This window comes from Leptosomus discolor, chromosome 4 (assembly GCF_034619465.1).
Source record: "Leptosomus discolor isolate bLepDis1 chromosome 4, bLepDis1.hap2, whole genome shotgun sequence".
NCBI classification, from domain to species: Eukaryota; Metazoa; Chordata; class Aves; order Leptosomiformes; family Leptosomidae; genus Leptosomus; species Leptosomus discolor.
Genome location: NC_141394.1, coordinates 3,879,820 through 3,944,910, shown reverse-complemented (window position 1 = coordinate 3,944,910; position 65,091 = coordinate 3,879,820). Strand labels below are relative to the sequence as shown.

The following is a 65,091-nucleotide window of genomic DNA, read 5'->3' as shown; positions in this document are numbered from 1 at the left end:
CTTTTGGAATCAAAAATGCCAATGAATTCCAGTAGAATAAAAGGTTGTGCATCAGCTGTTTATGCTGTCTGCCCACCTCTTCTCTTGTGGTAATCCCCTGTAACAGTCTATTTTAAAGGTAGTTTGCAGAGAAGTTGAGAACTGAAACATTTCAGTATCAATTTTAGAAGAGCAATGACCAAGGTTACACAAAAACAACAAAATCCAGCCATTTCTGGGGATATGACTTCTACACCTTTCAAATCGAGTGTTTCGTTGGTTTCTGTGGTTAGTGTAATGGTTTTTAACAAGGCAGAGTATGAAGCAAACAAAGCTCGGTTTGTATAAATACATACTCTTGAGTTTGTTTGGCGGACAGCACTAGTAATTGGGAAGAAATCATGATTCACCTGGAAATCAGATAAAACTGAAGTGCAAAAATTTGTAAAAACCCAAATTATTTAACATGGAAATTTACTGAAAAGGCGAAGTTATATTCTGTCAGAAGTTAAATTGCTTGTTTCAAGTAATTTTTCATCATTTCTTTAGACAGTGGTGGCTTTACTTGTATTGGAAGCAAGTGTGAAGTGACTAGCACATCTAAATACAGTAAACCACTGGATATTGGAAGGTTTGAACTCAAATAAAAGGAACCTTGCAAATTTAAGATGGGAGGCCTGAATACTAAACTAAAAGATTGATGGGGTTTACATTTTACAAGCTCATTCATCAACTACGAGTGTTTTACAGGACCATTGTCTGCTGTTCACTGACTTTTTTAGAGCTCACATTTTAAGTGTATTTGTGTGCTTTATGTCCTGTTTCTGTTGCAGCTGTCAGAAAGGGAGATAACTGGTGGCAAGGGAAAGGGCTTGAATAAATGCAAGAGAGAAAAGACAGATTTTTCTAAGGCGGGGAGTAAGTGCAAAAAAAATTCAACTTCTCTACGCTACAAAGTATGACATGCCAAAGTAAATATTTTCAAAGCGCACAATACTAGGAATCACACAGCTGGTGGGAACTTGAGGTCCTGAGGTTAGTGTTCTGATGATATTACTAACGAGGTTTAACTTGCCAAGAGGGCACGCTAGTCACAGGAGCAAATTTATGCTAATGTAGCTCCTGTTCGTGAGGGTGTCTTTTGGGGTAAGCAGTGAAAAGGGGTCTGTGACAAGAATGAGAAATCACACTTTGCAATGTAACTAAAGTAACTTTGCCAAATATGGGAGCCCAGTAAGAGGCATTTAAGAAATTTCTCAGGTAGGAATAGCAAAAAAAAAAAAACAGAAAGAAGAGCTTTGTGATCTGTTTCTGCCACTTATCAGACACAGGAAGCTGTTAGCTGGGCTGTGAAGGGGGAATCTTGCTGTGTAAATGTTTTTAACCTTTGGAAAACTGACTTTTTAAACCGGATTTTAAGGTTAAATCCTAAGAAAGCATTATTAATAATCCATTTTGATGTTAAATGGGAATGCGGTTTTAATCCAGCAATTGCATGAGAAAAATAATGGAATAAGGTTCCTGCGCTAAATCCAAATAGCAGGTAAGCCATTCTGTGTGTCTTACATTTATTGTAAAACTGGCCTTGATAATTTTTGGGGTTTAATGTTTTTCAATAAAAATCCTAAAAAAAAAAAAACCCAACACTTTAGGTGTGAGGTTCTTTTCTTTCTTGTTAACAGGGATTCAAAATGCATCTCGCTGTCGTCCTGTAATCCCTTTTATTCCTGCTGGTACTGTAGCACAAGAGGAGTCGTTAATCTACAGCACAAGATAAACCCTTCACATAACAAACAGCGGTACCTAGTAAAGAAAACAAGCTTGTATCATCTAATTAAGATACCGCTGCGATTCCAAGTATACACTTCTTATCAGTAGCTCCATGTGCTAGAATTTCCTGGACTACTTATTTAAAATCCCTTCTAAAAGGGTCCAAAGACTGTACAACTCCTTCCTGCTGCGTTCCGAGCAAGGGTGTGTGGTGCCGTAATGAGCTCCGAGCGTACGGTAGGATCATCCAGCAGGCACGGAAAAAACGGCCCTTGGTGCTGGTGGTTGCTCTGGGAAGGTGGTGGCAGGGTTTTGGGGGGCTGCTGCCGAGAGAGGAGGAGGCTATTTCATCCTGTGCAGCAGCCTGCCGTGTGAATGGGAGGATGGCACGGGAGCTGAAGGGCTGCTTTGGGGTCTTGTTGCTTTTTCTTACGGCAGTGTCGTGTGCAGGTATGTAGGTGGTCTTTAAGTAGTAGGTTAGGGAGTGAAAAGCCATGGATCCTCAGAGTGCTCTTTGTGCTTGGTAGCTACGGACATTCTGAGGCAGTTAATATTTTCTTAATTTATCTTAATTCTGTCTTGTGTCGCTTTTTTAAAAATGTTCTTAATTACGGTTGGTTGGGCAGGGGAGTTTCTTTTATCTTAAACTGTCAGGTTCCCTGTCAGCTTGTCTGTAATGATAAGTTACTCAGTATTGAAAGGAGGTTCCGGTAGTCTGTAGGCATGTCATTCCTCATGAAAAACTTAACTACATGAGTAAAATGCTATTATATTATGCCATCCTGTAATTTGCAGTGTTTCCTGGTACGCTTGGATGCTTCTACCCAAGATAAAACATCAGCTTTAAAATGTAAAGTAGCTCGTAACGATTGTTGTTCTCTTGGTTTCATGTAGTGTAAATCAGCCTCTGTTTCCAAGAGGAGTATTTAAAATACTGTGCTCTTAAAGGGAGAAGTCCGGTGAGGTTTGCCAAGGAAGTCTGACTCGCCCTGCTGGAAAGTAGAGAGGGACGATACAAAGCGGACAAGGAGTTAAGGACGAGTCTTACACCACTGCAGAAGCCTTTGCTCTGCTCTGCAGGCCCGGTCCATCCCAGGGAGCACACAGTAAGCCGCCTGCTGCCACAAAGTTAGCACCAACAAGCGTGCACAGAAACTTCTCAAGCTGCCACGTTACTGGTCACCCTTACTGGTTTTAGCCCCCACGTCGTTAACTCTTAATCCATTTCCTGCTCTCTTTCCCTGGTCTGTTCAGGATCCAGCACTGCAATGTTCCCAACATCCCGGCTGGTTCCACATCTGCTTCCTTGTCTTCTAACTGGTATGAGAGAAAGAGGAAACAGGACGTTAATCCCCTTCTTACCAGTGACTTAGGTAGGGCCCCTGTGCTTTCCTATCACCCGAACCTCTGCTTAACTTCTGAGTTTGGGAAACTGATCAAAAAAGTGTTTTGAACAGGTACTGAGAGTGATACTCCCCTTTTCAGGAATGTAGGTGTAAATGGGTGCAGATACTGGCTTTTTTCCCGGTCACAATTATTCGCTAGGAATGCTTTCTTCCGTTTCAAATAAATGCAGTTGGCTTGTCCTTTACTTGTAAATTTATGGCATCTGAAAATGTTGAGTTTTTCGATGCAGAGAAAAATGGTTCAAAGACTTTGAAGACTTAATTTATTCATTTGCCCTTTTTTCTCTTTCTTGGTGTCAATTTAAAATGGAGAAAGAATACATATGTCACACTGTACAAAAAGTGCTTAGAAAAAAAAAATCCTATTGCTTCTATTTATGAAAAGAGAAATTCCTCCCTTATTACCACTGTTTGGAGCATAAATCCGCAGTTAGAAACGTGCGTTACGATATCTGTGTGGCTTGCTCGGAGTAGCATAGCAAGGGTGGTGGATATTTTCATGTCAAGCCTTTACCACAAAAGGTCATTAATTTCCAAATACCTTTAGGAAAGCAGCAACCACTTTGGGGGGGGTTTCATCTCCCAGGCAGAGCTGGGCTTCCACCAGCTGCTCTGATGTCATGCCTGATACGGTGGCACTCTGCTGGGGAGTGAGGTGGCCGTGAGCCACTGGGGCGGGTCAGGAGGGTTGCAGTGCTCAATGTTGTAAAACGGTCTCGTTCTTTTGAGCTGCTGCTCTACCCACAGCTCCAGAGTAATCCTAAAAAGCCCTCTGTACCTGGAGAAGTGCGTGCTACAGTGGGGGTTTGTTGGTGGGTTTGGTTTTTTTTTTCTGAGAAGGGGTAAAACTGCATACACTAAGCAACACATAATGTTACCCTGATGCAAAACAGTTGAAATTTGGTTACTTGTGCTACTACTTCAAAAATATTTGACTAGCTTTATAGCAGCCTCTGTAAGAATTTGCTTAGCTCCTTACGGAGAGGGTGGCTTTTTTTCTTTTTTTCAAGTCCTTTTATCTGAAAGGGAATAAAGAGGGCCAAGAGCCTGAAGGCAAGAAATGGGAGAGGAAGGGGTGTCTTAAAGTGTGACCAAGGAGAATTAAGGGAGCACTGGGAGGTTGCAGAGGGAAAGGGCTGACTAATTTCATGCTGTGGTGGCTCACATTCTGTGACCATGGCAGCAGAAGTGCGGGTGTAACTTCCCAGCCCATCCAGCGAGCAGGGTACGAGTGCACGTGTCCTAGAACCAGACGATTTGGGGCAGAAAGTAGGAAAGTAGAGGAGACCTGGCGTGGCAGCAAAAGCCCCGGCCTGTGCAATGCTTAAATGGGGCGCGATTCCCTCCCTCCTGCGACCCCCCAGTCTGTTCTCGTGTGCCCCTTGAACGCGCTCTCTGGGCCTTGCTGAACCAGACCCCCCTCAACGAAACGTGCTCGCTCTCCTGCTCGATTGGGAGCCCCTGGTCCCGTTGGACACGTACGGGAGGGACCCACGGCACCGAAAGGCTTCGTTCGAGCCTTCCCCTCAGGCACCCGCTTCCAACGGAGACTCCATACCCCGTTAATCTGCTCATTAACGCGAGGTCAGAACGGGCCGCTCCCCACTCAGGTGCCCGGGCGGCTGAAACAAATTACAGAGCCGGGGTCCCGCCGCTGCCGGGGCGACGCTGGGCCCGTCCTTCCCGCCGGTGCCTCCCCGCAGGCCGCCGCTACGCGGGGGCAGACCGGGGCCGCCGCTTCCGCGGGCGCGGGCCGCCGTGAGGTCATAACGCACAGGAGGGCCTCCCTCCCCCCCACCCCCCGCCCAAGCCCCGCCCCTCCGCTTCGCTACAACGGCGGCTGCCGCCCGCGCACCCCCCTCCACGCGGGCAGGGCCGGGCCGGGCCGGGCCGGCGGCGCCTCCCGTCCCTCCCGAGGCGGCGGCGGGTCGGGTCGCGTCGCGTTCCCTCCCCCCCCCCCTCCCCCCGCCCCCGTCGCTTCTCCCCGAGCGGCTGTGAGGGGAAGGAGTTGAGCCGCGGGAGGCGCCCGCTGAATGAGCGGCTGAGGGGAAGGAGGCAGCGAGCGGTGTTCCGGCCCGGCCGGGGTGGGGGGGGGGGAGCTGACAGGGGATCTCCCAGATCCCCGGCCGGTGGGGCGGGGCGGCGGTGAGGGGAGGAGGCGGTCCCTCACGCCCCCGCTTCGGCTTCCCCTGCGGCCGCCCCGGCTGGCGGCCCCTCGCGGCGGGCGGCAGGGCATGTCCGCGGCGCAGGTGTCGGCGGCGCCCGCCGAGCGGCGGGGCTGGGGCGCTGAGGGCGGCGGACCGGCGGGCGGCCGGACCCGGGAGTCAGAGGAACCTCGGCAGCCGGAGCCCGGTTCGCCCCGCGGAGAGGAGGCCGCGGAGGAGAGCGGTGGGCGGTGGGCTGCGGTGGAAGCCCCGCCGCCCAAGGAGAACCCGTGGACGAAGCGCAGACCCCCGCGGGACAGCCCCTCGCCGCCCGCGGCGGACGGGCAGCTGGGCCCGCAGGACCCAGGTGCGGCGGCCGGGCGGGGGCCGGGGCCGGGGGGTGCGGTGGGGCGGGTGCTGGCCGGCATGCGGTGGTGTTTGTCTGGGTTTGTTTTGGGTTTGTTTGTTGGTGTTTGGGTGTTTTTTTTTTTTTTTTTTAAAGAAAAGAACGGCAAGGCGCGTGTTTTTGGCCAGTGGCCGGGCGGGCAGCGCGGTGCCGGAGCAGGGCCCGGGTGCGGGTCGGCCGGCGGTGCAGCTCCGCGGGAGCCCAGCCGGGCGCTCTGGCTTTTGACATACATGGGCAGAGGAGGGAAGCGAGCGAGGGGAGGTGGGGTCCGGCCGCCGCCTTCCCCCGGCTCGGGGCGGGGGGGGGGGGGGGGCGGCGACACGGACCCGACACGGACCCGCACACCCCCAGGGGGGACACGGTGAGGATGAGGAGGGGCTGTGCTGGCTGCAGTCTGCCGGGATCTGCAAATGGTCACCCCTGGTGGGGGTGTGTGTGTGTGTGGGGCTGTGACCTCCGGCGAGCCCCGCATGGCGCTGGGCTCTGGTAGTGGCAAATAGGGCTGTGAGCTGCTTGTCTCGCTTTGCTTTTCTTTAGCGTTTGCTTTACCGCAGGTCTTTTTTTTTTTTTTTTTTTTTTTTTTTTTTTTTTTCTAATTATATAGTCAGGCCCTCTGTACGATCCGTTACTTGGTTTTGCTTTCCAGAAGATTTGGATTTGCTTTAAGTGTTAAGAAGTCAGTTTGCTCTCAGGATTCAAACTGTGGAAAGAGATGGAGCGGGAGTAGCAGCAATTTAATTTTCTGTCCTTTAATCACTGCATTTAAGCTGAAACAGTTTTATAGGCACCGGACTGACTGAACAGGCAGATGGCTTTACCAAGTTGGTCGTGGAAGACCTGACTTGAAGTCATCAGGCTTTATGCTTAGGCTAGCGAAGTGTTCCTAGAAGTTAGCAGCTGCTCGGAGTGTTGTTCTTGGCTGGAACTAAACCGCTGAACTCAAAATACGTATTTCAGCCTGTGTTTCCTGACAATTTCCGTCTCAACACTTGCTCCTGAAGGCACCTGACAAACCTTTTTGTGATCTCTCTGTCGCTTTTATCCTTGAATTAAATACCTACTTCCGTCACAAAGAGAAATAGATAATTTATAGTTTCAGGTATACAGGTCATGCAAGCAAAGGAGTTCTCTAGACCACAAAATCTCTACTTAGCTGAAGATCAAACCTTTTGGCAACATATATAGTCATCTCTGTCATCTCAGCTGTTTTGTTTGTGTGTACTGACGCACTCATAAATACCCATTTATGCGTAGCTTCTACAATCCGTCTTGCTGGGCAGCAGCTTGTGGCCTTGCCCATGCATGAAAGAGGACTTGTCACTCGTTTGCCTTGCTGTGGCAGGAATAATAATGGTACATCAGAAGCATTTAGCACCTCGTGCTTCACCTTCTGTAAAGTTTACTTTTCCACGTAAGATAAACCACACAAATAGCTGTTGAAGGAAGGAGGAGAAAGGCAGTGAGCTCATACGCTGTGCACAGTATATGCTTAATTTGGTGATTTCAGAGACCTTTTATTTTTCTTCTGCATAAAAGTTGTGCTTAACGTTTGCCAAATTAATATTAAACTGAGTAATTGAGTCAGAACATCTTTTTCAGTGGCAAGTGTGTAACTGAGCAAATACAGGAGTCGCTGTCTTTGGTGATGGCCTCGGTGAAGAACATGTACCAGGGTGCGTGTTTTGGTTTGGCCACCACCGAGAGCACCGTGAAGGAGCCACCGCTCTTTCCCTTGAAAAGACAAAGCTGCTGGTCTTTCCTGGCTGCTTGAAGGAAGGGATTGCCATGTGCCTTCCATCTGCAGCGAGGGATGTATTTTGAAGTAACTAATTGCACGTTGGCAAAGCAAAATCGGTCACGCTAGGCCCTTATGAGTGCAGTAGTATGGAAATTAGTCATGTGAAATAATAAGTGGATGAGCAGAAATACTACTGGAATGGAATGTAAAACTATCCGTAAAGAGGATAATAAAACGTAAAAGAATCTCACATCAAAGCTGTGACTGAATCCTGTTTGACTTGTTGATCCTGGCTTAATTTGTTGAAAGTTTCCCGAGACGTGCACGTATGGTATGTTCAGTGATAGTTACGCACTGGAGAAAATTGACGCCAGCCTGTCACCTTCTGACTTTCCATTTAGCGCGATATTAGTTCGTAACAGAGACTCTCGCTACTGACAGAAAGGGTTAATGTCACCTGACGCTGGAAGGAAAAGAGTAATGTGAAAGTTCTAATATTCTTGGCGAAAGAATTTGGTCAAAGCATTGTTACTATGATGTATTATATTTTTCTCTCAGATGTGTTGGTAGGTTTTATTCACGTTATAGTAAACCACACACCTAATGTAAACATACTTGAATTTTTCATGGTACATTTGTCACCACAGCTCAATGTTTCTGACTAAGGCTTTTATTAAGCTTGTCTTTTAAACAGAATAATCTTGGAATTACACAGCTACTTTTACATCCTAATCTGCATGTAACTCATGTGGAAAGACTCGTAGCAGTATACAATTGCTGGTGAAATTATAGGCTTCTGTCTAACCGCGGTGATGGTGAGCACAGGGAGTTAGTTTTAGGATAGACTTTCAAACAATCCAAAGTACTTCTACTCTGTGCCCTCCTCCCCTCGCCTTTCCTCGCAGCGCCCAGCCAAGATATTGCAGTAAGTCTTCAGTTCTTCACGTTGGAGCTCTGTGAGTAAGAGGAGAGGAACGAGTGCGAGGAACAAGTCCTATATAATCTTGTAGATAATTTTTTACGAGGCAACAAGCCAAACTTTCTTAAATTGAGCCGACAAGACGCGTCGGTGCGGAAGCTGTAGAACATCCCAGCTGTAGTCGTGTGTTCCTTGTCTTTCCTCTGAGTCTTGTTTTTTTGGCGGCCCCTCGGAGCTGGGGGCTCTCGCAGAAAACACTAGTTACCCTTCCTCCATATAAATAAGTTGCCCAGGATGGAGTTGTTGAAATGATTTTATTATGACAGTTCTCCCGCCTCTTTTTTTCGAAGAAAGCTGAAGTGCTGCCTTCTTCGTAAGCTTGCGAAAGGGTGTCTGAATGGCAAGTTCTCTAGTCTTCGTGTGATTTGTATAGCTGATGTGGGTCCCTAGTGATTCACTAGAGAACTATTCAAAAATTGTTCATGAAATTTATGAAAGTATTCAATGAAGCAAAATACTCGTGCTGCTGAAGTGGTTGAAGTGAGTTTGCTTCCTAGTGTGCTTGAATGATGCGGTTAATTAAAATAACTGCACACTTCAGCCTCTTCTGTTGCGCTCAGTTTGTCCTCGTTGCGTTTGTTTCTGGGCATCAAAGAACACTTTTGATCTGATCGATATTTTGGTAGCAGAACCAGTTCATTGTAGTGCTGTCGTACGAATTAATTTGCTGTAGTCTGTTAGCAAAACAGGTTGTAAAAGTACAGTTTAGCAAAGGCATGCTGTGTTACTGGGAATAGCAAGCTTTTGGTTAGGAAATGGGTAAATGTCAAAATTTGTCGAATTTTTTTGGTGTATCTAAGGCAGATATTATTGTTAGTTCTTACGAATTTGCTGAGTGTTTTAGTAGCAGCTTTTAAAAATTATTTCAAGGACTGTCAGAAGATACAACGCTGACAATTGTCCTAACCCTGAAGGGATTAAAACCATTATCTTTACAAACCTACTGCCTATATTTTAGTTGTATATAACAGCATGTGTCATCTTGTGTGGTGGGGTTTTTTTGTTTGTTTGTTTCTAAACGGGAGACCTGTTGTGAGAGAGAAATCCATCCTGCTGCCTGGAGTCAAAGACACAGTACTGGCTTGCTGTGCTCTTCTCGCATGTGCTTCCTTTAGACCATGAAAGCTTTTGTAGAAATTGAGTCACAGGGTGCAGCTTGCTATGAAGAAGCCAAGAAAAAAAATGAGATGAGAAATTAAATGCAAGGAAAATAAATAGTGTCATGATTAATCAATAGGGTATGGGGGATTTTTTTTCCCCATTGCTTGTTGTATTGAAAAAACTGACTGGTATTGAATGTAAATAGGTGGAAGGATGGAGGTGTCATAACTCACTGGCTTGGTTGTTCAGATAGTGTGAAGAAGGTCAATCTAATGCGGCTTTGCTATGAAATGCTAGAACTGTTGTAGGAAAGGATGTTAGCATAATTACTGGGGATTTTTATTTCCCAGAATCTTGGATCTAAATCCATGCTCTAGATTTAAATGATGATATGCTCTGAGGGATTGTTTTGTCACATTTGCAAGACTTTCACAGTTATCTGTTAAAACAATAGATTTAAGTATAGCTTGCCGCCTTTAAAAGTGGATTATACTGGGAGGTTTCAAACTGAGCGTTGAAAAGAAAATGTTATACAAGTTCAACAAACATGTTCCACTGAAGTTTTGAAGAGCTCTTCTGCTGGGTGATTTCAGGCGCCTCCTGAAGCACTTTTGGTATTTATGTGACTATGTTCCTTCACTGAGGGAAATACGTGTGCAGTCCAAGTGGAAATAAACCTTGAGTATCGTCTAGAAATCCTTACAGCACGAACCACGTTTGTATCAAAATTAGAACGTGTTCCACCTTTTATTAACAGATGTTGCTTTCAGAAGAAATTGGCAATATCATCTCTCCCCTTCTAGCAGAAAAAAATGACTTGCTGACTAGTGATTTGCAGAACTTTAAACCATCCATTCTGAAGTATTACTACTGGAAACATAACTCGTCATCAGTGGTACTTGGCTGATACGTCTTTATGTCCAAACTTTGCTTCTGTTATCTCTGCACAGCATCCAGTCTGCTTTTCCTTTTCTGTTGCCGCTGTCCCGGAGGATTTGCCGCTGTTTTGATGGTTCAGAAATTCATCTTCGATTCTGCTGCACTGTCATCCCGTGTACCTTGACGTACCGCACTCGGCGTGTTTGCCCATCCGTGTCTTTCTGCAGGAAATACTTCGTGGTAGGAGGCAGTGTATGGAGAGACGTGGAAGAGCCGTAATGAGAATGGCTTTGAAGGCTGATTTCTGTTTTCGCGTGGATGGCATCTTCATTGGATGGAGTTCAGCGATTGAAAGATGATCACTGGCACTTAAACTTCCTTGTCCTTGATTTTGGCTTTTTTCCCCCACCCCTTCAAAACTCAGCTGAAACCCAGCCAGCAATTGAAGCTAGCTGAGTTCTTTTATCGACCCAGCGTGCTGTTACTGAACAGGTTACCTTGTAGCGTGTGACTGAGTAACAAACCGTTTTGGTACAGTAATGAACCGCTTTAATACGGTTAGGTTGGGATGAACAGGAAGGGAAATAAGCTTATTTGCAAGGGCTTGTTGGCTTCTGCTGGAGCAGTGCACCAAAGATGCCATTTCTGGGTATTCAGCGCTGTTACGTGATGTCGAAAGCAAACACCGGGGTAATGTTAAGTACCGAGCTTTTGTCTAAAGGCACTCTAGAGGCAGTTTTGCCTGAGCAGTGGCTCTAAGCCTGTTCATAACCGATGTGACCTGGGTAAAACTTTTAAGTGATCTGATGTTTTGTTCTTTTACTCTCCCATCCTCCTTTGTTTGGTTTTTTTCCTTCCCCTTTATCTTCCCTTTCATGCTTCACACTAAAATCCAACTCCCACACAATAAGCCCTTAAAAGCCAGTCAGGAAAGATCAGTTAAATTTGGTTTTGAGCATAGCTCTTTTGGGGGGGCGAGAAGGAACTCTGTGGAATTGTTTTTGGGTAGGGAAGCACGGAGCGTGGTGAGATCTTGGGCCTTTGAGTTCACAAAGGGTAGCGTCGACTAGACGGTCGGTTGCCTAATACTAATTTTCTTCTCATGTAGTGTGCAAATGCACCTTCCAAGTCTTGGATTACTACATACGGATAAGAGAGATTGCTTCAAACGAGTTGGGTCTCATTCTACCCCATTCAGATAGCCTCTCCTGCTGCCTGGAATAATATCCCATGACTAAGATAGCGCAGCGACATGGAGTCTTTTATTTCTGAATCCCTTGCTACGCCCTGGTGACACACAGAGTAGAAGTTCTGGCGTAGCAGTCCTTCAGCAGCAATTTAAGTAAAAGTGCTGTGAGATGGAAAAAGGGCTTCAGTAAGGTAATTGAACAGCTAGGGAGAGATCTGTGTTTACAGGCTACTGGAGGACAAACTCTATGGCCAGTCCGTTTACCTTTACGGGTAATTGGCAGTTTTGTTGGCGAAAATTACAAATTTGTTTGGTACTCCACCTCTACAGCAGTTTGTCTTGTTTTGTAAAGGGCAATTAGTTTACTATTGAATGACAAGAGAAAATGAGGATTACACAGTCACTGCGTGTTTCTGAAAGCTTTCAGTCTAAAGTTAATTGAGGCCGAATAACAAGAAAGAGGCAGTTTAGGGGGTAGTGGTGTGTGTTTTGTCTTTGTTTTTAAAAAGCAGATCTGCAGGAGAGGAGAAAAACCTGTTGGGAAATGGTGTGGCAAAGGCCGCAGGCCGATCAGGCTTCGCTGAATTCATATGTCTTGTGTGATGTGGGAGTTGTATATAGCAGTATTAACATTATTTACGGTGAAATACGGAGTGTAGATTAGTTTATGCTTCTAATGTTCACAGTATGTTCCAGGAAGCAGACAGAGGGTTTTCAGAGTCACTGGGGCACGAGGGTGGGGTTCCCAGTGTGAAGCTGTGATAAGGAAGATTAGTCACTGGATGTGAGAGAGATAAGGGTTGAGGAGGTGATGTTATCCCTGTATGCAATAATAATCCGCTAACACAATTGAGATGGGTAGGGAAAAATTGCACAGGGTAAGAATTCGGATTCCTATGCAGAAGGGTAATTGCATTAAAAGACATAGTAAGTTTAGACTTTTCTTTTTTTCAGTGTAGGTTATTGATCCTAGATAGTTAAGCCCCATAATGTTGCCATAAAGAGGAAAGAGTGAGTTATTTCCAAGCATTATATTAGTGCATATTATTGCTGGTAGAAGTATAACGGCCTCTTGCTCAGGAGATCAGACAGGATCATTATTATAAGTTTAGGTCTTGACTCAGGATGGTTCTGAAAATGTATGAGTGTCAGCTTTGTTGCAAATGCTCATATTTATCATAAACATATCCGTAGTGGAATTTAGGCATTAAAATTTGTTAGTCCTCATGGAGTTTTTGAAGTAATTTTTTCTCTTCACCTTTCCTTTTAATTTTTTTCATTGCTTTGGCTTGATTGAGAGCAATATGGCTACATTTTATTTGACATTTGAGTAATTGCTTATAAAGGGAGATTACTAGGAATTTGTGAATATGTAGTTTCTTCTGTGTTTTTTTTCATGCTTGCATAATGATAGATTTTGTAAATTCATCCTGTCTTACAGCTTCTAATAGGATAATTTTTTTCATGTGTTTCAGGGGCTCATTTTCTTTGCTACTTGTTAGGTTAAAATGCCAGCATTTGGAGGTAATCTTGACCTTATAGCTGAGCAAATATCTTGACCTTATAGCTGAGCAAATATCTTGACCTTATAGCTGAGCAAATGCTTAAATGCTGTGTTATAAAGTATCCTGTACACCTGGTTTTCAAGACTATTTACACTTATTATGAATGTGAGTTTTCTCAGTGTCACGTTCATTGACTTTCATACCAAGGCCTCAAAAAACCCATTGGGGTAGTATGTTAGATAGTTAACCAGAGTTGTTAAAGTACACCTTTCTTACTCTTTTAAAGCGTGGTCTAATTCTTCACCTGAGAATATTTTTCTTCCCTTTCAGAACTACAGAATTCCACTACAGTTGTAAAAGCAGCAAAACCCAGGACAAGGAAATGCAGCAAGGTTTGTATTTACCAGCAGGACGCCTAGCTACTGATTGTGTTAGAAGTCCCAGTTAATCTCACCTGTTAATCTAAACTGGTATTTAGCTTGGCTGATAATGTGGTAGGAAAGTGAAGCAATTTCAAAGGAGTATTTCTGGCTGTAAATATTCAGTATGGTAAATAGGTGATGTTACTAAAATAAAAAAGTAGCAAGGTATTTTGAAGTTACAGCTGGAAGTGTTCTGTTCTGCCTTGGTTAGTTTTGAAGACAGAGAAAAGTGAAAAAGGAAGGGAAGTTTCAAATTAGAAGGAATGCTAAAGTGGTGTATGGATGAGGGATAAGAAAAGGCACTTTTGTTTAAAAAAGCAATGGCATTATATAAAAATGTGAAGGGGCTGCAAAGAAGCAACATCACTTGAGCTTAAGTGATGCTAGATGCGTTTTGGAAATCCTTTTTGCGTGTTATGTGACGTGTGTGCTTTGTGTGCTGTTATAAAGTCATCATTATGGCAACAGGAGACACTGAATCCTGTTCCTGAAAAATGAAGTTTCTAAAATTTTGTACAGCCAGCCACCCCTTTTTAGGTTTAATAGTACATGTGCTCAAAGGGCTTCTTGACCTGAAATGTTGTTTCTACAATTGCTAATATTCTGTTTTCAAAAGTCATGTGTTTGTTTTCTGTTGTATTTCTCATTTTTTAGAAATTGCTGCCTCTAACAGTTCTGCTCAAAGGGTTAGTCGGGCTGTGCAAGTTACGACTGACAGCTTTGTGTGTTAAAAAGGACTAAATCTAGGAAGTATGTAAACTGTTTGTCGTCTTTGCAGGCTGGTGATTTTGGTGATATCACAAGCTGGCCAACACCAAGCGAAATAGCGAACAGTGAAGTAAGTATCCTTTGTTACCTTCAGTATTATTTTTTTAGAAAACTTATTGTCTTCTTTGGTTAATACCGTCCCCCCCAGCGTGCTCTCTGGGTGTTGTAGGATTTCAGCAGAAATTTTGTCAATAATTCAGGATACTGGTCTGTGCTTAACTGCCTGCACTGGTACTGGAATTTGTGAACCCTTCACGAGCTCCCCCATACACTCCGTTTATCGTTAGCGGTATGCCGTGATGTGTAGGTAAAAATGTGCTGTATTTACTTGTTGTTTACAAACCTTTTCTACTGGTTGGGAAGTTCATGCACAGATGAGAAGGGCTTTGGGGTTGTGAACGTGCTGCCCTCCCTTGTGGCTCAGAATGCTTTGTGCAGGTCCTCTTAGGACAACTTAGTGATCCTTGCTGTATTCCTCTGATACATTTCCCCCTTGCTGGATCTTTAGTTAACATTTGTTCTGTCAAATTACCTTCCTTTCGCTTCACCTCAAGTGCTAAGTGCATAATACATCTTACACCTCTCTTGTGCTATCTAAAACCAGAACAGATCACAGATTATTGCAAGCTGTGAGGTGTCGTTTCACTCTCTGCTTTCCTTCTGCAGCACCCCTGTGATGCTTTTACTGTTTCCTCGGTGAGGGAAACCAGAAGATTGGGGTTCAACAATGTGCATTGTATAATTGAAAGTGTCCAAATTGAAAACTGGAGAAGGGTGTGTTAAGGTAGTTTGGCACGAATCATGTGTCTTGCGGGCTCGGTTTCTAACGCTCTCCCTCCCTCCCCACAACTGATTGTCATCACTTTGTTGTTTAGGTCAGCACCAAAACATTTTCAGGTGTCTCACTAGGCTTTTAGCATCGCAGGTCAAAATTATAGATGTCTGCAGATTTGACACAACGTTACGGTTACTGCTAGGTAAAGTTTGCCTCCTCTAGTAGCTTGTTCTACGGGATCTCAAAGAAAATCTTTGGAATTGCTAGAAGAATCTTTAAAACCTGAATAGATTATGTGCCAATAAAGTAATGCTCGTTCAGCTGCTCAGCCACCAGTTAGAATAGTTTGGTGTGTGCGGACATCCCATTGAGGTTTAGGATCTGTACAAGATCCTTGATTTGACTTCTTTTTTTAAAAGTATTTGTAAGCTGCTCCGTCATCAGTATTCCTGTCAGTTGCTGAGCTGTTGTGAGCAGAAGAGCCCGTCGCCTCAGGAGGAGACAGTGGTGAGATATCTGTCGCTATCATGAAGGGTGCACGACTTGCATCCTAGAGCTGCTGGTTTATCTGGTGGCATTGGAGGTGTGCAAGTCAGCTGGGCATCAGACTCCTTCCTGAGTTACTCATAAGATTAGAAATAACGTCACCTGTGCTTTTTGTACCTCAGAGGCACAGCCTCTTTGTTCACTGCAGTCTCAACAACTCAAAAATGCTGGTCTTGAGGATTGTGTGGTCAGTTCCACTATGCAACACTTTTTGCTTGTCACTTTTCAGAGAGATCCGTTTTAACACAAGAGATACAGCGCAGAGAAACTCTAGCTGTGTCCAGAAAATAATGGTATTTTCTATCATGTTCTGGCACTGAGGAGAGGGTCTGCTGAGCTTCCATCTGAGAGATTGAATAGCATTGAAAGGATTACATTTTATATCCTTTAATAGTGTTTGTAAATGCTAATGTTGATTTGTGACTGAGTCTAGGGTATGCTTATTTTAGCACCTCTCTTTTTTTTTTTTTTCTTTTTTGTGGAAATAGTGATTTTAGTGACTTAAGAAAACGTGCATCCATATCTCTTGCATTCTCTTTAGTGCTGCAGGTCTTCAGCATCTGCTTGGTTATCACGTCAAGTTTTGATATGATTAATGATGTCTGTCCAGTCTGAATCAGAATGGCTGGTACATGTATAGTGTTTCATGAGAATATACGTATCTGATGTTTTCTGTCTGAAATTAAGAGTATTTTTTAAAAGATTTTTTTTTTTAACCAAATGGTCTACATTATATTGCATAGATGTGAATTGACCTTTTGCTGACTTATGTATGTGGCAATTTTAGTACACAAATTCATGTTGTGGCTGTTAAACCAAGTAACATTTAGTTTGTATGTAAAGTCTCAATGGATTTGTCTAGGGGAAGGCTTTGTGTTCAGATTAACCATGGTGCAGTACTGCAGTATCTACTGTATGTGCTCCAGCAGGTTCAAAGCCATTTCCCCAGCACAGGAGTACTCTGTGTTTGGCAGAAATGTCTGCCGAGCTTAATTTTGTAGGTAGATACTGTATCCGTCGTAGAAAGGTTTGGGCTGGAAGGGACCTTAATTGAAAGGTCACCTTGTCCAACCCCCCTGCAGTGAGCAGGGACTTCTTTAGCCAGATCAGGTTGCTCAGAGCCCCGTCCAACCTGACTTCGGATGTGTCCAGGGATGGGGCATCCACCACCTCTCTGGGCAGCCTGTGCCAGTGTTTCACCACCCTCATGGTAAAAAAATTTGTCTATATATCTAGTCTGAATCTGCCCTCTTCTAGTTTTAGAACTTTTTTGCTCCTTACCATGCCCCGACCTTCCCGGCAGCTCCCTTTAGGTACTGGAAGGCCGCTCTAAGGTCTACCCAGAGCCTCCTCTTCTCCAGGCCGAACAACCCCAACTCTCTCGGCCTGTCCTCGCTGGGGAGATGTTCCAGCCCCCTGAGCACCTTGGTGGCCCTCTTCTGGACCCACTCAAGCAGCACCATGACTTTCATGTGCTGAGGGCCCCAGAGCTGGCTGCAGCACTGCAGGTGGGATCTCACCAGAGCGGAGTAGAGGGACAGAATCCCCTCCCTCGACCTGCTGGCCATGCTGCTGGTGAGGCAGCCCAGGGTACGGTTGGCCTTCTGGGCTGTGAACGCACACTGCTGGGTCATGTCAGCTTTTCATCCACCCACATCCCCAAGTCCTTCAGCACAGGGCTGCTCTCAATCCCTTCGTCCCCCAGCCTGTACTGATACCACAGAAAAATTAAACTTCTCACTAGTCACTAAAATGACATTTATTTTGCCCTCTTTGAAACCTGTTATTCTGTGGGATTTCCAAGAAGTGATGATCTGCAGGATGCTGGCACTACTCAAAGGCACACAGTTCCCAGTAAATGCCATATTCTAATGTGGGAAAAAATAAATCTGCAATCATACACCTCCACATCCTCTGATCTTTGGTTCGTGTTCTGATTTAGCAGAACAGAATTGTCAGAGTTAAGACCTATGGCTCCTTGTAGTTGACTTGAATGTTTGGCATGCTGTTGAGATTCTACAGCATCATGGGAATTTCTGATTTTCCATTCAGTATTCTGTAAGCACAGCTTTTTAAAGATAATCACTCTGGACAGTAGGTACTGGTGAGTAATTTTTTCCCTATAAAATTCAGTTCTGAGGTACTGAAACATGATTGTTGTGCGCTCTGCGGTTCTAAGTCTTCAGTTGAAAAAGAAACAAAAAGTTCCTTAGTCTAAAAATTCTTTATGTAGTCTTGCCAAGTTAGCAGAAAATAGAACTATTTAAAATGAGACTTTACAAAACAACGCGGCTCTTAAAAGTCACCCTACTGAAGAGGTTGAGAACAGGTAATAATAAAAGGAATTTTAATAGGTAAAGGAAATTTTTACGGTTTGCTATGAGCAGCTGTGCTGTCAGAAATAATTACCAGTATCTCTTGCAGTGTAAAACTGTAAGTCACAGTAAGAAGCCAACAAATAGAAGAGAAAAGGAGGAGAAATCTGATCAAAAAAGCAATAATGGAATCAAGGACAACCCAGAGGCAAAGCCAGATGGCCCCGGAGATAACACTAGCGAAGATGAAGCTCAAACTAATAACCAAAGGAAAAAAGGTCAGTCTGGGCACTGCGTGTAATGCACTAAGTCATCTTTGATACAGTTATGTTAACTCCAGTGGGATGACTTGATGAAACTTTTTATGTTTTGCATTTGCTGGGTGATAACAGGATACATTGCTTTCTGCTAGGAAGCTTAAAACAGGCTTCCTTTCTCAGGTGTTGGAGTGTTCTGTTCAGTCAAGTAGGAATTCTGGGGAAAAAGCAGCTCATGTCCTACTGATGCTCTGTGGAGCTCTGACAATTTCTGGAAAATTTTGGCATGGCTGTACAAGCCATTACTGTCTCTGATCTCTTTATTTCCCTAAATAGATCGCACTGTGTTAATTTAACTTCGTAGGCGTGTGTGTGTGGCTGTATATGCTAACACTTTAGTTTTCATCTTTTACTGTTTGCTTACACCTTGAAGCGATCACTTGAAAACTAAACCAGGTTATTAATCTCCTTTCGATCCAGTCTGTTACATTAAAAATAGGAAGCAAACCTGTATCTCTCTTGGTCAGTAGGCTGGAGAAACAGCAGAGTGAGTTCTAAGATACTGCTGCCATCAGCTGCTTTTTTTTTTTTTCCTTGCTTCCCTGCTGGTATTTCTTCAGATTCTAAAGGCCTTTGCTGTTTAGATTTGTTAATCTTCCTACGTATATACTTAAATTCTTTATCGCTTTTAACTTTTTCAGTCTAAGTGGAAATCTAAAGCAAAACATTCCGCGCGTACAACCTTCCCCCCCCGCCCCCCTCAGTGTGAATAGTGCGTTTTATGTACTTGCTCGTGTTTCTTGGCTATGAAGGTGTGAAGCCCACGATACCAGTCGAGTATAGAACAGCAAATACTGTCATTAAATAGATGCAAGTTGTGAAATTATATAGTAATGAATTCACTGTATGTATATATATATATATATATAAAAAACACTTATGTAGCTATAAATTCTTGGTAATGGAGTTTACATCTAAAAATTCATTAAATAAAAAGAGCTCACCTTCATTTCATATATTTAAAGCTTAGGTAAGGTTACCTTTCAGTGTGAGAAATTCCTGTTTACCGCATTTATTATTGCTTGGTCATTTATCATATCTTAAAATTTCAACGTTAAGCTTCTCCCAGATTTTAAACTTTGAAATGAACTGTTACTAGTTCTACAAGAAGAATTCCATATAGTCTTTTCAGGAGCTGGAACCTCAAGTAGTACTATAGTGAAGAGTAATATATTAAATTTTCAAGGTAACAAGCAGAAATGGGTGCCGCTTCACTTGGACGACGTGAGGTCAGACAGTCAAGAAAGACCAGGCTCTAGAAATAGCTCAAGATTTCTGCTGGAAACAAACAAGTTAATACCTCATAACAACAGACGGAACGAGACAAGAAGTAAGTAGTTCTCAACCTCCGGGTCTTTCTATTTGTGGCAAGTAAAGTATAATACCACGTGAGTAGGCATTAGGTTGTTTATATTGGAACTTGACTTTGCTTATACGAAGTAAAACCTAGTGTTAATGTTTGCCAGTAACCAGGAAATAATGAGTAAATTGTACTATAGTTTAACAAGCTTTAAATTCGAAATTTCTGTTCAAGCGCTTACTCTCAGATGTGGGGTTTTTTTTAACCTCTTCACAAATAAATCAGAGTTTAATGTGTCAGTCACTGACTCTGCCGAGTAACTGGACACAGTCTATCTTTATAGCACGTGCTGGTGCTCTGAACCAGAGCAGCATATTATTTTTCTCTTCATGGATCCCTTCAGAGTCTTGGGCCACAGCTTTACCTTGCAGAAAGCTTGGAAGTAATCTCATCAGGTGCCTGCTCTGTCCTGCTTTACTGCTGTTCCCGCAGCTTGTTGCTACCAGAGCATTTGCTTGTGAACCTACGCTTTGAACTCTGCTTTGGCGATTCTGCTGATTTTTTTGGGGGGGTTTTTGGGTGGTGTGGGTTGTTGTTTTTTTTTTTTCTCCCCCCCTGCTTTAAGTTGGACCAATTCCCTCAGTTCCGTGACCTATTTCTCAGCATGGCCATGCAAAAAGTTGTACTAGCACCAGAGGTAGTGCTTCTGGTGCTCGGGTGTCCTGAAGACAGCTTGTCAGATGGCAGGAATCTTAGGCTGAATGTATCTCTTTGGTTTATGTATTTGCATTTAAGTTTTAAAATCGCAATATTATTAACAATTTAAATGTTTGCTCATTATAATAAGTGCTGGACACTAGTGAGATGGGATTTGTTTATGAAGTCATTTGAGGAACGTGGATGTAGGGTTTTGATCTGGATGTCTGAGGGATGGACAGGGGCAGAGGGAGGGTATTTCACCAGTGCATCACTTTCTTCAGCAGTTATTCCTCAGGATGGTCAAATGACCAGAAACTTGTAGTGTGAAGTCTACGTCAAGGCTCTAGTGATTCAAGACCACTTTCAGTGTGAGAGGACATGAAACATCTGCTCTTCAGGAGCATTGGCTGTTGAAATAAAATACTTGTTTCGGGCTTAAATACAACACTAGGTTGTGGCGATGTTATATGTAGGACTTCTGCCTGTGTCTAAGAGTCACATGTGCTGTCTGAGTGCGAAAATGAAACTGATTTGGGGAAATAGCCTGTGCATTTGGGACCTCTGAGGTTGAGGGTAGCGAGTGCAAAGGCTAAGATTATGATATTCATAAATTCAGCGTCTTATTTGGCAGAAAAAATGGAATAGGAACTCGAATGTACGAGCACACAGATTTTGTAATAGGGATCATTAAAAATAGTTGCTGTTAGAAGCGGATTTCTGATAATGACAAAGAATCATACCTTTAGTCAGCCCTTTGTTAAATTTAGCAGCTCTCAGTTCGATCAAACAGGCTGTATCCCCTGGCATCTGCCAGACTATCCAGTTACAGCTTAAATAAGCCGGTAAGCAAGGGTGCCTGACTGAAGATGGAAGTCTCTGAGAGTGTTAGGAAAAGAGAAAGAAATGGTGTGGGAGACTGAGCGAGAGAGGGATTTGTATTTTCTCGTGAGTGAAGTGAGAATTAGACCTGTCTTTCAGTTTTGTGCCCAGTGAAGCCAAGGTCCCTGGGTCTGGTTTGGACCTGCTTGCTTCTGCGCTCTGCCCCGCGCTCTGCCCCGCGCTCTGCCCCGCGCTCTGCCCCCCTATTTATATGAAAACCTTACATAGATTCTTAAAAAGTCATCTTAGATTTGCACGTGTTACCAAAAAGACGTCCTTCACGTGAAAGCTCAGTTTGGGGCAGGACCAGCAGAACCGATCGCTGTTAAATGGGCAGCCAGGGGAGTGGTCGGTGACTGCTTCTGGGAAGAAAAGGGAGGCTCCAGAGAGCCATTCCTGAAATCCTACCCAGAGGAGGATCCTCAAGAGCTGGCAGCTCTTTCTAGCTCTCTCCAGGTACTGGGAGTTGTCCATGGAGGAGATGGTATCGTCATGCCTGGAAGGAGAATTGCCCAATCGTTCCTTGCTGTCCCAAGCCGCTCACAGGTATTGCGATCCCTGAGCTGACACCAGCGTGTCCAGTTGCTTCGGAAGCATTTGGGATTGACTGCCAGTCGAGCCCCTTTACCCTTCTTTATGGCGAACAGCTCCTGCTTGGCTCTCTCTTGGGCCTGGCTGGGCAAACCTTCCGGTATCACCCTTGGAGCTTTGAGATCTGAGCAGTTTCAGCCAGCACGCCTGAGGCCGTGGATGGCCTGGGCGCAAGCCGGGAGCTCTGTTACCAGGGACTTTTGGGCACGGTGATGTTTATTTGTGATTGGAAGTGTTCTGCTTTTTTCTCTTCAAGATTGGCGTCGCGATAGAGAAAAGAGAGAGGATCACGATGAAGTGTGCAGCGTGAGAAGTGAGGGTGGCAGCGTTCGAGGACTCTCCAGAGGCAGAGGAAGAGGTAGAGGCAGAGGAAGAGGACGAGGCAGAGGAAACCCTAGAAGTACGCCGAGAAGTAGACGCTTAGCAAAAACTTTAAACCTGTGTTTATAATATTATTGTTTGCACGTGAAGTAAGAGTTGTCTCAAAAAACATCCCGTAACTTCATAGAATTAAGTAGCTTGAGTCTTTTTAAAATCGTGCTGAAAAGCAACAGTGAAATAGCAGTGTGTGTCATGCCTTGAAACACTTGTGTGCTGGGCTTACTATGTTTCATCGTCTTTCTTGTATGTTCTCCTTTATTTTGAAGTGAATTTTGAATATTCAGTTGGTTATCAAGAACTGTACGGTGAAGGGACTGACCAAGTATTTCAACCTGAGCTTAATGCCAGTGTGATGTATTACTACGGTGATGGAACGGGAGTGCAGATGTATTCCGTGGACGAAGCGCTTCTCAAAGAATATATAAAACATCAAATGTGAGTAGGTTGTTTGATGTACCAATATCTGTAGAGATCTGGTTAAGATAAAATAACTCATTTCAAACAGCGTTTAATCCTTATTATCCATATAAAGGTGGTGATTAAGGCATCTCTATTGAACTGTTTGATTTTGACCATTGCCAGTGTCAGTTTGAGTTTATTCACTAGTGGGGTGGAAAAACTTGAGTGATGGGGAGGAATTTGAAGGAAGCTGTTCTGCATCTTGTGCTGTAGTCTGGCTCTAACTCGTACACCTGCTTTATTTATGGTACGTAGCCCTCTTTTTATGTTGTCATGTAATTGAGATATGGATGTCTCTGAGCGTGTGCTTTTGAGTACTGTTGGTCTGTTTGCCACAAAGCTGCTCTCGGGTGATGTAGCTAGACATTTCCCTTATTTGCTCTCAATTTCACTTTGAGAAGTCTTGTTAGTTTTATGTTTTCAGAGTGTTTCACCTGAAGCATTTAGCTGAAAGAGAGTAGTTTTGCAATGATACTTGATTTTTTCAATAATCTGAAATGTTTACTTTCTCGTGTACACCATTAGGCAATGAGAAACCATCTGGAAGACTGATTATCACCAGGAGACAAGTCAAAAAGGGCCTGGAAACCACTAGTTCATTTTAAAGAGACAGTTTCCACCACTGGCAGATATTTCATCTTCTGTACTTGCAGTGGCATTTCTCTGCGATGCCTTTGTGGTGGTTTTTGATTGCCCTTGTATTCCATAAAGCAACTTGCTTATTTTATTCTTGCTTCTTTTGTTACAGTTGACGCAAAAAGGAAGAAAAAAGCATCTTTAAGGGCAGAAAGTATCTGGCATGTGGCTATCAACTTCAAAACTTCTATTGCAGTCTTTTTTGTTACTCTTGCTGCCAGGCCCCTATGAGACCTGACAGTGGACATGTACTACCCCCATGTCAGGATAATCGGCCTGCACTGTCCTCAGACAAGTGAGGGAGGAGCACAGACACTCCACTGTTGGCCAGATTTCTGGGCATGCAGTGTAGAATCCAGACCTTCTAAGGTAGGACATGGCGATGTCCCCCTCTGCTGAGAAAAATGTCAGTTACAGCATTGGTCCCATCTGACTTCTGGTTATATTTGTATTTTATTTTAGCAACGAGAGGTTGGCAGGTGTCAGTAGAAGGCTTGGCATGGCTGGCTAACCAGACCATCGGGTGCTTGTCCGATACGAACTCCTAAGGCAGCTCGATTATGGAGTTTGCTTTCCATGAGAGAGAGAGGGAGATTCTTGAGCAGGTTTAGAACATAACTTCACTATTTTTATGCTCCTTAAAACAAGCCAAAATCTATTAACTTCTTTTAGCACATTAAAAATGATGGAAAACGGACTTTATTCATCATTTACCAATTACTAGCTTCTAAATGGGGATGTGTTTGTCTGCCCCTCATCATTTAGTTATAAGATAGTGAAGTGACTACACCAAAGAAGGACGTACATAGAGAATAAAGCTACACAGACCTGTTAAGTCTCAGAGTTCCTCATGGAGTCCGAGATAAATCAGGAAGTGGGATTGGTTTGAATCCTAGTGAATTGATGAATTTTAAGAGTTTACCTGCTTAATAGGGAAAAATCTTAAAGGCTGTGTCCGGCTGAGTAGGTGTGTGATCACAGTAAGAAACACACCGCTATCAGGCAGTTTATGCTTGTCCCGAGAACCAGCTTGATGTACGAGAGGGTAGTACTTGTAAATTTGCAAATATTTTAATTAAAGGCTGAAGTTGTCAGCCTGAAAGTGTCAGTGTGTAGCAACTCCTGTCTGCAACGTGCAGTAGAACTCTATTTAAAGTCCGCTTGCTTTAAAAAATAAAGGAGTAAATAAAAGTTCAGGTGTCAATTCAAGAATAAGCAAAGGCACCCTGAGGAGAAAGAAAAGCGAAGCTGGACGGGGCGGGGGTGTGTGTTTAGGTTTGTCTCGCTACTTGGAGCAAACTTGTGCGTTGTCTTCATATATCATTAATGGTCTTTCACGTTCCTTTTTCTAGAGTGATGGACATCAAGTGAGGCAGTTTGAGTCAAGTTCAGTCATTGTCCATATCTGCTTGTGGAATTTTTAACTAGGTGAAACGTTACCAGATTTTACCTTTACTGTATGACTGTAAAGGTAACATTAGTAAGATGCTGATGCGTGGCTTTTGTGCTTGCTTATCTTCTAGAGCGGGAGGGGAAAAGAAATGCAGCGGTTCAGAACAGTAAACAGGATACTCTTGAAAGAAACCTGCTTTTTGTGCACTGTTGCTTCACTGATCAGTTTACTTAGCTCTGAGTTAGAGCTTGAGTCTCCGAAAGCCTTACTCTCTTCTCTGTCTGCTCTGATTTAATGGCAATGTTTTCATTTGTCGTACGTCTTGTTGTCCGTCTTTGAGACTTGATATTCATTGTGTCTTGGAGCCGAGTGTTTCACAGAGTGCTTTTGCTTTGAATGTCTTTAGCTACCAAAAGAAATGGTATCAAGCTTCTCCTTGGGTCAATGGTGGTATCGGAGTCCTCACCTCTTGGCAACTTTGGCCTTGAGCCCAGCTTCAGTGGAGGCACTTAGCACTTTATGCTTTGTTGAAATTAGAATTAACTTTATTTACATTTGCATGTGAGTGTTTGTGTGTTGTTTTTTTTTCTCAGCATTTTAGTGCTCACTTGTTTTATTTTTGCACTAGCTCTGTTCTTTGTATCATAGAGTTTTAATTGCTCTCCATTAAATATTTCACTACCTACATTTTCCTGAACCTGACGAGGAGCAGTATTCCTTGGATGTAATACTCAAAATTGTGGTATGATGTGTAAACTCTGTGAAAGGCCTAGATTTTAGTTGTCGTGATTCAATTTGTTTTTTTTCCACTCTTCTGTAGGATGTTTTCTTGTTCGCTTGCTTTGTGTGACAGATCACGATGTGGATTCCTTACTTTTTCTCTTCACTAAGTGTAAAACATCTTGACACCCTGATCGTTTCATAGAGCAGCTTCATTGTTTAAGAACATTTGTCTTTCTGCTGATTCTTTGTCCCGTGTCTCTCTTGTTCTGTGGTATTGTCAGCTTCCTGAAATGGTCCTTGTCCCTCTTGATCCACTAAACATCATCTTTTCTCTTAGACGTTACCCTTCACCATGAACTGTTGTGCCTTTCGGTACAGCTTCATGACAAAGACAACATCACTGTTTGTGTTTTCTCATCTTCCCACAAGCGTGCTTGAAGTAGTGATTCAGAGTCCATAGACGTGCCTCAACACTCAGATAGGGTACTTAATCCTGCTAATGTACTGGAGACGGGGAAAAGAAAAGATACAGTTCAGGATGAAGGTGCACTGATGCTGCTGGGGAGGGGGGGATAACTTACGCCCTGACTGTAAGCAGTAGTTGTCCTTCATCTGTATGGAGGCTAAGAGAATGTGGTTTCCTTCCGTTCATGTAAGTAATAAGGGAGGGGATGGGTGAAAGAAAAACGGAGCATAGTTTTTCCTTGCGCAGTTCATACATGCAGATGTAACGAGGCTTTGATTTATAGCCCTGTGTACTGTGCTGGGTCACAAGTCTTTCTTAACGTGTCGAGCGTGCACGCGGTTCTGTACGTCTTGCTTTTAACGATACCCCCCCTTGAAAGAACGTTTTTTGTGATGACAAAGTGTGCTGGTTTTCATGGAAGGCTTTAACAAGGCATTTATCTCTGAGTTGCTATTTTAGGATTTTCTTGAACCTCTAATAGGCTCCTCTCTGTATGTTCCTTTCTGCAGTGAGTATTATTTCAGCACAGAAAATTTGGAAAGAGACTTCTTTCTGAGAAGAAAAATGGACCAACAGGGATTTCTGCCTATTTCATTGATCGCTAGCTTCCGTCGGATGCAAGCTCTAACTACAAATGCCGCACTCATTTTGGAGGTAAACCGACTCAGAAGTACGTATGTAGAAAGTTGTGTGGCTAATTTAGTACTGCCGTTTACAGTCAGTGCTGTGAAGTTAAGAAAAAATTCTGTTTGCAATGACAAGGATTTTATATATAAAGAGGCCTTAAATGGCAAACTTTGTGGGTTTTGTTTCTTTTTTGGATGGTGCTGGATGTGTAAAGTTTTTAAAGTCATAATATGCTGGTCACACAGGCCCTAAAGGACAGTACAGAAGTTGAAACTGTGGATCAGAGGATAAGAAAAAGGGTTGATCCGGAAAAGTGGCCAATTCCAGGTCCTCCTCCATGCAGTCTGCCACCGACTGACTTTTCTCAGCTCATCAATTGTCCAGAATTCATACCAGGCCAAATTTTTGGCTCTCATACTGGTAAAGGATTTATTTTATAGACACATAAGTTTAGGACTGTCTGTCTAGCTTCGGATGTTTGCCTCTTGATACTGATTTCGTAGTAAACATTGTACATTTGGTAACTGTTCTTCCAGCTGATATGCCTGCAGCCTTGCAGTTGCCAGGTCCCGTGGCTGGTGTGGAGTAGATAAAAAAAAGTCTTTTCTGTGTTATGGCTGTTCTCTAGAATATAGTGTGCTGGACTACAGTCCTTCAGTAGTAGTAGTAGTAATCGTAAGCTGGTCACAAAGTCGTCTTCCTTTTCATAGCAGCTGAAAGTTACCTCTTTGCTTGGTGCATCCTGGTTTTGGATGGGAATCCCCTTCATATTATTCAGAGGGAGACGATGGCTGTATTCACTGACAGCCCTTGGCAAGGAAATCTTTTAGTAAAATGTTGGCTGGGATTAAAGGGGAAGAAAGAAGACTTGAGTTAGGCACCCGTCCATAGAGCTGGAGGATGGTGTGGGGAAAACATGTCCCTAATGATGCTGCTCTTGTTATCTTAATAACCCGTAATTCCTCTCCAACTGTTAGAAACGTTCCACATAAATAAGTTGCTAGAATCAATCTTGTCCTAAAATGTGGAGTGAACTGTGAAAAGCTATCGCCTAAAAACCAAAAAAACCCCCTCTGCTGTTGTATTTAACCAGAGAGGTGGAAAAACGGTAGCTGCCGTTAAAAGAAAGGCTAGTGAAACAGTTAAAAAAAAGCCCAACAAACCCAAACAACCCCCAGCTGGAACTAAACTGCTGTTTTCCACTGCTAGAGTCTGCGCCGAGTTCTCCAAGGGTGGGAAGCCCTCTACGCCCGAAGGAAAACACTGAAACAAGTAATTTTCAGACAATGTCTAAGGGCTTGTCTACAAGTTTGCCTGATCTGGACTCTGAACCTTGGGTAGAGGTGAAGAAGAGGCATCGTGCATCTGCGGTCAAACTAAAGGTAAAATCAAACCCCTTTATGTTTAAATGAATGCGTGCAAAACCTGCCAGTTTTCAGATCATACTGTAAAACAAGGTTTTTCACATCGTAATGTGCGCGATCCTCGATGGTGCCGTACAGGTAGTGTGTGTGCGTCTCGCTCTGCCAGACCTAAAATAACCGAGTGCATTTAAAATCCTCATCCGCAGCTCGCTAAAACGAAAAGGAAACACTGTTTTGGTCTGGTTTTTCCTCTGCTGAGGGACAGTTGTACCTGCTGATTATTGAAAAATGGTGAGAATTGTTCTAAAAGCTTATGGCAGAATTCTTTAGAACAGGAATTTACTGAATAAACATCTCTAAGTGGCTGTAGTGTTTCTAATTCCCATATATTTGTTTATCACGACTGTTTTATCATGTTCTGTTTGTCTCCCATTCGGATGCTCACTATCCAATTCAAATCTAAAACACATCACCTTTTCCAACGCAGGAAAGCGTTCCTCTACCCGATCAACCGTCAGACCAACAGCAGCCACCCCCGCCTCCCGAGGAACAAGAACAAGAAGAGCTCGATTTTTTATTTGATGAAGAGATGGAACAAATTCAAGGTCGGAAGAATAAATTTACTGATTGGTCAGACAACGATTCCGATTATGAAATCGATGATCAGGACGTAAACAAGATTTTGATTGTAACACAGACGCCGCCGTACATGAGAAAACATCCCGGTGGCGATCGTACCGGCAACCACGTGTGCCGCGCAAAGATGACCTCCCAACTCGCCAAAGTTATTAACGACGGCTTGTACTATTACGAACAGGATTTGTGGACGGAGCAGAATGAAGATGACACCGTGATGAAGGTAATTCTCTTTGGTTTTGACCCAAAATCCACGTCTGTCCAAACACTTCCAAAATTACTGTCGCAGCCATCTGCGATGTAATTGTAAAACGTTGCACTTGTTTGGAAAGAGAAGGGGTGGTGGCCGAGTTCACAGGTCTGTGGAATTCTCTTGATTTTGCTAATGTTGAAAACAGTTAAAAGCAAAACCAGCAAGATTTTGTTGGCACAGATTTGACCAAAAGCGTTGAATGAATTTTTTTTTTTAGAATGATTTGTAACGTTTTGGAGACAGTTCAACTTTTCCAGTGTTTTCTCGTTCCATGACTAGCTTGTCTCATAACCTTTGCAATAACCCCTGCCAGAGGGGAAGGGGGCGCATTTCTGAGGTGAAGTAATAAGAGAGGAAGGTAATAGGGTAATTTTCAAGGAGTTTGATTTGAAGGTTCCGTTTGCCTCAGGGCCTGTTAGAGTGACAGCTCTGTGAGCAAATGGAACTTTGGATCTCACCTTACTTTATTACAGAAACCCCTTTATTTCCTAGCCTGTCAGTGGGCCTCCCTCCTCAAAACTTGGCGAGGAGATTGTCAGCTTTGATTATTTTTTTTTTTTTAATTACTATTTTTTTAATATACTAAGCAGCTGTGAAACTCCAGATGAGTTGAACTTGCAGCATGCTGGGGGCAGCGGTCACCTGCTGCCCTTGGGTTATTAAGGAACCCCTCCTTTGGGCGAGTGAGCCTGGAGGGTGGCGTGTCTGTAGGCAATCCCGCCGATACCTGGTGTGCGGAAACGTAGGGTGACCTAAAAAAAAGTGGTGAGGAGGGGAAGGAGCTTTATCTGTGTGTAAGGACAAAGGTGGGTTGTGGGGTGGGGGAGAAGGGGGAGAGTCGCTTAAAGGACAACTGGAACATGTGGGTACAAAAAAGAGCTGACAAAGATAGAAACGAACGTTGGGAGTAAGAGCAAGAAATCAAGGTAGAGTTCAGAACGTGGAGTTTTTATCGCGAAGCAAATGGACCAAGAAAACCAGCCAACTGGAAGAGTATAGTGAGAAATAGTGCACAGCGAGAGAAAATATTTTAATATTTTCTATCCTGTTGTTGGTGGGTGTTCACAGTGGTTTAAACAGGATTTTTCACACACAGCGTGCACAGACACCCGTGTCCCACCCCACCTCCAGCCGAGTAGGGGCGTGAGTGATCAGAGACGCTGCTGCACATCGTGGAAAGTCCCATCCTTTTGCAGTTCAGGCTACCAATTGTGGGGCGAGAAAATAAAAAGCAAGCCGCCGACTTTATTAACAAATACTAGCTTTTCGTTAGGCGTAGCCTGAGGGAGGGAGCAGGGCCTGTTCCGCTCCCCTAAATTGCTAGGGTCTTCCTTGGCACGCTTGCTGCAGAAGAAAGATGGTTTGGGGCTTGGCAGGGGGCAGGATCTCAGTCATTTCTATTTCTTACTTGTCTGTGAAAGCGGGCACGTGGTTAGCTGGACCTGCCTCCCTTCGCCCGTTTGTGGGTGCAACTGTTTCTTTGAGCTCGTGCAGCGTGAGCTGCGTTAGGTTGCAGACAGCGTTCCCAGCACCTTCTTTTCAATGCTTGCTAGAGGCTCCCTCCCTCTTCCCTAGAAGAAATCTGCTGCTGCGTTTGGCTGCTTGTGTGCCAACTCTGGCTTGCTTATTTTGTCTTCTATGAAACTCATCTGTCTCTCAGGGCGATAGCCGTTACGGTGCTTTGCGCTTACAATTTGCTTTCTCTAATTCAGCAAGAGATCGAGAACTTTAAGAAGTTAAATCTCATCAGTAAGGAAGAATTTGATAACCTTGCGCCAGAACCGGTTGCTGATCCAACCGAGGAAGTTCCTCCAGGGTTACGGAAAGGTAAGTAACACATGTTAGAACCTCTGTGGTAAAGAACAATTCTGTGGGCGTGTTAACCCTTTCTGCCTGTGTAGTATTTTAGTTTTGGCTCAGTCAGCAGTCTGAGGGGCTTTTTTCCTTTGCTAATTTTCCAAATTGTCAGCTGTCCATCAGTAGCTTGGTTTCCTTTGCATTAGAAGCAGCTGATACTTGCAGTGTTCGGGATATACGTGAGCATGAACAGGCAGTGTTCTATTGTGTTGTCACCATATACCGGCGTCAGGTGCTTTCTGTGGAACTTGGCGTTCACAGTGTGCGAAGTAACAGCTCCTGATGTTGTAAAACACTTCCTAGAAACCGGTGTTTTCATGGGAAACGGGGATAGAATGAGGTGAGATTAGAACCATTTTTCTACTTGTATCATAACCTCACTGAGCAGTCACAATGTCCAAATCTTGGTTTTCGAGGTATTTCTAATACTTTGGTCGTATTAGCGTTTACCAGGGTACATGCTAATAGCATCTTCGAAGTAGTTGAAGAAAACCACCTCGCCAAAAAGCAGGAGCGTGGTTACACTTTCACCCACGTTCATTTTCCTTTACTTTGCCGATGTAGATCCACAAGAAAAGAACAAAGGGGGTTTCAGTTTTCTACAAAAGACACGCTTGAAACATTATTTCACCGTTTTGAGCAGTTTGTACTGCTGTTACACCAAGTGCTCTTGTTAATTTGATCGTCCTCTGGGGATGACGTGGCTCACTTGAAACAGAACAGGCCTGTAAGATACTAGATACCAGGGGAGCTTAGGCTTTGAAATCCCTTGAAGATGAATGTTTCCTCCTTCCCGCCTATAGATTTAGCAGAGGAGCTGCCTTGTAATTTGTTCAGCAACGAAGTACCTCCGACAGCAGCACTAGCTCGATCGCTGCCGACAGCAGTGCCAGGGTCCCCCTGCGCTCCCCCTGGCTTCACCCCGCGAACACCTCGCACCCCGAGGCTGCAGGATCCCAACAAAACGCCCAGGTTCTACCCTGTCGTTAAAGAAGCACGATCCATTGATGTCAAGGTAAAGGGAAAGACATGGTATTTTTTTTTTTGAAAAACGAGAAAGCGCCTATAAAACTCCTGTGAAAAGGCAAGGAATGATATGCTTCTACTTCTTTGTTGTTTAGCTTCGAAATATTTACTGTGTTCATTTCTCTTTTGTTTCTACCAAACGGTTTCCGAGTTTTCTCTGTAATGTTTCTTAAAAGTCCTCGCTGAAAAAGTGTAATGTCTATAAAGGTTTTTAATTTGTTCCAGAAGTCTAATCTTTAGGTTACGGAACTGGAGTGTTGTGACTTTATAATGTGTTAGATGATAGAATATAAGAGTTCTTAAGAGGGAGACGATGAGCGAAATCAAATTAGGGAACTAAATACTTCATTTACTACTTTCTTAGACCCCAAGAAAAAGAAAAACACGACACAGTACAAATCCTCCCCTCGAATGCCATGTCGGTTGGGTGATGGATTCCAGAGACCACAGGCCAAGAACTTCCTCCGTGAGGTAAATTTTTGGTGGTTGCTGTAGAAAAAGGGTTGGCAATGTCCTTGGTTCTCACTGCTACTGGAGAAAGAGGCTGCGGTAGAAGACAGTTTATCAGTACAGTGGAAGCAAGACAAGGGTGATCAAGACAGACAAAACCACGGAATAGGTGCTCACGACGTTTGTTGAGCCACGCTGGAGCAGCAGTAACGTTGCCTGAAGCACTGATGTTCGCTTCAGTGACTCTGCCTTTAAGTAGTCATTTAAAATCGGGCATTACAGCAATGTTTAATTATCATCATCCCAAACCGCCTGGTTTCTGAGATATTGGCGCAGAATCTGATGTTGTTGAGGTGCACCCCAGAACAGACAACCGGGACCCCAGGCTCGCAGCGTAGCGGTCGTCAGGTGACTGTACTGTTCTGACAGCTCGTGCGTGGGTCAGTTTTCAACTCATTCCGTAGAAATGCAGCGTTTATAGGACGCAAACACTGGTTTGGTGGAGTTTGTGGGTTGTGTTTTTTTTTTCCTTCCAGCAGTTCCAATGCTTCGCCTTCCGAAGGAGCTCCGCTAGCAGGAAGTTACGGGTGTACCCCAAATTCTCTTCCAAAATTCCAGCATCCGTCTCATGAACTGTTAAAGGAAAATGGCTTTACTCAACAGGTGTACCACAAATACCACCGGAGGTGTCTAACGGGTAAGCCGCTACCTACGCTTCCTAAAGCTTCAGGTACAAGTTACCAGGTGTCGTCCCATCCCGGTTTTTGACACGTTGTTCCTCATCCTTAATATTTCTGGGGAAAGGAAAGTAAAATTTCTGTGATTCTTCTATTTGGTGAGCTCTGCTTTCCATTTAACTTTACATTCCCTGACAAAAAAATTGCCCTCGAATTTAAACTGGAGATACTGGAAGATCTTGTCTGTGTGTTACTGAGAGAAAACCACTTGGAAATAGCGCTTTTTTTTCCCCTCCCCGTCCCCTTTCTTTTGTCTTCCAGAGAGGAAACGGTTGGGAATTGGCCAGTCCCAAGAAATGAACACGCTTTTTCGTTTCTGGTCTTTTTTTCTGAGAGACCACTTTAACAAGAAAATGTACGAGGAATTCAAACAACTCGCTCTCGACGATGCGAAAGAACACTACAGGTATTGCTCTCACCATTGGCTGTAACGACTCTGAACATCTTCAGCTTTGACTCTTTGTAAAGCATCAGAATAGCAGTTTGCAGAAGTTACTTTAATACCAAAAATCTGCTGGTATATTTTTGTGCTTTACAGCTAAATAGCTAAACGTGCAGCATTTCCTCACTTGTTAAACGGTCCCGAATTCTACAAAACCCTGGTGACCGTGACAAGCCAGCTCGGGACTTCCTGACACCCCTAAGTCTTCCTTCCGTGGGTGAAGACATTCTTAACCTCATTCAAATTGTTCAAACTCCTTCTTGCCTTAACAAAACCAGCAGAAAAAATGACCCCAAGGGCAGTCACCACTGCCCCCTTCGCTCTTTGGTATTAGTGCCTTTCTCTCACCCGGTTCCCCACGTTCTGAGGACGAAGGAGCGTCTGTGTAAGATTTTGGTACCTCTCTGTTCTATTCCAGGTACGGATTGGAATGCTTGTTTAGATTTTACAGCTACGGCCTAGAAAAGAAATTCAGGCAAGAAATATTCAAGGATTTTCAGGAAGAAACGAAGAGAGACTATGAAGCTGGTAATTATCACAGGCCAGCCACTGCTCACGCCGGGGTAACTTCCGTCGGGAGATAATGTCAATTCCTGGGCACTGACTTGTTAATGAGCCCAAGAGCAGCTTTTGTTCATGTTCCTTTTTCCTTACGGTTCTCTTAAACAGTGAATAATTAAGTTTTTAATTAAAAATCTGACCTTTGTCAATTTGGTAAAATTATCTTTTCCCCTTATTAGGTCAGCTTTATGGACTGGAAAAATTTTGGGCTTACCTAAAGTACTCTCAGCACAAGACTCCGGCCATTGACCCCCAACTGCAAGAATACCTTAATAAATTTAAGAGGCTGGAGGACTTCAGAGTGGATGTAAGTTTCAATGCCTGTTGTAAGTAAGTATTTGGTGTATTTTTACTGCAAGGTAAAGGGAGAACAGCACTTCATTTCATAAAAAGGCAGCTTTACAAATCCTGTCAATGACTAGAAACAGCATGATTAAAAAAACCCCTGAATTGACACGAAAAATGCAGGTTTATTTGACCCGAAGTATGGTGCCGAGATGCGGTGGCTAAAAGGTAAAAAGCGTTGATCCGTTTTCATCGTGTAATGAACTAAATAGCCAAAAACCGGCTTATTTGTCACCCGGTGAGGCGGGTGACTTCTGCGCCATGTAAGGATCTGGCAGATGAATTAACGAGCTGTGACAGGCGTCGTCCTCGCGGCGACGTCGCGTGCCAAGTCCGACGCGTCCTGGCTGCGGGACGCCGCGCTCCCGCTCTGGGTGACTCGGAGCGCGGTGCTGCCGTGCTGTCCCCGACGGGGTTGTGGGGCGCTACCTGACTGTGTCCCCTCCCGCCCCCTGTAGCCCTCCCTTTGCGAGGAGCTGGGGCAAACGCTGGGGCGACGAAACGGCGCGGTGAGGCTGAGCTCCGCAGTGAGCCGCGCCGTTGGCCCTCTAGCTCAAGGGCCAGGACAGCTCGAGAGGATCACCAGCGGGATCACTAGGCCTCACGAAGGGCCTCGTTACGGAGCGCTCGGTCTGGTTTGATCCCTGAAAAGCACGGAAAGGCCCAGGCCTGGCCTTGCAGACCAACACTGAGCAGGGTGCCCGTTGTTTACTTTCAGCCTCCTATTAGCGAAGAATCCGGCAGGAAGAGAGCGGGCGCCGTGGCGGGCGAGGAGCCGGGTCACCGCCGGCGTCAGGCTAACTCTGAACCGCCGCGGGCCGCCAAGCCCGCGGCTGCCCGGCAGTCCCAGGTGCCGGGAGCCACGACCCGCGGGAAGGCCGCGCCGGCGTCCGTGGGCCGGAACAACGCCGCCGCCAGGTCTGCGGAAAGGGATGTACCGGAAAAATAAGACTTCGGATGAGCCTGAGCCCTTGAGAGTCAACTTGTACATCGCTCTCTTAACGTGGAGGTCCTCAAGGCGAGCCGGTCTAATACACGATTAAAAATGTGTGGGAAGACCAAGGATTGGATTCTCTTTTTCACAGGATTTAGTTCCAAAACACTCGCCCTAGGAGAGGCGTTCTTGGCTTTGGGATCGTCGGAAGGATCCTAGGGAAGAGGCTTTGGCTTCAGTATTGCTTTCCTCAAGCTTTCGTTTACAGAGAACTGCATTCCTTGCATATGCAAAAAAAATACTTTGGGGATGCCTTACATTTCAGCTCGTGTTTCTTAAAAAAGGTATGATACACCCATGATTATTTAGTGCTTTCTTTACCCAGATTTCCCCATTATTTGTATTTTACCAAAGCAACAAAGATTACGTTATATAGAGAATTTTAAAGGTAAAGGAAGGATCTATGGGGTTGGCTTGCTCTTGACACTGACTATTAAAAAGTACGTTTTTGGGCAAAAGCACACTCGAGAATGTGCAGCTACGTACAAAACTGCATTTCTGGATTCTATTTAAAAACATAGTTTCTATTTTCTTTTTTTCAGGGTCTCCATAGTTAGTATGTTATTAAGTATGGAGTTTGAGTGGACATAACTGGGATAGTTTTGCAGGTATATCCTTCAGTACTGGTTCTTAATAACTCAAGGAACAGGAAAAAATACAGGGGAAAATGGATCTGTTGATTTTCTAGTGTCTTAAATTAACGCACGGTATCTACAGTTTGTGCAGGCTGTTATACTAGCAAGCTCCTCAGCTTGTTCTCAGCTTGAGAGGTGTCTTCATTTGAATTCTCTTATGGTTATGAAGTACTCTTAACGGGAGAGGCATAATTTTTAAATTTTTTTTTTTCTCCATATTTCAAGTAATAAAAAAGAGTTTGGAGGGAAACAAAGGATTCCTTGTAAATCTTGTTTTTTGCTTTATTTTGTAATAGCTGAATGAAGTTCTACTTAAATTGTGCTAGCTAAGCCTAACTAATTTCAAACGGGTCTAAATGCAATTTCACCGCAAGTAAGTTATTCAACTACAAACCCATTTCTGAGGCTGAAAGATGGGGATCTTTCTATCCTGTAACTTCTTGTGAACTTCATGGCTTTGTTTTCAAAGACTCAAAACGAACCGAGTGGGTGACTTACCTCTTCCAAGGGTAGGTGAGAAGAATTTCAGCTTTCTGGTAGTTAGTTAACTGCAGGGAAGACTTTCAGTTAACTTTGAAGTTAAAAAGCTGCGTCTAGCACAAACGCCTTAATCCACGGAGGTGCCCTGACGGCCTGCACAGCCACGCAGGGGGTTTTAAACTTGTACCAGACCTCCAGGGTTGTGACAAGCCCGCTAATTTGTTTCAGTCATTGGCTTGTGAAGCTCAAGGAAACAAATGACCAATGTTTGCCTTGTCGAGGAGTCTGGTAGCAGGGGCCTTCCCCCAGGGAATACGATTTCAGTACAAAATGGAGCCTTTTGTAAGTGGCCTGTTCTACGTGAATTTAAATGAAGACGTACCGATAACGTAGGGAACGTCCTAGAAATACGCTGAAGTGACACATCTCAGTCCTGTGTTTGGTCCATGCCTTTTGCTATCCAAGAAAATGATGCGACTGTAAATTTGGATTGAAATTGTATATACAAGTAACAGATTTAAGATACTTTCACTTTTTCATTGGAAAAATGTGATGAAGCTTCGAGTGTGTGTAATTTTGTGATATCTTGACAAATTTTATAAAAACGACAACAATAACAAAACCTAATAGTGTTGTATATCACCTTTTATTTTTTTTTCCCCCCCCAAAGCGCGAAGCAAAACAACTTGAAGGAGTGTCAGGCTGCAGATTTGCACGTGAATTTCAGGTGCACTAAGGTATCGGGGAAACCCAGCCCGTTAAAGCTGAAGTGGGTCTTAGAAGTTCAATATTGATTTTTTTTTTTCATATGACAGGGTATTTGTCAAAGAAAAATAGAGCAGGAGCACGATAAATATGGTTGAGGGCAAAGAGAGTGAATACTTTACCTGCTGTCTGTCCTGTTGGTCTCCACCTGGCCAGCTGCTTCGACAGTGTCCCTCTATTTAGGTGGACAACCCCCCCCCCCAAGCCCCACGGCAGCACTGGCTACCCTTCAGGAATGCCCCCTTTCCCTTCGCACGGGCTGGAACCTTCCCTTTCTCCCCTTGCAGACAGGTGGCAGAAACCACACTGCCAGGGCTGCCCTTTGCACACCGAGCCGAGAACAAACCCCCTGAACTGTAGAATGAACCCTGACGACTCTGCTGGCGCAGCAGCTTGATTCCCTAGCTGGTCTGAGGTGGTGAATCGCCTCTCGGTAACTGGCCTGCCTGCTGCAGAGCCATGCATTTGCCTTTGAACACGCCTGTTCCTGCCCAGCATCCTTTCTGCTGCCTTCTAGGTGCGTGTGAACCAACCTTCCGTGGGTCTGTTAGGACTGGTTGTGTTCTGATAGTTACTAAACAGCAAGTCTTAGACCTTTCCTAGTCTAAAAATTCTCCCATGTGCTTATTAAAGAATGTTGTTTAGGTTTGTCTTCGTTTCTCCTCTTGAGAAATGACTGTACAAATACTTCAGAAGGCTGCCCTGCCTAAACTCGGTAAGACTTTCCTTTAGTTGTGCTCAACATACTGGGTGCTGAAGGCTTTTTAAAAGGCAAGACTCAAGAGGGCTCTTACTCCTGCTGGAGACCAGGTCACGTTTCCCCGTAACGAGCGGCAGCTGCCTCTCTGCACGGCCGAAGCTCCTGGGATTTAACAGGGAGTTGGGTTTCTGCGGGAGATCCGGCATGAGGATGGACAGAAACGAGTTTGTGGCGGGAGAAATGGATGGACGGAAACGAGTTTGTAGCGATAGCAGCCGCGACCCTGCAGGCTTCGCTTTGGGCAGCGCTGCGGCGCCAGGCTGCGCTCCCTCGCTTCCAGCCGGAGGAGGAGACCCAGCGTTAGCCCGTGTTTTACTGACAAACCCCGCAGCCCCGCTAGGCTACGCCTGCGGCCTTCAGTGCGGCCTTCTCTGCTGTCTTCAGCCTCGATGGTTGTGTTGGCAGGAGGAGGAAGGCGGTTCCCGTGGCAGCTTACCCTTCCCCAGGCTCCACTGTGAAAATGCGAACAGAGCAACCCCCGACCTGACCCTGTAGGGTCCAGGGTGGTGGTGTAGGACCTGTGTAACCTCACAGGACAACTTAGGTGGCAACAAGGTAAAAGATTGAATCGTTTCTGTTACTGATGCTAAGGTCGGGCCTGGGTTGGCGCCTTCCAAAGTGATGAGTAGTTGAGGTGTCTTTCTAGTAAAAAAAGAAAATAATCACACCTTCAAACATGTAAAAGCAAAGGAGAGGGAGTTCACTCCTGTTAAACAGGAGCCAGAGACAGGCAAGAGAAAGGGTGTTTCTATACAAGCAGTAATTGAATGCCAGGGGGCAAGTGACAAAACCAGACTTGCCCGCGGCTCTCCACACCTCCAAGAGGCTTTATTTTCCAGGGCTTACACAGTGCGCACGTGTGGGCTTGGCCCAGTTACCTAGAAACTGTGACAGGTTCATAAAATATGATCATCCCAAGAAAAAGAAAACTTTTCAACCAGACCGGTGACAACTTGGATTTGTTCATGAATTTTGCAAGAGGGTTGCAGTGCCAGACCAGACCTCGATGAAACAGAGTAAAGTTGCTGCCTTCTGGTACAGGGAAAAAAAATACACAAACCCACAAGAATCCCCAAAGAGAAAGGGTGAGGAATACTTTGGGTTTGTTTGGTGGGTTTTTTTGGTGGTTTTAAGTTCTCAGGTAAATGTGCATTGGCACACATGTTCTATGAAAAGCAAGACTAAAGCCCGACGTGTAACCATTCCCTTCTGACCCTAAATTAGAAGCAAGTGGAAGGACTGGCCAGTAACATTCATACTTAAATCTAGCAACTAAATAATTAATTAGGCCTTCAAGGCCGGAGTTACGTTATTACGGCGCTAAGCAGGAAAAGGAATAAACAGCCAACGCCGGAGCTGCGCTGGCACCATTCCATTCCTGCCCCAAAAAGCAGCTGGATGACAGCGAGGGCAGGGGTTTTTCCTCACACTTAGCCTGTGATGTTGAAAGGGGAGAGAACCCAACCTGCACGAAGGACTCTCAGGCCACGGGGCGTGATCACCAACACGCTCTGACCTTCACGAGCAAACTTGAGCCACGCTTCGGGACTGAGCTGCTGAAGGAGCGAGTTACGCCTCATGAAAAGTGACACAGCTTTGTCCTGAACCATGAAGCCAACCCCAAAGCAGAGCCAGAAGACGGTTCTATTCAGAGTACAACGTCTTGATCAATATTTTGCACTATTCTACACAATGCCTGTATTTCCTGGAGGAAATAAAACCCCACAAACTTTTGTTGTAGAGAAACAATTAAAACAATTATCAAAGGCACTCAAACAAAGCTGGAGTAAGGTTTAACTATTCCTTGACCTTTACAATGAAGATAGTAAAATCAGACTGATCTTGCAGGAAGGAAAAAAAAAAAAACAAACACCAAAAACTTGGGAAACAGCGTAGAACTAAGATATTTCAAGTGAAACGAGCAGCAGCAGAGCGCCAAACTGCTTTTACACACTGGGTCTGAAGGACAGCGCACGCAAACCTTTGCCAAGGAAAAGCAGCTCTCGCTCAGCAGACCCAAGTACAGCACGTGGAAGGAGCATTCTGTAGGCTTCAGTGCAAATTCAGGGTGTTCAGATCAAGTAACAACATGGTTTGTCGGGCTTTTTTTTTAAAATCAAGGTTTAAAAATAGATTTCTTGCCATAATAAGGCATTTTTGGGAAGCATTGTGCAAGTGAGGCCCAAGTGTCCAAACAAACGACTACTCAAACTAGTTGAAGGCTAAGTCTGTACTAGGAAAACAAGGGTAAACTGGAAATGCATTTTGTTTCTGAAGATGAGGAGAAACACTCCCTTCTTAAACAGAATTTAACACGTTGTCAGTATCAGCCTGCCTGTCTCACCTCAGTGAATTCTCAGCAAGTGATTGACACAAACATGAGAAGGACGAAGCCTCTGTAAAATTACTGCATTAATTGCACTGAAATGGGGATGGATCTGATGTTCTTCCGAGTGACTCTTCATCCGTGTCAACTCTTTGTAAAAATCAAAGCCTCAGTGTGCTGCACTTTTAGGTCGTCAGCATTACATCACTGGTGACGTTGTATGTAGGATACAAGAGGGTAATTTAGATCCACCAGATATCAGAATGCAGGATTACGTCTACGCAACGTTCTGCTGCCACGGGATGACAAGTTTTGTGTTCTTCACATTTGTCACCACCAAGTTGCTTCAAAGCAAAACTCCCCCTTTACCCATCTTGCTGTTCAACCCATCCTGAATCATAAACAGTAAGAATTTAAGCTTTGTTCTTTTAAAAGAATTAAAAAAAAAAAAAACAACAAAACAACAAAACTTCATGGTGATGAAGCTTCACTGCACTTCTTACACCAAGGGAAAGGCGAAAGCTGCTGCGCCGGGGTTAGGCAGTCATGGCGCCCACGGCACGACCCCTCTCCAGTAGGAAGCGTCTACGCAGGACAGGCAGCCCGGCAACAGCCAACGCTACAGCCGTGCCAGATGGGGCCGCGCTAACGGCTGCAGCGAGGGCAGAGCAGAGGAACTCGCGGCAAGTGTTCAGAACCTCCAGCCACCGCTGCGCGGCGGAAGCGATAAGACAACGCGATGGGTATTTTTATGTGGAAGCCTGGGGAAAAAGTCTTCATCTGGCTGTTCTACCCCAGAGCTTCTTGTCCTGCTCCACAGCTACGCCCACCTCGGTGCCACGGTAAAACCTTGCACCAGGAGCTCCAGTTGAAAGAAAAACCTCCCCAGTGAAGCATGCAGATAAGGAGCTGGTGTTTGAGTACGCCGAGCTCCTGTCCAATGCCAAAAGCTTTTCTTTAGCCCTCGGGAGCGTCGTGTTCCCCCCAGACCTGCGTTTTTGGGGTTACTTGCCTTAGGTGACGAGCAGGCACTACAGTCCCAACATGCAAACTGAAGCCTGGCCACCGCACCGCCGCTCCGCTTGCCAGGAGGAGACCCAAGCAGAGAGTAGTGCTGTGCTGCGTTACAGCCGGCAGCCCAACAGCCACGCACCAACCGGGTCGTTCAGCCTGTACAAGACCCTGCAGGTGTAACCTTCCCTCTATGGAGGTACGGCTCCGGCTGTTACGGCTGCTGGGATAAACCTGTTGTGTCCCAAGCCTGGCTACACAAGGAAGAGACTTCAACCTGCCTTCTAGGACAGAGTTACGAGTCATTAAAACGAAGATTTTTGTTCACCTGTTTCATTTACATCAACATAAATCGCTTTCAGTCAACTAGTGATGAAGAGGAAGTAGCCCCTGGAATTTCAGTTTACAGCACCACAGACATCAGCTGTAAAGCTGCACGTCATGAACTTGATCGTGTCCCCGTTACCAATGTGACAGAACAGGCAGTAAAATCTCTGCAATATGCTGAGTGATACCTGTGCGCAGATCTCCAGCGATCGTGCCCTGGTAGTGCCACGAGACGTACGCCTTTTGCTCTACGTTACCTGCGTTCCTACAATGCTTCTCCTTTATTCCCACCACGTATTTTTTTTTCACCATCAATGCGCTGGCATAGGTTTGATCTCTTAAACACAGCTTACCTGAGTAAGTCTTCAAGACTCTCCAAAAGCAGGGACTTGAAAGGAAAAAGAACACCACGAGGACAAGGAACGGTGTCGCTCACGGTGGACGCTTCATATCCAAGACTTCTTCCCCTTCCTTGGCGTTCCAGCACGTTCCAGCTCGGCTTAAGAGCGGCTACACAAAGTCTGACAGCCCGTGTGGTATTGTACATGCTTTATTAAAATGGAACTCGTATTTACAGTATCTGCAGAAACAATCCCGCCCAAGTCTTGCATTCAGACAGACACGCACACAGACACACGCGCGCACGCCCCTTCACTCTACGGGGGGGGGTGAAGGCTATGCTCCCAAAAGTTAGGCAGCTTCTGGAAGAGGAGGAAGGGTGACTTTTTTTTTGTGTGTTTGTAATTACTTAAAAAGAAGCACGGGAGTATGCATTTGGCCATCACAATGCTAATTTAAGTATATGTAGTATTAACATATGGCAGTAACACTGAGTATTCCTCTTTTACATTCTATACACAGAATGACACCAAGGTTTTCCAGTCAACTGAACATTCTAACTTCAGTCTCAATGCTGCTTGTAGTGACTATGGAACCACAATTTCGGGGCTGTCCCTTAAAACAATTCAAGTCTATGTAAGCGAAATAAGGCACGATTAATATTCAATTTGATTTAGAGGATGGGAAAAGGGGGGAGAGCCAGGCTTCAGCTAATAGCTGTGGCAGGGGAAACAGTTTTGCCCAATCCTTTTGAGAAAAGGATGAATTTTGCCCCCATCCTAATCTACACGGCCTTCTCTTCGAGAACTGAAGTATTCTGCCGGGGCCGCGACCGCCCACATACAAAACAAAACTGGGAATTCACATTTTAACGCCAGTTTCAGTAGTCTCGCCTACTGACACTGAGGTATGTGAGTATGCTTTTCTTTAATGCTGAAGGAGAAGACACACACGAAACAAGGTTCAAACCTTCCACTGAGCTTGAAGACTCACGTCGTTCAGAGGGCTTGTAATACAGACTATCTGAAGGCTTCAGCTTACTGATAAAAAGGAATAGCGTTGTTGCCTTTAAATCCCTGGCCCCTCTTCACTAACGAAGCCTAACCAGACATTACAAATCAACTGCAACAAAAAGTCTGGCAGCACAGATAATGTCTAGTATTCAAATCTTCATTTGTGAGTATATTATTTTCCTCGTACAAAACCTGTTGAATGTTTTTCGCAGCAGATGAACTGTACCCAAAGATGCAGGACATTCTGTGATGGGGAATAAGAGGTTGCAGTTCCGAAGGCCCCTGACTTTGGTTGTTTACAAAGTTCATTCCTGTTTAGTGTGATCCTTGGTATCTTCCTCATCTGTGTACTCTGATGGTTCTTCCCCTGGTTTTAGGAGTCTACCTACGTAGTCATATTTTTCTGAAAAAGATTTATGATTCCATTACAATCACATACAGCTGCATTTGCTCGTTAGCCTGCGCTGCTGCAAGTTGACTTTCTCCCCTACGCGCTAAGGTTCTAAACCTGAATCGCTGAAACCGATGGCAATTTATCAGCGCACTCGGCCTCCTCAAACCACCCCTCTCTACTCTCTGATTACTTCACTGCCGTTCTCCCGCAGCTCATCAGGCAAGCTTGATCACCTAATGGCTGAAACGCTGCTATTGCAACTGGCACACATTCCCTCAGCTTGTTTTGATTTCAATTACTGTGACAAACGACTCCCCCTCCCTCCAGAGGCATACTTCCACACTTTAGAGAAATTATTTCAAGACAAACTTGTTCAGCTCTTTGTGCCCAAACAACTCCTGGTCCTAATCGTAATTCCATGGCATCCAAAGCCAGCAACCTGCGAGCAGGAGTTCCATCAGCTGAGCTACACGGGGACTGGAGAGTAAAATTCTGCGCTGAAGAGCTGAGAAAAGAACAGCTTTCTTGTATAAAACGAAAAGGCTGAAAAAGCCATAGTGGGATATAGTGGAATCCTCTCTGTGGAAGAAAGGCCTGAAAGGCCTGGTCTTTTCCCGAGCCGCACTGCATTGTTAATGTTACTGTCAACAGCTCTTTAATTTTAAAAAGATGCCCCGAGCCCCAATCAGTCATTTCTATTAAAAGCATTTCCTTAAGCTAAAGATGTGCTGCTCATTTGAGAATTTACCTTTAAATTGCATTTCCCACTCTCTTACACTTTCCATCTGTACAGCATTTAAGTCCGATAGGTCATCATATTCATCTCTGAGTGCATCTTTATCTAGACAGAAAGTTGCTAGTCCCCTGGAGGCATCTCTGCCAGCAAATATTCCATATGGACCCTCTGAAAACAAAAAGACAAAACCGATACCTTCAAGACTTTGTTTATGGTGACCAGTCTCAGCTCTGGACAGAGCCTGCCGAAGCCACGCATTGAACTCCTGCAGCGAGGGCGACAGCAGTCGTTTCAACGCCGTGGCTGTTCGACACTCGACAGCACTGCAATTCAGTCTTAAGTATCACTAGGAGATAAAAGTCTGCTGAGGGAAGCAGAACCAGAAAGGAGCTTTGAAGGGTTATCTGGGAAAATCCCTGTCATTTGATGCAAGTCAGTTGACGTACATTCCAAAGGGACTGGAGGCTGGAATTCAAAAGACACGCACTTCCATTAAGCAAAACACAGAATATTTACAAGTCAGGCATGAATAGAGGCAAATTGTATAGACATCTGAATTAGAAATCCATTGAATTTTATCAATAAATAGACCTTAAGAGCGCTAATTAATAATTTCACTTCACTTACAGAACCACCACAACTTTCTACCTGATTGACAGACAGCGTGCCTTTTGACGCATTTCTTACTTCTGTGGAAATCACTCGTTTAATTCGGGCAGCACATCACCCGTAGACGTATCGTGGGTTGTCCTTGAAAACGGCACAGATCTTCACGTTAAAATGTAAAGCAACTGCTTCCCTTGGTGCTTTCTGACCGATGCAAAGCAACACAAACACGCTAATACAAATACTCTAATAAAATTCTGAGCAATGACTGTCAAATGAATATTGTTACTAAGAGACCTGGATGATTAGCAAACTAACAACTTTCGGGACGAGGTTGGTAACTGGCTTGCCCAAATTTTAGATAATCCTAAGAACTTCAAGCACACTGTTGTCTTAGATTTTCTTGACCTAAACCCAAATACTTTCATTCAGCTCAATTAAAACAAAACAAAAAGCACTTTAAAACTGTCTGCACTAACTGCAGCAGCTAAGCGACAGGGAATTGCCCAAGGCATTCTGAAGGGTGGTCACTACTTGAGGATAAACAGGCCAGAACCCTTCTCTGGCTTACCTCTCGGAAGACGACAGGGGGCATCAGCCTGAAGAAAAGGCAGCACCCATGGGCAAGAATGAACACAAGCAAGTGGCAACACACTGTCCTTCACCCCCTCTACTGCCCGCTGTAGCACCTCAGACCTCTTCTGCACCAGGACGAATCCCTCAGAGAGGCTGGCTTCCTCCCGGGCCGCGTGCTCCAGCCACCACACCTATCTGCTCTTGCCGGGCGGTAGCTTCAGGGTTGAGACAGAGGCTGAATGCAGCAGGAAGAGCTCCTGAGGCGGGGGACCCGAGTCCCGCATGGATTAGAAGAAACTACGTCCTCACCAGAAGTGGTGTCGTCTCTTCACCCAGGAGTGCTTGGCATTGTGAGTTGCTTACAGCCAAACCTGAGAAGAGAAGGGTGTCTTGTGTGCCAAAGACAATTCCCTTGTCTCTCTGGAGATAAACCGACTGATCTCAAAGCCAAATTTCACAACAAGTACACACCAGAGGAAGAACTATCAGCTGGAAGCTTGCAACGTACCAACCTGGCCCTAAGAGACCACCGTAACGATTAACAGCATCTCTATGCTCGTCCTTTCAGACCCTTGGCTCCAGGAACGGCGCTCACAATAACTGCCTCTGGGATCAGGGACTGCATTTCTGCTCCTTCAGAGACACGAAGTCAAGAGGGCTCGTGAACCGCCTTTCCCGTCCTGAATTAGACGTTTATTTGAAAAACAAGATTCAGAGACTGAAATCAATCCTACACCAAAATCTATGCGTTTCACGTGCTCAGTCACGTCCCACAAAACAGGGTGAGAGGCAGTGGTGGCCATCATTTGCAACGTGACATAGAGCTTCTTCAAACAAAAAGTCTTGCTTCGCTCCTAAATAGCTGTCATTCCAGCGATCTAGTCCTTGGGGTTCTGAATGAAGAACGCAGGAGCTATAAACAGCTCTTACAAAGACCACACACAATCAGCAAATCCATAAGAGCAATTATAAATTGCTACTCAGCCTCGCCCCCCCCCCAGTATCTTGTCCCCAGTTTTTCATTTCTCTGAAGTGTTTAAAACAATTATTTCCATAAACCCTACTAGCTATTTGCATAATGCCTTTTCAAAATCCTGGCATAACCAGAGTTCGAGAAGCACGCTGTTCCCCTTCCCTTCTACCCTGCGTTCAGTGGTTTATGGAGTTCTGCAGCACCTGCTGAGATGCCACCTCTTGGTCCACCAGCTTGATTCCAATTATTCCTATTAAAAAGAGAATTACATTATATTTACCAGTGTTGAGCCCTGAACACCCTCACATCTCAATAAAAGCATGAATGCTTCTAGAGTGTATCGGTTTGCATTAACGGATGCAACATTTCTGCAAATATATTGTAATATCAGAGGCTATCATACCTTTTTTTTTTTTTTTTCTTTTCTAAAACTGAACTTAAAATGTTAACATTCTGGCGTGTTTACTACAGAAGTATTCAAGAGTCACAGAGAAACCACCAAGCCAGGCCCAAGCACTCTACAGAATGCTAATTAGTAAAGACCAGCCTTTGGACTCAGGAGACAGCATCTCAAATTCCAGCTCTGCAAATGTAACTTAGAAACGTGTCCCATTCTTCATTCCTTTACTAAAAGGCAAATATTGTATTACGATTATTTTTAGAAAAAGTGCGAGCCTGGCTACACTTTAGTTGCAGGGTTGCTAAAGCAGAAGTTCAGAGGTCTCAGTATGAGCAACCTACTTCAAGATTTAAAGCTTCCACTCAGATACTTCTACACAGAGACTCAGTATTTTATATTAATATAGAATATTGATTTCTATTAATTGCCTGTTCAAAGCCAGGGCTGGGGTTTTGCTCTAAGCCCTAGTCCACTATTCACTTTTATGTAAGCACTGGTGCAACAGTCTGAAAAAGGCATTTTGCCCATCAGCTTTCGTCGCGCTTGGAGAAGCATCCGGGAAGGTGCCAGCACAGAGAAACCCGGGGAGAAAATACGTGATTCTGAGGTAGAGACGTCAGTGCAATCCTAGACATACCCCCCCAGAGTTCTTTCGTGGCCAGATACAGTTCACTCTGCAAGCCCTGCCCCTAGTCCTTCTTTTCTTTCCTTTTGTCTGCCTACCTATTTAGACCGGCTCCTGTTCTAAATAATGGATTGCACCACGACACGATCTACATACCGGAGAGGCTGCCAAACGAGGTGCTACTAGCATAGGTATGTGTATCAAACTCATTTTTGGAGACCTTATCACCAAATTTCAGTGCTTTTCTTTTGCTGCACCCCCAAATTAGCTATTTCTTTAAAAAATTCCCATTCCACTCCTATTTGGCATCTCACAACAACAAAAGGAAAGTGAGGGAAGTGTCAAAACCCATTAAAACACATCTGCTACGTGTTACTTGGCTACACGTAGCTAAGCTACGAGCCTGACAGGAAGGAAAACTTTGTTCCTTGAAGAATGCTTTTCTTCCCATCGTGGCTTTCACACATTAAAACACTTCCAGACCCTCTGTTTCTTTCAGCACCGAGACCAAACAGTTATCAAGGCCACATATTCACCTATGTATCTCCACATTTATATGCTGCCTTTTTCCCCTGTATAAAGTCCTCGTTGACCTTAAAGCTCTACCTTGTACAAACTACACCCTTCTCTAAGCTACAGCGCATGCAAAATGTCGCTACCTGCCCCCTGCAGATCTTCACTTTCTTTCTGAATCCATCTAAAAATCTGGCTGCCTTGATGAATCTGACCCCTTGTTCCAGCCTGACGTTCGCCTTTATTCACAAATTAACTGGGCAGCTTGAGAACTGGCAAAATCGAAGCCTCCTCAGCCAGTAAAAATACCTTTCCAATTCCTGCACTTGGGATTTCTGCCACTCCTAGCTCTGTTTTGGTTCCGAAATGAAGATTTAATTTCCCTTTGCAGACACCCTAGAACAACAGCAGGCAAGGAAAGATAAATTTAACATTAAAGCACTGTATTTAAAAACCTGAGATATGAAGCTGCCCAAGCTTTTTATTTGGAAGCGCTGCTTCTAGTCACTTGCTCCAAAACAGGCTAAACCACATCTTGGACCAGCACACGTTTTCAATTTTCAACCGGTTGGGCCAACAGTTCCCCCAGCAAAACCTACGCTGGCATTCAATGTTTGACTAGACATTCTCAGTTGACCAAAGAGGCAACCTGAGCGTTTCAGTTGCGCATGAGCTTTGCCGAACGTCCCAGACTGCTGGTCACGAAGGTGAACGCTGCACACTGAACTCTGGATTGCTCCAAGTGTCAGCACAGGGGCTGCACCACAGAGAGCTGCTTGTGGACTTGATATCCAGCGGAGTGATCTGTCAGCCAAGAATTGTACTCATTCTCAGAAGTGCTCTAAGGAAGCCACACAGGTTAACAAGGTTCAGTTTGAAGGTGGCTTTCGTTCCCTCAACTAGTCAAAAATCACTTCCAAGCAATCACCGAATACGCAAAGCACACCAGATGTTCTCTGCATCTGTGGGCTCCATGCAGCCACTGGAAACAAAACCCAGTTTTGGCCGAAGCTCAGAAATTCACGGACAACATTTTTTAAACTGCAGGCAAGAATAAAGACTAATCTCTCTTTTAATGTAAGTTAAAGGAACAAAGGGAGACAGACCACAAAATCATTAACAGCTGCACTATTCTACCACTTTGTCTACCTTTTCCACTTCAAATCAACGCGAAAGCTCCACCGTCTGTTTAAAATTTTCCATCTGAGTCCTGACACGTGTTTGTTCAGTGTTGCATCTTTTATGAGGAAATGAAAAAGCTACAAATTCAACAAAGCCATTTGAGACGCAGCTCAGCTTGAAAGCAGAAGCTTTCTAATAACATTTATCACTGGGAATTCAAGGTGACATAGTTTTAACTTTACTACTCCAGATTTACATGAAAGGGAAGATGTGGGTCAATTTTAAGTTACAACTTGCGTGGAAAGTAAGCCTTCTTGGGAGGGCAATCCACAAAGTCTACATGCCAAGATGGGAACTGCTTAGAAAGAGGGGTCTAAACCTGAAAGAGAGAGGCCTCACTCCCTTTCGCTAGCTTCCTTCTTAACTCTGTGAAAAGAAGTGCAAAAATCAATGACCCAATTTCAACTAAAGGGGCAGACAAGGAGCACTGCTAGGAGAGCCTGTAGCTGAGTAGTCAGCAGAGTCCTGGAAGACAGCTCCGTACTTGAGGAGGACCTAGATCCCACATCTTGCTTCACTGAGAAATGCTCTGGCCACTAGTTATTTCCTAACAAGGCAAGCAAGGTCGGCCAGGTTTTTTGATTAAGAGAACTACACTGGCACATACTGGATTTAATACCAGTATGTCATTCACAATGATGCCACTGTCACATCCTAATGCAGCTTGAACACACCTGCTCGGTCAGGCCCCTGAAACCTCAGGTGACTGGAACGTGAATGGTTTAAATGGGAACTAGGGATTTACACAGACCTTTTACCAAACACACAGTTGCTCAAGTTTTAAGGAATATGTTCTGGTTATTAAAAAAGAAAAAAAAAAAAGACAGAAAGGGAGCTGATGGACACACAAAGCAGAGGAGGAGACAGAGCGATGAGGCATCTTCCTGCACAAAATCGCTTCACTGGCCCCTGCCCCCCGTGAACATGGGCTGAGGGCGTAGAACAACCCCTCCATCCTGCTGGCAAGGGCACTACTCCCTTACGTATGGAAACAATCTCTCGCCAATATGCACGTATACACCTTTCTAGTTCTACTGCTTCGGGCAGGAGCTCAGCTTCCTCATCCAGAAACACCGTTTCTTTGCAAAGCTGAGTCCCGGGGCGAGAGACACCTCCGTTACACAGACACCAAAGAGGGGACAAACATCAAAACCAGAACGAAGATGCGCACCCCACAGGCAGCACTTCTTTCCCCAAGTCCTACCCGCTGTCCTCCTCTGTAAACCCTCGGCCTGTTGCGTTCTTAAGCCAAGGCCACCCCTACCAAAATCCTCCAGACACACCAGATAACAATGTCCCTCCTCTAATGATGTCCCTCCTTGTCAAAGGAGGCATTGAAAAAGCATCAATGCCACACATGAGGGGCACAAGGAAGTTTACAGCAAGTCCAACACCATCAGATTATTTTCATACATACAATGGGAAAAAGTGACAGCTGTTGACTGCTGAATTTTTCAAAGTATTTTAACATCAGAAATCACAGTTCTTAACTGGATTTGCAACATGCACTAAAGGTAAATTTTCTGTCATGAAAAACGAACTACAATGGAAATTTCTGTGGAAGGAACTACTACTTCCTCATCTATTCCTCCTGGCAAACCGGAAAGCAGAAATCATCTTTGAAAGACAAGAGTGGAACGAGAGAGTTGACCACGACAATATATTGCAGCAAAGGGAAGTCAGGAAATTGATTTTTTTTAAATCACGAAACATTACGAACCAAGAAGTGACGTGGAACAGTCATATACACTGGATTGCATAAAATCTTGCTTTGTCATGCTCAAAGCTGTACGTTTTTCACAACTGCACAAAGTATTTGTAAAGTTCATCAAAACCTGTTTACAGCATCATCTTGGCAGGCCAATTTACAGCCAAACCTGTAAAATATTAAGAGCTGCTAAAAGTACTTTTTAACTCTTACTATGCCCTTCTATTGACCAGTATACTGCCAGGAACCTTGACAGAAACAAACATGAAATTAAATGTTGTGATAAATGAAATAGTAAAAAACTGTCTCTCATTATAAGGCTATAAAACCAACACAGCACACACTAAAGGTATTATTCATTAGACTAAGTCATGAAATGTGAGTACAGAAGGGGAAATTGCCCCAGAATAGCTTCTTTGAAATTCTGGTTACATGATATTTTTAATAATGAGCCGCTAATTGTTTACTTTATTTTCTTTAGAGTTTGCAGATGATAGACTAAAAGGTAATTAATTAAAATTAATAACCAAGCAAACCACTTTGGAACACTTACTCATCTGGGCACAAACAGCTGATATTTAATGCAACTAAAAGTGAAGTGTTGGAACAAAGGGTACACTTGCAGGACAGAGGACTACCCCAGGAAGCAGTATTTTGGGAAAAAACTTGGCAAGTAAAGTTTTAAATTAAGAGTTCAAGGTAAGCAAAGTGTTTTTCAGAGGCACAGACAGTTAAATGTGTGATAGAACCTTTTCTTGCTCTTAGATAAAATGCATTAGACATACCAAAGACCAATAGGATACCAACGAGATAAATTGTGGAAGGCTTAAAGAAGACAACATGAGGAAAACAAAAAAATTTGGAAAGAGTTTCAATTAAATGTTCATGAAACCGAAGTTTTCAACCATGGCTGTTTGAAAGGATGACTTCAACAGTCTATCAATTTTCAAAAATATATACGTAAAGGGCTCTTCAGTGAAACAAACCACTGTGTAACAGGATTCAGTGGAGGGAAACTTAAAACCAGGAGAGCTTCTAATAAAATCAGAAGCTTGGTGGGAATTTTAGTGGAATCTCAAATGCTGGACAAAAGTCTGGACTAGGTGACAATTCTGCTCCAAGTAGAAAAATAAGGAACATCTTTGCATCTAAATTCCACTGCAGGCAAAAAAAAAGAACAGACCTTAATTGCAAGACATCAGAAGTCTTCTGAGGCAGCCACGTTACTCAACGTTAACCCAGCCGTCAAGATACAGACCTAAGATCTGATGGTGAGCCCTCAGCCAATGCTGTTTGCTGCCTTCAAGGCTGAAGCCCTATTTCGCATCAGTACAACAAAGTACAAAAGGCTCACAGTCCGAGCCTGCAACATCAGCAAAGCCAGCGCCCTCAACTGTTTCTTCTGTTCCACAAAATTTGGCCATGGCTCTGTCGGTGTGCTTTGCACTTCCCTTGCTATGCTCCAGCTACGGGGCATAAAATTACCAAGAGAACTGCTGTGGACACCTGGCTACTCTGCCTGAAATTTTTCTGAAAAGGTCTCAACCAGCTGTAGAAGACACTTCCACCTAACTCTTCTCAGATCTTTTAAGGCCTGTAAACCACCTAGTAGCTTTTTTTCTTTTCAGCGAAAAAACAGTTGCAAGAAAATACTCCCCGACGTGCATCCGTAGAGGGAAAGCACGTCAGCACAATTCAAAACCCAACAGGTTTGGCAGAAAACTCACAGCTGATGATGCGCGGGTTGAGCATCACTACACTAACGTGCATGGTCCCAAATTAACAGAGATCTGATAAAGATGATGTCAGTTCTGTTATAAAAAGGCAAGCTTTTGCTACAAGGGGGGGAAAAAAAGCCTTTGTCCCTCTCCACAAAAAGCTGGAAGCACTGCTTTAGGGAAACCAGCTGCTGGCAGTTATCAAAAGAGCAGACTGATGTCCTAGAACATAAAGCTTTAGCTTCCTCACAGGAACAGACCTCCAGAGGTTGACGATGTGAACCAGACATCTACAGCGGAGAGTCTAAAATTTAATTGATGCTTGATACACGGAAGAGTTAAAGTGAATGTTTAGATTATAGTTCAGTATTATTTCACTGAGTAATTTATGATGCAACCTGTCAACTTACTGGTGTTTTAAGCTTCATGTAGCACATGTATCAGCTGCATTTTATATCAGCGCATAGGTCTCAGTGTAAAAAGCCCTAAAGTGAGAGACAAAAGAACTAGACCAATTAAGTCTCATGAAAGCTGCAGCACGCCAGACTGCATTTTCTCAGCTTTACTGGTCAATAAGCAAAAGAAGGCATGGTAAGGTAGTTTAGATTCCATTGTTAGCTTTCACAGTACCCAGTCCGAAACGCTTTTGATTCCGTTACGGCAGTTTCCGTTTCTGCGACTGGTGGCAGAGATGGTATCGCGAACTTTGAGGGTAACTAGAGTTACAAAATATTAGCCCACTTCAACTGTACAACTGCTTATCACTTCCCTGCTAAGAACCCAAGACTTGTAACATGCCAGTTCCGTATTTTTCTTTTTGTAACCTAAGATTATTAAAAAATAATAATTACTTTACTTGAACTATTTCCTGAGGGGGGGGGGAATGTATCCTCTCTCTCCTCCACCCCTCATACAAGGACACTAGCCATACCTACTAAGAAAACTCCTGCATAACTTGATTAGGTCAAGTTTTCCAAACCACCATTGTTTAAGGAAGAAAATTATCAGCAGTCATAACCCTCATTTCCTTTGGCATCAGATGTGAACACAGTGCTCACTAGCAAGTTTATCCACCTCATTATTAAGCACACTGTTTATCATGAGAAAATACACTGCAGTTCCACAATCTATGATGTGAATATGGAAACATAACATTGCCTTTGAAGCATGCTTTCCCAAACCTTCCAAGTATACACTTCTGCTCTAAAGTACTGTATTGTCTGTTTTTCTACGTAAGAGATTGGGTTGATTTCTGCACTCTTCTCAACGGTAGCAACATATCAGTCCCCAAGCTCTCCCTGCCTGCCTCTATCCTGATTAAAATTCATAGTCAATATGGCACTTGCAACTAAATAAGTGATCAGCTGGGTTTTTTCTTTCCTGAACCGTAAGAGGTAGAAGGAAGCATTGCTCGGTTGCACTTGGGAAACCTACTAGAAAAGACAGAGAAAAAAAAAAAAAGATTTAAACATTGCACATCCAAATCTAGGCAGCTGAAAAAATGGATGCGTGACAGATGCCTGAAGAGAACCCAGACGCGTTTTGCATTACCTGTTTAAAACTACCGTTACGCCCCAGGCAGGCAGGCCGGCCTAGTAAGGGGTTGCGGACGGCAGCGACCAGGGCCAGGTCGCGGTTTGCACGGCTGTTTCCCGTGACACCACCACGGACAGCCGGCGGCCCTACCCCGCGTACGGACAGCGAGCACGGGGCTCGCCGCCCGAGATAAAACCCAGGGGGACCCGAGGGAGCGCCCAAACGCAACGAGGCCTCCCCGAAACCCACCCGCCCCCCCCCCCCCCAAGTGGGGGTGAGGCCCGAGCACCCTCGGCACGGAGCCCCCGGCGGCAGAGCACGCCCGCCGCAGCCGATCCCCGCCGTCCTCCCCAGCGCCGCCTCCCGCCAGCGCCGCCCGAAAGGCGGGGGGCAGCCGAGGAGCGGCGCGGGGCCCCCCGCCCGGCACGGCGGGAGGGCGGCTTCCCCCCGCTCCGGCCCCGGCCCCGGCCCCTCACCGGGCCCGTAGAACTTGCTGCCTTTGGTCACGTCGAAGACTTTGCCGTTGACAGCCAGGAGGATGCGGGGGTTGCGGGTCCCGTCGAACTCGCGCAGCTGCTCCAGGGAGAAATCCCGCCGCTTCATCCGCGGCAGAGAGGCGGCCTGGCTCTGCCGGGCCGCGCCCCCCGGCCCGCTCCGCGTCCCCCAGCGCAGGTACAGCCGGTAGGCCGCCAGCAGCGCCAGCGCCAGCAGCCCCACGTTCAGCAACATCTCACCGCCCACCACCGCCGCCGCGCCGGCCGGCGGCTCCCCGGCGCCCCCGCCCCCTAGGCCGCCGTCGCTGCTCCCCTCAGTCCTTAGCCTCCCATCCCCATCGTCCGCCATCACTGCCAGGCCAGCGCCTGCCTCCCCGCCCAACGGCTCCGCCCCGCCTCGCGCCCGGAGAGACGCGAGGCGGCCCTCGCGCCCCCGCCCGCCGCTCCTCCGCTTCCCATTGGTGCCCCGGCCTGACGGCACCGCCCCCCGGCAGGCTGGCGCCCCGCGGGCGAATTGGGTGCGGACACGCCCCGCCAAGCCCGACGGCCCTCCGCTCGCGAGAGGTGCCGCCGCCACTGCGCAGGCGCGGCTGCCGCGCGCGGCGAGGTGGCGTTGGCGGGAGCTTGAGGGATAGAAGGGGCGGGAGGGGCGGCTCGCGCGGCGCAGCGGTCGCTCGCGGTTCCCCTCAGCCGCTCCCGCCCTTCCCCTCACGGCGCTGCCGCCTGCGGCCGTGAGGGCAGGGCGCGGCGTGAGGGGGGGCTGAGGGCGGCGGGGCAGCGCGTTCGGTCGGCGGGGCGGGTTTGCGGGTGCCTCCGCCGCTGGGGGAAAGGGTCGAAGGCCAGCGTGGTGTTGGCCAGCGTGGTTTTGGCCAGCGTGGTGCAGCCACGTTGTGCGGCGCCCTTTCGGCGGCGGCTGCGTAAGCGCCACGTCTGCCCAGAGCTGTGGTGCGGCGGCGGTTTGGCTGTCCGCTTGGGTGAACGCAGGTGTGCCCCTGAGGGGACAGAGCAGCCAGTCTCGGAGGGAAACCTTTGGAGGTAGCTCAAGGGACTGCTTGATGCACTTCACTGCTTAGGGTAAATATACCCTTCCATTTTTTGCTGTCAGGAAATGGGGTGATGACTAACAGTAGGCTAAGCCACTGGAATTACTCCTTGTGCTGTGAAATGTAGCAGTGGCAGCATGTTGATGGCTTTAGTATACCTTGTGGAGTTCAACCCATGTGTGAGTTTGCTCAGGTACATGAGGAGAAAGACTTAAAGCTTTTATTATTTTCAAGGAGAGAAAATCACCTCGGTCAAGACCAAGAACCTGGGCAGAATTTAGGCCTTCTGTTCCTCGTCAGTGTGGTCCCAAGTAAAACGAGACTGTCTCAGCAGGTGATACTGAAGAGCCGCTCCACAAAGGTGTAACTGGGCCTGGGGAATGTAAACCAGGCTCAGCTGCTCTCCCTGCGGTTGGAATGTGATACGTTGGGCTGGAGAAACATCATTGTTCCCTGTAACTGTGTGGTGTTGAAGCATCCCTGCCTAATAACGTCAGCCTTAAGAATAATTCACAGTTACGTACGTCGATCGCAAAAGCTGGAAAACTAAAAGGCTTTCACAGGGGCTGATAGGCAGTGCAAGAGGCTCAACCCAGTGGAAAACAACATTCGTGGTACTTACCATTTACATAAAGCTCTGCGTTTTCAACACCCTGTGTAATGATTAGGTGTTTAATTTTCTGCCCTCTGAGCCAGTTCAGTAATGACTACCTCTGTGAGGAAACAGGATGAAGTTGTTGTCAAAGACCTGCCATTAAAATACTGCTACTGTTCCTCTTAACCAAGCAGGCTCTGTTTAATATATGTGTAAGTAAACACTATTAAGAAAGTCCTTTTATCTCAACAAGTCACAGCTTGGTTGTGCTTAACAACAGTTTTTATCACGGAATCGCAGTATGTTTGGATTGTCTAGGCACAGCTGTGGTGCAGGACAGAAAAAGACAGAGTTGTACTCTTGCCTCCGGATTCCTTCCCTCCTGAGTTTAATTTAGATTTTCCACAACATCTTCCTTTGTATTTTAAAGACGGGTTCAGAAAACAAAAGCAAGTAGTAAGAGATGTGAAGTGCTTTTGCCCATCTTCCTACCAAGATCTTATTTCTGAATTCATACAGACTGGCTAAATAATTTTAGACATTTCTTGGAAAGCACATGGTTTTCCACTGCGTGAATGTGGTCTTCTAGTATATTCTGGAAGTATTCGCTTTCAGAAATCAGCATGGCTACCGTAAGCGTTCTAGCCTTTGTTTGTCATGGATGACTTCCTAAGAGATGATATTGCTACCTGGCGTTGGCGAGGATACCTCGATTTACTTTGTGAGCCTTGGATCTAGCACAGCACAGTGGTGGCTGGTTTTGATCCCCAGATAAGAGCTGGAAACCAAGAGGAGTTCCAGGAACCCACCCTAAGGACATGAAATCGTTTGAAAGACCGAGTTTAGAAGAATTTCACTTGAAAGAAATGAAACACTAGAAAATAAACAAATACATCAGAAGGAGTATAATACAAATACTAAATATGCTATGCATTAGAACATTTCCAAACTTAGCAGATAGAAACCACTGAAAACACGTAGGTTCAAGCTGGAGAAACACTGGCTGGTTGCCCCCTTGTTGGGGTACACCTCAGCCAAGTCCAGACATGAGGTGCTGAGGAAGTTAAGGTTGCAGCGTGGCCGCAGGCACCTTCGATGCCAGAACAGCATCGTTAGACGACAGAGGCACTCATGATCTGCTCACTCAAATATGACAAGCAAATGTCTTCCTGTCTTGGGGCAGACTGGTTTGAACTTTGGTCAAATTTTGTTCCTCTCCTGTTAGTTTTACCAGAGAAATGCCAGAAAAAACAGTTTCTCTGCTGTATTCCTTCTTCGCCTGTCCTTGGTTTGCCAAGACGAAAAGTCTGTCCCTGTAAAATAAAAAAGTTATGTTCTCTAAACCTGCAACTGGTGAAGGGTCCCCAAAAGTCTCTTAGCATTACTGTGTTGCTTCTGCTGTTCTTTATGTGCACTTCTTGGTGGTTCTTTTGGTGTGAACAAATCTTATTTTGATCGACTTGACAGCCAGCTGTCATAGATCCTGATCCACGACTGGAGAGCCCAGGTTTTGCTAAAGAATATAATAACGAGTGTCAGTGGAGCAGCTACAGCAATGAGATTAGAGGAGTCAAAGGAAAACGACGCGTTCTGGGTTACTTGTGGAAAAAACCCTCAGAATTGTCCAAATTCTGAAATTAATGCACAGCTAATTCTTTCGTACGGATTTGCTGTGAAGAGCGAGCAAATAGTAGCATATCACAGTTTCCCATGAAGAGTTTAGTGAGCCCTGAAAAAACACACATGAAAAAAATATTGCGGAGTTTCTAATTACATATGTTAGAGCTTTGGTTGTTCTTGAGTAATGATTTGATTTTAAAGGTTTTTGATCCTGACAAAATTTGAAGAATACCTAGAAAATGAATAATTTATCGCTATATTCATATGCAATCTTAGCTATTGTTTCTTGTTTATCCTCTGGAGGTTAACAGCCATTCACTTTCATAGCAGTCTCTTGGAGTGATTTGTTCTAGCAACAAGGGAAGAACAGCAGCGTCTTTTAAAGTTATTTGCTCACTGGTGTTAGATGTTCGGTGTTTTTCTACGTCAGTATGCGTTTTCTTCTTCAGGGTACTGTGTCAGATATACTATGACTGACTATTGCACCTTTGTCCCTAGAATTTCACAAATAGATCGGTTGCTGCCTACTTCGTTTGCTCCACCTATGAAATAATTCTCTAACATTTTATTTTTTTTGGCGAGAGAAGCAGGTGGGATGTTTCTGGATGGCTTTTCCATTAGGAGGTGAATGCCTCAACTCAGAAACTCGCAGTTATGTTCTTCACTTTTGCTTTTCAAACACCTCTTACTACAGTCTCTGGAAAGAAGACTGAACTCAGTGCAAAGCTCTGTGAGAGCACAGCTTTGCAAACAGAAATTGGACTCTGATACAAGCCGCTATCATGGCTGAAGTTTATTTTCCTTTGATTTTTGAATCACAGAACGTTAGGGGCTGAAAGGGACCTCGAAAGACCATCTAGTCCAACCCCCCCGCCAGAAGCTGAAGAAACATCTCTTAAGACACAAAGACAGGCTACGTTCAGGACAGATTAGGAGGTGAACTCTGTGTGAAAGGATGTAGGGATGTCTCAGTAAATTTGGAATAACGGAACAATCCAGCAGCTCCATTGATTTTGGATATTTTTAAACCTAGCTTAATGTGTGGGATGCACTGATGATTTTGTTTTAAGCTGACACAGCTTGGAAGTGCTCATTGTTGAGGTCAATGCAGTGCGTGATGTCTGATTTCAAAATAGTATCTGCTTACATTCCTTAATACATCTTGAGTTCATATTTATTGTGCTACCCATAGCCCTATCTATAATTTTTTAATATACATCACAGGGTCTTTTAATGCTGAATGCATAGAAATTTCTTTCAAAAATATAAAAATACAGTATAAATAGCCCTGCGAGCCAAATTCCTATCAACACATCCAATTTTTCTCTGCTAAGAAATCTACTGTTATTTCTTAGTTTTGTAACTGGTGTGCTTTCTGCAGTGCCTGGTCGTAATATCACAGAAAGAGATTAAGTTAATCCCTAACGAAACGGTTTGGTTTTGTTCATCCATTATCGAGTGACTCTGCCCAGGTGTGTGCTTCACAGAAAAGCCTCTGTAGTCCAGACTAGGACCTGCAGAAACCTGCGTGCACCAGTCAAGCACTGACCAGTTGAGTGACTGGGGTGCCTTGCTGCAGCGGCAGAGGTGGATTTGCCACAATTGGAGCTGTGTAGGAGCTGAGAGCAGCTTTCCTTCGAAGACAGAAAGCTCAGGTTGCTCTGGCTCTCAGCTCTTGGTCTCACATATAGTATTCTGGTCAAGTAAATTACTGACTTGTACACTAGAGATATCTTTTCAAAAACCACCCACCAGCCCATTTGCAAAGGCAGGTTTTTAACACGACAGCTGATGTGGGATGTTTGCAGCTGTATGTGTGCGGCTGTGTTTTCAAGGGGTGACTTCAGCACTGCAGTAATTAGGCTGTAGTGAAACAGCAGAGGCAGTAGTACCCAGGCGGGCCTTTGGGCACAGCCATCTGCAAGCACGAAGGGAGATTTTCAGCCTCAGTAAGGGCAGCTCCTGCACCAAGTGCCTGTGTGTTCGTATTTGGCTGTAGCTGCCTCCTGTCGTTACAGGATAACCCCACTGTCTTGTGGCACATATCCGCAGACGGTACGGACACGCCCTACGAGCTGCAGAAGAATAGTCTTTAGCAGGTCTCCATACAGAAACACAAAGAAGACAAAAATAAGAAGTTGCACAGCCATAAGAGCGTCGCAAGGAGGTTGGGGATGAGACCTGCCTAGAGGGTTGGTTGGGAGGGAGACGTTGCTGGTAGATTGCGGTTGAGGAGCTGAGGGATGGCTGTTCTTGCCTTAGCACTGGTGCTGTGTGGCACTGTGGATAATAAATTGCGTATCTAGGGCATAGAATTAAATAGATAAAAAGAAATCAGAATTAAATAAATCAGAAAAGAATTGGAACTCCTTAATGCAACTGCAAATAATTTTAGTATTTCCATTCTTCCAGCTCGGTTCTCAGCTGTACAGGTATGACCTTTTGCATACTGGGCAGAATTTTACCCTGTGTATTTTACTACAGCACTGGCAAACAAAGTGCTTAAGTAACCAGATCACGTTTGTCTGTGCAGTGATATAGTTAAATCCCATGAAGTCAATGAAAGCTTTTCCAGTGGCTTTAATTTCACCAGTTTAATAATATTAGTAACCTTGTCTTGAGTTTGAAAAGAGCTGGGTTGGTTGCTTTGTTTCCCCTGCAGGAAACACCACCAACATAGACACTTTTCATTTCGTTTTAAAACTAACACCGATTTAGCCCAATTTCAGTTGATGCTGCTTTTTTTTTTTTCTTTTTTTTTGCATTTTAACTCTGTTCTGGGATTGCCTTTATGAGATCCTGCTGTGTTTACATGCACATTTTGTTCTGTAGCATGATAGCACTGACATTAAAAATTCCTGAGGTCATTTCCTTGGTTCGCCACGATCATCATCCGCTCGGTTGTCCACCCGGGCCTGCCGCAGCTGCTGTCCTCTCCGTAGGTGTTGGTGTTGATACACAGCGCTGCTAGCTGCGAGTTAAAAGATCACAACCAGAAGCAGGCCACTACTGGCATTCCTCCTGTTCTGCGTTCTTGTAGCTCTTTGTCCTGCTTGCCTGCCTTTCCATCCCGGTTCCATCGAGTCTTTGAGGCATTTTATAGTCTATTCAGTCTTAAATCCCTTTTCTTTTTAAAGGCTACTGTTCAGAGAGACAGCTAACGGACGCCTGTTGTGACAAGCCCAGGATTCATAGTAGCTGACCATAGCAGACCTGTGTTGGTGGGAAACAGACTGCACACCCCGGTTTTAGGTGCGTTTCAGACATGGTCGCTAGCTGTCTTACGAGATTTCAGCAATGAATTCGCAGGTGCCCCCACAGGATCAAAGTGAAGGAACTGATGTTCCAAGCCAATACACATTTTTTTAGCCGTAGCTGTTACAGTGTTGTTTTTCCTAGAGAGATTGGCTTCTGCTAAGGGCAAAAGCCATTTAAGCAGCTTATGCAGGAGTTTATTGCCTCTTTTCCATCTCAAAGTCCACATCATTATTGGGGGGGAAAATGGTAAACACACAACTAAGTGTAAATATGTCACAGTAGCGACTTAATGATTTTAAATAGGCGTACATGACCATTCATACGATTAGATGCCTTTTCTTCAGTGTGTTGCCATAATCTGTGGAACTACATCATTCACACATCGTGGGAAACTGAGAGTTAAGTCAGAGCTTAGGCTGCTGCTGATAGACCTCTTCATTGGACAAAACGTGTCAGGGCTCAAAGTCACCAAAAGTCTGTCTGTCCTTGAAATTCTTTTTTTTTTTTTTTTTCTTTTTTTCGGAGGAGGGTGTGTGAAAACTGTGCACACGTGCAGCTCCTGTTCTTTGGCAAGCGTTCATAGTGAGGAGTAAATTGCTAAACTCCTCTGTGGCAAAGTTCATGTTTTTCAGGTTTTGTCCTTTCTTTTTCTATTTTTCTAGTTTTGATCGGGAAAGGGGAGGCAGTTGCAGAGTACAGCCAGATTATACTTTTCAGGTAGCAGCAATTACATCAGCAACTCATCAGTAACCTTTCCCACTTTCTGATAAATAATACTTACAAACTTACTATGCAGCCAGAATTTTGGTCAATTTGTTTAGTTGATAAGGTGAATCTTGCTGGGTCCCTTCTGTAATTAATACTCACATTCACTGTTATGTCGTATTGTCGCCAGGGTCTGAAAGATCTTTTCGTTGGCTGAAGAAATTCCTCTGCTGGAAGAGAAAACCTCCTCCTTGCTTAGAACGGCAGCAGAGCCATTGTGTTAAAATCTGTAAACTGGGGCCTGTATCACAAAGAAGCTAGGTGACATTTTTCTTTTGGATTTCTGATTAATTAATTCTCTTTCTGTAATTTCGCAGGTATTCTGCGTACGGATGGGCCAGTTAAGAGACTGAGCAAAGCCACTGCTACAGACAGCCAAGAAAGTGCATCTTATTGCCCGTGACGTCGCTGCAGAGGTGCAAAAGGGGTACCCCAATTTTATATGGTAATGCAGGTACGACGGGGACAAGGGATAACAAACTCTGACAAATTAACGGCGTGGAAAAAAAAGAGGAAAGAAGGTTCTTGTTAGAAGGATAACAAATAGTTTTCAGCATCTGAAGTTTCTGTGCAGATACAGATTCTATAAAGGCTAATGACGAGGTCCCTGAGCAATAGCCTGTATAGTACAACACATAAAAATTATGACAGTGCATTTATAGACTTTATTTTCACCAATTTCACTTTAGCTTTAGTTTGCACTTGGCATGCCAAACTGTACTAGGTAGTTAAAAAACATTTTTTATTAGCTGACAGGAGCTTTGATAGCATTGTTCTTAAACAATTCCTTTTATGTGTTTCTAATATTAATGAAGTTGTTTGTTTAGATACTGGCTGTCCACTTAGTCATAAAGAGCTGGCCATTATGCCAGAGTGTTTCAAAGAAGAGTAGAACAACCAGTCTGTGAGATCAGATACAACAGCATCCCGCTCTCACAGAAAAGTGCACACCAAGGTTTATGTTTAGTTTGTAATGAAGAAAATGTAATTTTCTGTAATTAAGAAAAACAACCAACCCATATCCCGTGCAATCCATACAATTAATCTCGCACTAAACAACTGTACAAATTTATAGTCACCTAACCTAAAGCTTATTAAAGAATAAACACCACAGGCCTCTGTAAAGCCTCATAACATATGTGCATGGCATGTTCCAGAGCACTCTTCTAGCCAAAAAAAGCACTCGATGAATTAGCAATAAACTGCTCCCTGAAATGGCCTTATCTGAATATGTATAGTCTTTCTAATTTTAGCCTTCCTGGTTTCTTGGGAAAGGTATGGATGCTTCCCAGAAGTGCGAGTCAGCTCAAAACCGCTTACAGCAAAAGTTTACAGGTTCCAAACCTCGTCAGGATCCTCACCTTCAGCTTCTGCTGTAAAGGTGCAACACGAGTATGCCTCGAACTTGTTTAAACTGTTTGTAGTATAAAAGGAGGTGTTGCCTTGCCTTCCAAATGTATGTTCTGCTTCAGCAGTGGCTGAGAACACAGCTGATTTTTCTGTGCAGGCTCCGCATTGTCTGGGACTTGCTTCTAAAATAATGCCAGGAGAAGGTAAGCGAGGTTTACCCGAGTATGGTCACAACTTCTAACCCATTACAAGCAATGCCACTGGTTCTGAATAAGGTTCCAGTTGGTCTAATGTCTTACCAGGGCCTGCCACTGTTCAGGAGTGTTTTTGACATAGGTGTGACCGACTTCCTCAAGACGTTCAGAATTAGCGTTGTATTTCTGGTTAATGCAGACATTAAATCTTTTTGGAGGACAAGTTATGGGCCCAACTTTTTTGTGGGTAGTACTCCCTCTGCTAGGTTGTGGAGGCAAGCCTTGTGTGAGAAGAGACAGCCGTATCTGTTTGGGAGTTATCAAGATCCTGTGATGAAAGGAATGTAATTATTTTGCATATAATAAGTGCATTAAATATTTAATGATTTGAAGGCAGCTGGGAAGAAGAACGTAATTTTTGTGTTATGGTTATGTTTTCTTGACTGTACACATCAGTCTGAAAGTGGAGCTCTATTCAGAGTTTCTACTTCACATAAAAAAGCAGCTGGAAACCTGTTAAGCAGGCAGGTTTAATTGCCACTGAGGTACTCCAGAGTGTGTGAACCCGCTCGTTTGTATTTTACAGGGAACATTTTCATGAAGGGTAATATTAACTAGTTCTCTCATTCCAACTAATCTTTTATTTATATATAAAAAGGATGCGAACCCTGTGTTCTCTACTGCCAGAAAAAAAGAGAAAGCGCCCAACAAAGCAAAATGCTCTGTCAGCAAAACACTCAGGTGCGCGTCTTTTACATCCCTCCCCTTGGAAGAGAGAGATACAAAGACCACCAAACACAGGGCAGATGGTGTTAACATTACTCAGTCCGGGGTCGGGTGCAGCTGCACTGAGGGGACAGAGCTGCTCAGTCACGTGGGTGCTGCGGTATCATATGAGCAGGATCATGCCTGCCAAGCTGGCCTGTGATACCCAAGGAGAAGGAGGTTGAGTGGGAAGGGACTGATGTCTTTTAAAGCTCACCCTGCTGTTAAATACACACTTTCCTCAATGCATTTCTGGCAGGTTTTTAGATTCTGTATCAACAAGTGAGTTAGACTAGAATACCTTGCAAGTCTTGCATTATTAAAACCTTTTGAAGTGAAACGTTTAATACTGACAAATCAAAACAGGAGCCCTTGACCTGTATTTGCACTCATCTACCAGGGGTGTGTATGACTAAATGAAACACAAGACACTGGAAAAGCAGGCTTAGTGTGTGTGTATCCATATTTTATCTCTTTGCACCCCTATCTCCTCCTTTTCATTTTGAATAATGGCCAGAACTAGGCTGAAATTAAATGAGAATTCCATGTTCCAAAGAAGCAATACAATATTATAATTTAAAAATCAGTTTGTTAGAATTGGAAACTGGAGGGGTATTAGGCAGAAACAGCCTGGAGAGAGTCAGGAAGGGAGAGAGGTTGTCTTTAACACCAGTAAGGATTTGTGAACTTTCCTGTTAAAATCTGCGTTCAATGTGGTCTTGCAGAAGTAGTCCTAGAGACTAAACTTTTCCTCCAGTGGTAACAGCAACCGTGTACTTCTAGTAATTTCTGCGGAATAGGGATTCAAGTGTGCAAGCAGTGCAAGGTGCATATGAGAGTTCGGTCACAGCATAAAGCTCGTGCACGACTACTACCTGTTAAAAATCAGACTAGCCTGTTTTCCCTATTCCAGTGCGGTTAGTGGCTGCAAAGAGGAGCAAAAACAACACAGAAATATCTATATTGCACGTAAGTGCATCTCCAGTGGTGCAGACATACTGCTGGTCCAACGTTATTTTTTACAGAGGGGTGTTACTGCTCCTTTTGCCTTGAGTGAGCTCATTTCTGTGCAGTCCATAAGGTACAGTGTCATGCACGCCGGTGTTACGAAAGAGACTGTCGTACTGTCTGTAGACCGTGCTGGTCCCTGTTTGGAGAGCCATTATACTACAGTAGACTCACTCCACACAAGCATTCATCAGGGAGATTTCAAGCAACCTGTACTCTTTATTTGTGCCCATAATAAAGTAATTAAAAATCAATTAATGCGCAGAAAAAAAATGAAGCCATATAAGGCTGTGGTTCTGTGCGTGCTGGATTTCTTGG

The 65,091-nt window shown here is 44.6% G+C and overlaps 2 protein-coding genes across 2 annotated transcripts; one reads left to right on the top strand and one right to left on the bottom strand.

The window, feature by feature from the left end:
* The first annotated feature begins 5,389 nt into the window (after window positions 1–5,389).
* Window positions 5,390–36,800, top strand: LARP1B (La ribonucleoprotein 1B). The gene is made up of 19 exons (XM_086464489.1): window positions 5,390–5,666; window positions 13,427–13,502; window positions 14,308–14,356; window positions 18,032–18,200; window positions 19,426–19,569; window positions 21,965–22,120; window positions 22,356–22,524; window positions 26,276–26,420; window positions 26,639–26,813; window positions 27,603–27,775; window positions 28,245–28,616; window positions 30,359–30,473; window positions 31,307–31,518; window positions 31,894–32,000; window positions 32,516–32,676; window positions 32,978–33,122; window positions 33,577–33,686; window positions 33,899–34,026; window positions 34,783–36,800. Exons 1-19 carry the CDS (start codon window positions 5,390–5,392, stop codon window positions 35,011–35,013), a joined length of 3,114 nt encoding a protein of 1,037 aa, XP_086320615.1. The 3' UTR covers window positions 35,014–36,800.
* A 5,096-nt stretch (window positions 36,801–41,896) lies between these two features.
* Window positions 41,897–54,524, bottom strand: PGRMC2 (progesterone receptor membrane component 2). Its single transcript, XM_086464173.1, has 3 exons — window positions 54,158–54,524; window positions 43,857–44,012; window positions 41,897–43,117 (listed from the first exon to the last, which is right to left on the bottom strand). The coding sequence occupies exons 1-3, from the start codon at window positions 54,522–54,524 to the stop codon at window positions 43,020–43,022; spliced, it is 621 nt and encodes a 206-aa protein (XP_086320299.1). The 3' UTR covers window positions 41,897–43,019.
* Between the last annotated feature and the right edge of the window lie 10,567 nt (window positions 54,525–65,091).

Coding starts and splice junctions, on each gene's coding strand:
- LARP1B (XM_086464489.1), top strand. CDS start 5,390: ATGTCCGCGGCGCAGGTGTCGGCGGCGCCCGCCGAGCGGCGGGGCTGG. Junction 28,617..30,358: donor AAGATGACACCGTGATGAAG/GTAATTCTCTTT, acceptor TCTCTAATTCAG/CAAGAGATCGAGAACTTTAA. Junction 33,687..33,898: donor GAAGAGAGACTATGAAGCTG/GTAATTATCACA, acceptor TCCCCTTATTAG/GTCAGCTTTATGGACTGGAA.
- PGRMC2 (XM_086464173.1), bottom strand. CDS start 54,524: ATGGCGGACGATGGGGATGGGAGGCTAAGGACTGAGGGGAGCAGCGAC. Junction 44,013..54,157: donor CAGCAAGTTCTACGGGCCCG/GTGAGGGGCCGG, acceptor TTTTGTTTTCAG/AGGGTCCATATGGAATATTT. Junction 43,118..43,856: donor GTGGGAAATGCAATTTAAAG/GTAAATTCTCAA, acceptor AATCTTTTTCAG/AAAAATATGACTACGTAGGT.